At 39.5% G+C, this 72,089-nt stretch overlaps 2 protein-coding genes across 2 annotated transcripts; both read left to right on the top strand.

Moving 5' to 3' along the window:
• The first annotated feature begins 20,305 nt into the window (after nucleotides 1–20,305).
• On the top strand, nucleotides 20,306–24,264 carry LOC132650810 (zinc finger protein 431-like). Its single transcript, XM_060376125.1, has 3 exons — nucleotides 20,306–20,339; nucleotides 20,551–20,611; nucleotides 23,307–24,264. Exons 1-3 carry the CDS (start codon nucleotides 20,306–20,308, stop codon nucleotides 24,262–24,264), a joined length of 1,053 nt encoding a protein of 350 aa, XP_060232108.1.
• Nucleotides 24,265–38,719: 14,455 nt separating this feature from the next.
• LOC132650769 (zinc finger protein 431-like) lies at nucleotides 38,720–47,130 on the top strand. Its single transcript, XM_060376091.1, has 4 exons — nucleotides 38,720–38,840; nucleotides 39,038–39,098; nucleotides 46,101–46,187; nucleotides 46,335–47,130. Exons 1-4 carry the CDS (start codon nucleotides 38,807–38,809, stop codon nucleotides 47,128–47,130), a joined length of 978 nt encoding a protein of 325 aa, XP_060232074.1. The 5' UTR covers nucleotides 38,720–38,806.
• The last annotated feature ends 24,959 nt before the right edge of the window (nucleotides 47,131–72,089 follow it).

Below are 72,089 nucleotides of genomic sequence, written 5' to 3'. Positions count from 1 at the left end.
ACATGAGGTTTTTTTTTTTTTTTTTTTAACTAGGAATTATATTTGATATTACTGAGAGCAATACTGTAAGCTTTCCTTTTTCAAATACCTACTTTATTCTTGGTTCTTAAATACCTCTACCTCCCTTTCACTCACCACCCCTTGTTAGGAGAGAAAACAGTTAGTACAGACAAGGAATGCAGATTTCCAGCTACTTAATGCTGATTAGGGTACATTGGGTTCTTTAGTGCAATAACTGTCTTACTTGTGTGGATTCCAGAACCCCACTGAAACAGAAAACACCAAATGGCACTGTTTGTTTAAATCTCATTGATTTGGGTTTTTTGGAAGAGCAGCCAGTGCTCCTAACCTAAGCCATCTCTTTAGCCCTTTATTTGGATTCTTAAACCTATACCCCCCTTACAACCCTTATTCCTTCCAAAACCCCCAATTGGTAAAGGAGAGAGAATGCTAGAGGGGAAAGAAACAGAGGTCTCTTTATCTGCATCCTGTGGATTAGGGTGGTCAGGATCTTTAGGGCAATACCTGTTAGTCACCAGGATATCCAGCAGCCCACAAACTAGCAATGGCAAACAGAGTAGCAGTGTGGGTGAACAGCATCAGGAAGAGCAGCAGCTTCTTTCTTCTTCAAAGACCCAGTGTCCTCTCATGGCTCTGCATGTGTACCCTCTGCAGAAGACGCAGAACTAAACTATGTGCAGGTGGCACAACCACAGCCTTGCTAGAGCACGAGACAATCATAAGTAACAGCTGTGGACAAACTGAAGCAGCTTCTTGCTCCACACCTGGGGATAATAGAAAAAAAAATTCACATAACATGAGTGGTATTTTAAAGAAACAAAAATATTTAATACAATTGCTGATGCTATTAATTTGGATATTTCCTTTCTGTCTTTTATTTAGTTTAGGTAAGGGTTTATGTTGTTTGTTTTTCGCAAAGAACCAACCCTTTGTTTCATTGTTTCTTTATCTTCTCTTTCTATTTTTTGGGTTATAGGTCTAAGTGCTCTTTTGTTGTGTGGGAGTTTTGTTCTTGGGATTCTGTTAGTGCTTTCAATTTTCAGAAAGTGTCTTGTCGCAGTGTTACTATTTTAATGACCTGCTTGGCTAGTGTGTTCAAGGTGTTAGGTGTGCTGGGATGGTATGGAGTGGATGGTGCCACATGTGTTCTGTTGGTCACTAGGCAAGAACCTGAGAATTGAGTGTGCTGTAACAAAGACAGTGGAAAAGATCCCTGGTTCACTGCCTTGGTCTCTATGCAAGCATGGCGTATGGTTGACCTGAAGACTTGGGAGTGGGATCCCAGAAGCAGAACAGAGAGTGGGAGTCTGTAATCCACAGGAGACTTGGACACAGGAAAGGGGAGCTGCCACTGCTGTTCTTTTGGAGTGCTAGGGGCAACCATGAGAATTGGGTCTTCAGTAACAGAGAGTGGAAAAGGTCCACAAAATCAAGTAGGAGAATATCATTGAACATTTATTTCTTCTTTGTGTGCTTCTTTGGAGGAAGGTATAAAAGGTTTTGTAAGAAGAACCTGTCTAGATTCTTTACTGGGGATTGGACTTGAGTGTCTATGATCTCAAACCATTTCCTTTTGTTTCTGTCTACTGTGTTGTGATTGCAACTGATCATTCTGTTTACTTTTCATGCTCACGTGGGCTTCATCCTTATCCAGTCTATCTCTAAATCACAAGAAAGAGTGAAAGAAATTGCTATTCATTGCTAAGCTATTTTGGTATCCTGAGATTTTTACATTTTTATTTTTATTGTATTTCAAGACCAAGGTTTTTTTTGTAGGTTTGGCTGTCCTGGATGTAGGTATGCAATCCAGCCTGGCCTCAAACTTAGAGGTCCACCTCACTCTGGCTCCAGAGGGCTGGGATTCAATGTGAGCCAATATGCCTGGGAGTTTTTGTTTTCATATGTTTGCTGATGAGTGTGGTGTGTAGGTTTTTGTACATGTCAAGCATATGCTACTATGCTGATCTTCATCCACATCCACACTTGAATTTTCATATTTGGTAGAGAGTATATTCTGTTTCTCAGTATGTATTGTATTCATAACATTAATACTGTGTGAGTCTTCTGAGTCATTGGATTGCAGGCAAGTCTGGTTCTTCCTGCTTCTTGTTTTAAGTAATTGAATATTACTAATATTTTCGCTGTATGTGTGACTATGCAACTCTTTTGTACCCGGTCCTCACAATAGTCAGCATCTGACTGGCCTTAGAACTTCAGAATTTAAAGTAATGGGTAGTTGTGAGCCTCCATTTAAGCACTGGCAATTGAGCCCTGTTATTGGCAAGACCAACAAGAGCTTTTCATTGCTGAGCCCCGCAACTGCCTTATGTTGCTCATTTATGACCAACTATTTCAGTACTAATGTTTTCATCTGTCCATTTGTACCTGTTTGAACATGCATTCCCTTTTAGTTAGCTTTCATTAATATTACAGTTTAAGCTGGGACACTTCAGGTTTCTGGAAGATAGATACAGAAATGTTGTGAATATGTAATTCTTTGTAGGAACTTCAGAAATACCATGGAGTTCTTTGTATCTTTCTTATCTTTCTTATTTGAATGATCGTGGTGGATTCAGGTCTTAAATGTACTTCTGGATGTCATGAAACTTGTTTCAGAGGCTGGGCTGGCCTTTGACTCAAGGAGATACACATACCTCTCCCTCCTGAGTATGGGAATTAAAGTTTTGAACCAGTACATCCTGCTTGCTCCTAACTTTTGTATTTAGTAATTGTGCATACAATTTCTGTGATTTGTGGTCTGTGCTGTTCATCTACTTGCTTGTCTTGCTTTTTTTATGTCTGTTAATTTTCATATCTCTTGAAAGGTTGCATTCTATTCAAAGGTTGCAGAAATGAGGTGAACCTCCTCATTTAGTTCCCTTCTAAAATGACTGGTGAGAACATTGAAACTTCTGTGTCAGGAGATGTCAGGGAAGCACCAGAATTATATGAATATATTGTCAATGAAGTATGCATTTACACTGTTGTCACCATTGTGCTTTCTGCTATCCTCATGTATGGGCTTATTAAGAATTCAATTACCTATGCTGATGTGAATATGAACTTCACTCAGGAAGAGTGGGCCTTGCTGGATCCTTCCCAGAAGAGTCTCTACAAGGATGTGATGATAGAGACCTACAACCACCTTACAGCCCTAGGTAAGACAGTGAATTTTCTTTCTCTATTAAGGTAAAGGGGACATCTGTTGTTATTGTTGTTTGTTTTTATTGATGCTCTTATATAAGTTCAATTAGAATCGGGATGATTGAGGTTAAAAATCAGGCATGTTTCTGAGATTTACTGAACGTAGTAACAGAACATTTAGGTATCTTTCAATAATATATCCTACCCTTTCTGGTACATATTTTAGGCTACAAGTGGGAAGACCATAATATGGAAGAACATTATCAACCTTCTAGAAGATATGGAAGGTAATTATTTCATGAAAGCTGCTATAAATATTCTTGTGAAAATAATTTTCAAAGATGATTTATTTATTAATTATTTATATGTTATTCTGCCTGCACACCAGAAGAGGGCACAGAATCTTGTTATAGATGGTTGTGAGCTACCTTGTGGATGCTGGGAATTGAACTCAGGACATCTCGAGGAACCACCAGTGCTATTAACCTCCAAGCCATCTTGACAACCTCATGAAAAAATTTTAATGCGTTCCAGAAGTTTTAAAGAAAAGAAACAGTGTAAAAACAAACACCACTCTAAGAGTATTAAGGAATATTAAATTCTCAGAATCCCACATTCCTCACTGTCAGGTATATTATTTATGTTTGCAAGGCAATTTGAAATGAGAGAACATGGTGAAACCCTTATTAAACAGATATTACTGTAAAAAGGACTTTTCTTCACCTCTCATAATTCCTTTCTCCAAGGATTACTGCTCCTCTGTCTGCTATTCTCGGCCTGAGCAGGACAGCTTCTAAGTTCCATACGATCTATCTTAGGTATAGAAGATTTTCAGCCTGTGTGAATTACTGCTTCATATGCACACCCTATCTTGTTCTTTCAGAGTTCTGGCCCAACAACTCTCCTAGCTAAGTTATTACATCTGGCTTTTCTCCCACCCTCTGAATTGCATTGTTTGGCCTCATATAACTCCAGCATTTTTTTCTAATCATCAAGCTCTTTCAAATTTTCTGGATCATTTGATCTTCACCTTAATTCTTACCCTGCAACCTGTCTTTCAAATACTCTCCCAGTAAAACTCTGTCCTCTCTCCAAGCAGTGCCTCTTAATGAGCTTCCTTTCCTCTCTCTTCTCACGAGAGATACATCCATCCTAATCCGTCAATTATTTTTCAGATTTTGATCCCAATTGTGCCACTTAACTAGACATCTCTTTCAAACATGGGAGCTTCATTCTAACAATACTTTATACCCTGTGTTTGAGATTAAAGGTATGTACTACCATGCCTGAACCATAGCTTTACTTTATGAGACTTGCTGTAAACCAGGCTGGCATTGAAGTCAGATCTGCTTGCCTCTGTCTCCTGGATTAAAGGTGTATTTATATTCCAACCAGATCACATACACATCGAAGGACTTTGGATGGGATCTTTTAACATAGTAGCCATATTCTAAATTAAAATTCCTCTATATAAATGATAAATCATTACTCATATCCACATTTTAGATACTCTATAGAAATTCTTATCTGTTGAGTATCATACCGCTCATACTGCAAAAGGCATATTCATTGAATAGGTGATAATTTTATGTGCAAGACCTCCTTGTGAGAAAATATCCCATAGCAAAGGTGATGTTACTCAAATCCTTGAAGTTGCTAAGCTAAGTTAGATGGAAGGTAGGAGTGTCAAGAATATTGTTGTGGAGGAACCATAATCACTATAACACGTGTCTTTGATGAGCAAAGAGTCAAACTCTGTGAATTTGGAAATCTTTCATTTTTTATTCCTCTTTTAATAGGTATATCCTTTGTCATAATTCATACAAGTCATGTGAGGGTAAGGATATGGAAAGAAGAAACATACCTCTCTCTCCTAGAACAATTAGAAGACATGTCGTAGTCCTTACTTTGAGTAGGCTTTTTGAATGTGGTGCAAGTTTACATTGAATTTTTTAATAATTATTCATAGTGAAATTTTTAGTTAATTGTTAAAGAATATTCATCATGTCCTCCATAGGTATGATGTTCTTGTAGACCTCCATCATTACATCTTTGTTGAGATACTTTTTGGAAGGATCCAGCAAAGCCTGCTTTGCTGAGTAAGCATTTTCCAGAAGCACATCATCATGTGCTTCTAAACTATCCTATTGCATTCCAAACTATCCTATACATGTATGCAACAGAAAGCATGATGGTGATAACACTATAAGTTTATATTTGTTCATGTGTTCATTCATTCATTATTAATAAAAAATGAATCATAAATTTGTATCACATTCAGAAAGTCTAGGCAAAGCTGGGGACAATTAATAAATTATACTAATATACTTTATTAGTTTTCCAAACTCATTGGGAATACAGTCAAAAAACCTCTCAGTACAGAAAATCCGTATAATTTCTGGCCCTGTGGAAACTGTTGTGTCTATGATGGTTCATTTACAAATGTAGTATGACTCCAACTACAGGAAAGTTTATGAATTCAGTCACTGTGGTAAAGCTGACTCCTAGGTCTTTTTTAAATATGTGGAAACCCACTTACATAAAAATGATGCTATAAGTGACCCATGTAATAAAGTTCCTTACCATCAAAGGTATCTTGGAAGGTACAAAACACCCACAGTCAAGGGAGTAGCTATGAATGTAAACAAAGTGAAACCCTATGAATATAACCAGTAAACCCTTTGCATGTCACATTTTTTCAACCTTTGAAAGAAAGTATACTGGAGAGAAAACCTTGTGAATGTTTTTAGTATAACGAAACCTTTGTACATTTCTATATGCTTCCTGTTCATGAATGAATCAGACTGAAGAGAAGCCCTATGAATGTGTTTAATATGGTAATTCAAGGCTTTGTGTTTTCATGTTGCATAGAGATGTAATGAAGTGGTCTAATCAGTAATCAACTGCAACTCACTACATGGCTTGATGTGATGTGAACATGTATATATGATTGGACGTTCTGTGATTGTGTATGTTCCTCCTACTCATCCATTTGTCATTTCATCTTGAAGTGCTGCATTCTATAGGAAATATATAGTATAAAGATTCTAGATAATGTAATAGAAAGGATATTTACTTTTAAAGAAACACTTCTAGTGTGTACCTGTAAGTAACGTGATTATGGGCTTTTAGGCCATGACAGATACGTACAGAGTGGGACACAAGTTTGTTCGATCTCCTTTGGCCATCTTAATATGATGATTGAAGACTGATTGCCAGCTTTGGACACCAAAATCCTTTCCTACAGCTTTGTTTCCCTTATGCTCAAATTAGTTTAGTTGAGATATTACATCAATAAACTATAGTCTTCTTTTTACATTGTAAACATACTGTCATGTAATAATTGAGGGATTCAGGGCAATTTGAATGATAAAATTTGTTTGAAAATGAGAGTGTGCAGCCAGTTCTCCTAGGTGCTGAGCCATATATTTAACCGCATAAACATGTCAAGAGTAGCATTTTGAGGTGTGAAAGGTTAATCCTAAGTTCATCTTTAACTCAGCCCTGATGACCCAGAAGAAAGAGAAGATTGAGAGCATAAAATGTAACTTAGGCTTGGTGCTGAAAGAAGTTTCTAATCCAATATCTTTACAAAATATGGAAGTATCCAAAAATGGTCAGGACAGAATCTGACAGTACATGTATTCAAAAAGTGCTTGACCACGTTTCCAAAGCCACCAGACTGAGTTTAACTCACATAGACAGCAATGGGAGCCCACAAGGACATGTGTCAGGTGTACCCGTTCTTGAGATTATGCCTAATGTAAAGAGAGAAAAAGAACTTGAAGGCATGAAGACCAACGTTTCTGAAGTAAATTGTATTCTGCTTCCCTGATGCATGCAAACATTCAGTTAGGAGCCCTGAATGGTGAAGACTCCAGATGCTGTGGAGATTGTTGTCAGGGGATCCTGAGATTCAAACAGATGTCAATAGAAGGCTAGAAAAATCAGGCAGTTACAGAGACCTGTGGAGCCTGGAGGAAGTATACGGGAAGGAGATTTGGATGTTAAAGAAAGGATTCAAGTCCCAGCAATTAATTAAAGCAATTAATTCTTGGGTTGTACCTGAGGACAAGCAGCCTTCTATTGTATTCTCTGTATCTACTCAGCTGTGGCGGGTCAATTCCCAAGTTCTTCCACTCTTTCCTTCGCTTTTCAGATAGGTGTACATGTCAGTCAGAATACCATGCATGCTGCCACTTGGTCGTTTCTAATTGGACTTCAAATCTCCTCAGTCCCAACTCTGTCACCCTGTAACATCTCTACCTGGCAGGAATAACAATATTCTGAATAAACATACCTATATCTCCCTTAGGTCTAATAAATCAATGGACTCCATGTAATTCTATTCTACTATGGAACGTCATTGTTGAATAGACCTATTCCCCTAGATGAGATATTTTCTGCTCAATAACATTATGTCATGTGAATATCTTGCAGGAAAGAAATAAGCTGAGAATGGGGGAAGAATTTACAGATGGCAAGTTATAATATTTGGCCTGGTGAGATTACTTAGTTGTGTGCATCTCTGGCCTTCTATGTAAACTTATTAAACCTAAAGGATGATTTACTTATCATATGTTATGCTTCACACGCATCACAAGCTGCTGAGGTGCCTCTTTGACAGCATCCCTCAGTCCCTACCTTCTAAAGGGCATGATTGACATACCCTACCACTACCCTTAACTTTCCAGTCCAATAGAATGCGCTTGCCTTCTCCCAGAGACTCTTCCCTGTAGAGCCAGATTTTTTTGTTTTCTTCTATATGTTTTTCTTCTCTTCCTCTTTCTTTCTGTGTTTCTTCTCTTCCTTTTTTTTTCTCTCTGTTCTCTCTCCCTCTGTTTACATATACTTCCCATTGCCCACAATTATATCTGCTGCATGGGAGATTCCATGGCCCTGTTCCTTAAGGAGTGAGAACCCTCTGTGAACTGTTTTCAACAGCCTGCATTTAAGTGTTTTATCATGTATTCAATTAGCAAATTTCACCTGTGGGAAGAAAGATAAAGTATAACCTATGTATTCATCAATGGTTGAAATTAATCACGCTGAATAAATATGTTAATATGTTTCCTGTTTTAATTAATAATTTCTGTTTTAACCATTATGTTCTCTTTTTTTCCTTAGCCCACTATCAGAGGACTAGGGAAGGTTCACAGTGGAAAATGGAGAGGGTAGGTGGGAATAAGTGGAAAGGGATACAGCCAGGATACAAAATGAATAAATTGTGATAAATAAATAATTAAAACTAATTTTATTTTCAAACCTTGTACTCTCTCTCTCTCTTTTTTATTTGAACGAATAGTCTCAGTATGATTCTCAGGCTCTCCTGGAACTTAGTGTACATACTAGATCTGCTTACCTTGCCTTCCTAGTGTCTACAGGATTTTTAGGCATTGTCTACCTCAATAACATAGTTCTTTCAATGGGATTATTGAGAGTGAGTCACTGAGTCCAAATAGTGATGGTAATTAGGAAACAGGCTCTGGTCCTAACTACAGTAATAGAAAGAAAGTGTTCTTCAATTACAGTTGATTGTCTTGAAATCTTCTTTTTTAATTTTAAAGAAAATTGTTTTTCTTTAACATTGAGTTTATAATACTCATCATAGTAGATTGGAGTTCTATCGTTATGAAACAGATAGTGAAAACCAGCCTCATAGACATAAGTAAGTTCTCAATATAGTTAAGTGTAACTATTTATTAGACACATCCCAACATTCTATTAAATCACGGAGGTTAAAACCAGCTAAGCCAGGCATAGTAACACAGGCCTGTAGTCAGGGTGTTCAGAAAGAGGAGGCAAGAACTTCAAGATGTCAAAGTAATCCAAGAAAACATCCTAGGTCAAAGGTCCACAAAAGAAAGGGAGACTGATTGGCTAAGGTCAATGTCCATAGTCCTCCCTACAGTTCCAGAACACCCAGGTCATGCCAGCAACATGTCATCCATGGAAACATCCTAGGTCAATGATATAATGGTTCGTCCACAGAACAAAGGGAGACTGGCTAAGATCAATGTGCATAGTCCTCCCTACAGCTCCAGAACTTCAAGGCTATGCCAGCACCATGTGTTACATAAAGAATTTGCCACCCCTTGCTTGCTAATCTTTCCTCTCCAAGACAGGTCAGGTCACTTCAGAGTCAGACTCATTTTGGGCATCGAAGATTAGAACACTCTTGGAATTGGGAGAATTGGTCTCAGGCAGTGATGAGTTCCATATTAATATATTCTATATAAAGGGTTAAGCACACAAACCCTTACCCACACAAACCATATAAATGGACTCAGTAAATTTTTTTTTATGTATATCAGTCCATACTTTTTCACACATTCTTTTTTAAGACATTGAAAGGAAAGAATTTGGAATAGGATGGAGAAAAGACAAGAACAGGGGAAATGATATAATATATTTTAATAAACATCTGTAAAATTAACTTTAAAGAAAAATTGGCTATAGAGGGCATGGGAGTTACTAGCACTGGGTGTTGTTATAGAAGACAGGTTCCATTGCAGGAATCACAGGCTAGCTACGTATACCCTGTAAATGAATCCCAAAAGGATCTGATGTCCTCCTTGGTCTGTCCAAGTATGACACACGGACACATGCATGCAAAACATCCAAATAAATGAAAGACATACAAAACTATAAGAAGTGGCTTTTTTAGGGCTAAGAATATGGCTTGTTGTTTAGGAAAACTCACTCAGAACTTCACAAAAGATAATGCTGAATCCAATCTTCCATGGACACAGCCTCCCATTTCTTTTGACTGAGGGATTCACACACAGACTGGGGGCACTTACATACCTGTAACACATACATCATCCTAGGGGCTCAACACAATCCCAGGCCCTTTGGGTGCTTGTTCTCTTGTTCTCTCTATGTCTCTCACACACACAAATACACATTCACACATGCACACATCTCCATGAACTCCACCAGCACAGTGTCCTCAACTGGCCCCATAACTCAGAAAATAGAAGATTGTGTGGTGACACCTCTTTCACAAGGTGTCATTCTTTTTGAAATGGGGTCACACTTAGACATCCCCATCCAATTATTCCATTATCTCTTTAAATTTCCTCAGTCAGTTCCATTAGCTGAGCAACAAGCTTTCAATTACATAAGCAGTCTGGGCCATCATCATTCAAATCATCATGTAACCTCTAGCCAAATTTTCACAGAGTCTATTTTCCACTGAATCCTCCTTACCTTGATCTCCATGGCCTGTATTTCTCTCACCATACTTTTCTTTCAGTACTTCCTGGAATGCAAAATTAAGCTCCATGTTAAGCATAAAGTGGCTTTTGATATCTAGATTTCTTATATATTGTATATTGGTAAAAACAACAATATTCAGATATTCTGACAATGACAAGCATATTTTGAAGGTACAAATTTTGTTCTTCCTTTCTTCTCTGTTTCTGTCATTAACTCCACTAACTGAAAATGACTCAGGTGATAAGTCGGCTTCTTTGGCTGATGCTGTCAGGCCCCAAACATTGAGGGAGCTCAAAAAAGAAACTCAGGCTATCAAATGAAGGCATGGATTATGGTGGAACACTGTTTGCTGCTATGTTCTTTTACAAGGTCACTGTCTACTTCTCTGTATGTTTTCTTAACCAGCCCAGGCCACATGCTGAGATAAATTTTGACCATCAGTGCCTGGGGTTTGCCACTCAATTCACAACAACTGTATTCACCCACAAACATAGCCACAAGTGATTGTCATCTGGGGAACCCCCAGTTAGTACTCCCTCAGATCATGCTAAGCTATGTTACATTGATAGCTAAAGCCAATGAGCACACACAGACAAGGTATAAGAATTTTTAACAATTTAAAACCAGTGTATTAGCCATCTCAATCATCTCAGTAGGAAAACCACAAGCTAACACAGCAACAATTGAAAAACACAGATATGCCAAGAAATGGGTTACTGACTCCCCAGGAACTGAGATTTTTTTTCCAGATAGAGAGGCATCCATCTCTAGAGTTTTCTCCAGACATGGGGCAGAGCAGAATAGCCTGCTATGCTTCTCCAGTTAATCTCTGTTTCTACAGATGCAGCCACACATATGCTTGTAAGAAATAAGTGGTGTCCATAACATAGACTGAGTTGCCTGATTTTGACTACTTTATATTTACCAGGCTGCTTTGCCTGGCCTGAGGATGAGGAGGAGTTCAGTCTTGATATGAATTGATGTATCATTGGTGGAAAGGGGCTCCCTTTTTTGAGGACAAGGGGAAGGACAAATAGGGTGAGAAGGAGCCACAGGAAGGAGAGGAGGGAAAGGACTGTGATTGGGATGTAAAATGAATATAAAAATTAAAAATAAATATAAAAAGAAATATCAACCATAAGTCTGTTCTTTCAAAGAGTGTAAAACTTGTATTTAACATACGGAATTGACATCTCAACATGTCCTCCATCCAGCATAATAGTCTTCCTTCCCAGGAACATGTCTGAATTCTAGGTGTTTGATGACGAGGATCAGTGAACTTTCTTTCCCTGGAGCAGTGTCTTCCTTCCCCTTCCTTCTTCTTTCCATATGCACCAGTTCCTTTCATACTCACATTGTGAGCTCTGACCACAAAATTTGGAGAAAAAACTCAGTCACCACCACATTCCTTAGGATAAATCCAAGTGTATCTGCTATTGAGGAACTGTTCTTCTCCCAACTTTATAAGTTCCCTTTTAACAAGCACATCCTCCTGATGAAGAAAAAAGGTAGTCTTGTCTGGGCAATTATTTGTAGCAATTCATATTTTAGTCTCAGAAGGTAAGTCAGTTAAGGAACCACCTGAATCATCCTCTGAAGATAAATGCCTCCCACCAGCTTCTTTAATGGCCTTGTACCTTGACAATATTCCAGCTCAGTAAAAGAACCCTTGGGGTGCAGGTCTCTAGACATTACAGTGACTGTGGTCCATGGAAATTACCAGGGCAATAAGAACCATCTGTGCATACACTAAAATTAAGAAATGCTGTGGAGAACCTAAAAGTAATGCTTTGTTAATTGGGTCATCTCAGGTTTGAGACATGTGTTTGATATGATATTTGGGTGCAAGAAATCTCATAAAAAGATATTGAGCAAAATGCAAACCAATATGGGTGAGCCACCAAGGTAGAGATAACTGTAGAGAAAAAGAAAGTAGAAACAAATAAACTGAAAAGAGAAATCATTTCCTGTTAGCACAGGGCAGCCAACTCCTCTCTTGCTGTGTGACAGGCTTCCTTCATCTCACCTCCCCTACCCTGACCTGGGAGAGATTGAACACTGCAAGGCTCCCAATTTAGGTTTCAATCCAGGCTTCAGAATTTGGTTCAAGTCTCTATCCTCTGAGTGTGTGTCATTATCTGTAGTTTCCCTCCCTACCAGTCCCCACAGAAAATGATGGCAACATTTAGATCAGCTCTGCAGTCAATGGCAGTGTCTTGGCGTGGTTAATTTTGACTGTCTCCAATGCCATAAGACAATGCTTTCCTGAGGAAAAGGGACACATACACACACACAAACTGCCAATATTTTACTGAGGATAAACTATTTTAGAAAGTGTGTTTCCAACAGTATTAAATTCCAGTGTATATAGAAGGTCACAGATCCATCAGATCTCAGCCCACAGCATAGTCAATCACAGCACAGTGGGGTCAAGAAACCTCTTGTGCCTAAGGACTGAGGAGGTACACTCCCTGGATGACAAGGCTTTGCTTCCACAGTTGCAGTTCCTGTGCTAAGATATTTGCACTCCACAGTTTCTGGTTGAGACAATGGAATTCTTTCCTTTGTTCCTTGTCTAACTACCCCAACCATAGGAATCTTCTCCTCCTGTATCCAGGCTGAACTAACATGCTTTTATAAAGAAAAGCGAGTATTATATTGCACATCTAACCCATGCATCCCACAGGTCCTTGTGCCTTAGGAGAGGTGAACTCACCTTTCCATGAGTTTTGATCCTGTAAAAACACACTGTGATCTTGGAAACATACACAAAGTAGCCTACTTCTTTGGAATTCTGGTATCTACTAAAGACCAGCTGAGAAAACCTGCCATATGGTCTGAGCAGAGCTACTGGATTCTTCAACTTCCCCTTTGCTAACAGGCATTGTTGGACTAGTTATAGAAGAGCCTGCCGACCATTCTTAAAAGATCTCCTTTCTACGTCCATAGAGAGAGACATTCTATCTGCTGTGTTCATCTGCACTGCCTTTGCTGATACCACTGTGTTTTTTCATTTATTTTTATTCCAGAATCCACAGAGGAAGACATGCCTGCTCCAAATTGTGTATCACCTGTTTCCTGCTTTTCTGCCAGGGTTTTCTCATATCTACCAGGTGAAAAGTAGCTGCAGTTTAGCTGACCCCAATGTGAAGTGACAGAACAATCTCATTAGGTTTCCTAAAATCAATTGCTCATTAACTGTTGATATCCTTGGTGACCTTTTTCCGGTGGACAGATTGTTCACTCCACTGCAAGTTGAATATTGAATTGTTCAAACTATCCACCTTGATTCCAGGAGGAGGAGAGGAAGTGCCTCTTGAGTGCTGGAAGACAGAAGGGTAGGCTATTAGACAACAGGCACAAGTCTGCTGAAACACAAATCTATGCAGATCAAGAAAAGGTGTGGCCCAAGTCATGGATCCAAGGTCCCTGCCCGGAGCATAGGCTTCTCCAGGGTAGGGTTCCTCCCTAAGCCAGGCCCTTATTACTTTTGTAATTAGTAAACAGGCATTCATCCCTCCTGGGCCAGGAAGCACAATGCTTTGTCTCTTCAGTACACGGTGATCCTAGGGGAAGTGCTCCTGTCGCTCAAGACTCACTGGCCAATCAGGACTTCCAGACGAGGCCTGTACTCAGAGGAAGAGGCCGGTTCTTCCGGGCGCCATGTTGCAGTTTCAGATCGGTAGCTGAGGTGTGTGGAATGTTTGGCGTGCTGTTGTCTGAGCTCAGCTGCTGAGTCCTGTGAGGGGATTTCAAGCGCGTTCTAAAGTGGCGACATGGTGAGTATGTGGCTGCCAAGGTGGTGGTGGAGCTGGAGGCTGAAGAGCAGGAGCTGGTGTGGTTAGTCTCTCCCGGGCTTGAGAACCTGCAGCCATCAGCTTCTTGTGAGGTCCTTTGTCCTGGCGTTAGGAATGCTGAGCTATCTGAGTCCCACATTTTAGCAGTGGGATGGAGTGTGAGCCAGACTGCATGTGGGGACCTGGGCAGAGGACTTTGCCCTGTCAACCTCTGTGACTAGGGATTCCCCGGAGAGGTGGAGACTGCAGCACTGGCCTGTAAAAGGGACTTTTATTCTCCTGTTTTAGTTGTCTTTGAGGCTTAGTACCATCTCCTGCTTACCTAGATCTAGTCCTGGATGAATCTAGCTTCCAAATACTGTAATCTAGGCCTGGAAAGTTTTCAGCCCCTGAACCTTACTGCTTAATAAACTCACACTCTCTAGTTCGTTCTGAGTTCTGCCTGACTGGTTCATTTGAGCTGCTCTGGCTCAGACTCTTCTCTAACCTCAGTGATTCAATCTGGTTTCTCTCTCAGTCTCTGAGTTGTTTCTTGGCCTCAAATTAACACCAGCAATCTGCTCTAATCTTCTGGCTCCTTCTCATTCTCTGGCTCTTTCTGTCTTCACTGTTGACTAGCTTGTTCTCTCATTCAACCTCTCTGTGTAAACATCTCCTGTAAAACTGTCTCCTGTCTGTATGCATTTCTCCTGAAGTAGCTTCCCTTTCCTCTCTCCTCTCCTGAAAGTTGGGCTTAGCCTAGTCTGTGAAGTCTTTCCCTGATTGGACGCTCTTTCTGCCACTCAACTAAGCATTGCTTTCAAACATGGTGCTTTTCTCTACAAAGATGTCTAAAAACTGTCTACAAATGGTCTATTTGGGTTTTTTTTTGTAGGAGTGGTGACCTCTGTGTTTGTTTCATTTCTATATACATATAATCATAGGTAACATTGGTCGAGTTCACACTTTTTCTGGCTTACTTTCCTTAGGAATTTTGATAAAAATTAAGTATAATTTTTTGGTCTTTTTTTCTATATCTCTTTATTTCTTCACAAATATGCACTTTCTTGGTAGTTTTGGCTTCATGGCAAGTACAGAAGTCATATTGTTCCTACCTCTATTCTATTTCACATAGAACATAGTTTTGAAATCAGCTTTCTTGTTCTTAGTTGTTAGGAACTTCATTTGGAATGTATTGATTTATGCTGCAAATTGAATATACCGAACTCTTATTTTGAAAATACACCATATTAATGGTGTTGTTTACAGTTGTACAAAAGGGTAAAAATGCTGTTCAGTACTCACTTATTTAGCAAAATAAATAAATAAATAAGTGTGTTCAACTCCTTTTTCCTGCCTGATTTTTATGTTTCTTGTACTCTTTCTTGTCATGTAGATGTGAGAGCTTCTGCTCTCTTGTCTACACTGCAGGTAGTAATAGAAAATCAAAAGCAGAAAGCATAAAAGCTAATTGAGGCATTTAAGTACTAAAAGATTTTTTAACATTTTAATTTATCTATGCAGAAGAAAATTTAAAAACCGAGATTTTTGTAGCAAGAGTTGTTATGAGAAGCAAATGTGCTATTTTAGTGTACTGTCTAAATGCAAAAAGCCATTCTATTGGAAAGGTATGAAAGCTTCCTGCCAATGTATCATAGGGCATGAAAAAGGAAAAGTGAGCTTAGGAAATAGACTGACCCATATTGTTTCAATTTAAATGACAATAAATTATACTTTTAGAAAAATGTAATAGTCTCAGGCAAATGACTCATCTCACTTTTTTCTTCTGATTAAATACCATGTCTTAGATAGTAACCATTTCACTTTTTCTTTGGAGAATGTGTTTAAACATTTAATATTTTTATACATCAGCTTATGTTTTATGTATTATATAACTAATGTAGTAATGATAATAACATTACATAGGGATTTTTGTGAATAATTATAATAACACTAGTTTTTTATTAATTTATTAAATTGAAATGTCAGTTGTAGGTCTCTTCCTTCCTTCCTTACATTCCCAAACTCCCTTCTGATTCTCCACTATTCCTCAGAATAGAGAAGTCCTCCTAACCAAAGAGCCCAGCTCATCTATTCACAGGAGAATGGAGTTCATCTTCCTCCTGTATGTCCTGGTAGGGAAGTCTCATCATAGTCCATGTCAGTTATATCCCCCACTCCACTAACTAGTGGGCTGACATGAAGCTTAAGATGCCCATTGTTCTTATGTTCTTGGGGTCTGTGCATTGTAGTAGGTCTATCCTGTAGTAAATGACTAAAATCCACTAATAAGTGTGTTTATAGCTTGTGTGTCTTTGGGGGTCTGTTTTATGTCACTGAGGATGATCTTTTCTAGTTGCATCCATTTGCCTGCAAAATTTCATGATTTCCTTGTTTTTAACAGCTGAGTAGCATTCCATTGTGTAAATGTGACACAGGTTCTTTACCCAGGTTTTTTGGTTGAGAGATAATTAGGTTGTTTCCAGTTTCTGGTTAGCACAAATAAAGCTGCTATGAACATAGTTGAGCAGATGTCCTTGTTGTGTGTGAGTATCCTTCAGGTGTATACCTAGGAGTGGTATAGCTGGGTCTCATGGAATGGGTATTCCCAGTTTACTGAGAAAGTGCCGGATTGATTTCCAAAGTGGTTATACAAGTTTATACCCCAGCCAGCAACGGAGGACTGTTCCTCTTTCTGTATATCTTTGCCAGCATGTGTTTTCACTTTAGTTTTTGATCTTGGCCATTCTGACAGGTATAATATGGAAACTCAAGTCATTTTGGTTTGCATTTCCCCAATGACTAAGGATATTGAGAATTTCTTTAACTGCTTATGCACCATTCAAGATTCCTCTTTTGAGAATTCTCTTACCCTGTGTCTCGTTTTTTAATTGGCTTATTTTGTTGCTGTTTATTTTCAGGAGTTCTTTAATATTCTGGATCTTGACTCTTTGTCATATGTAGGATTGATGAGGATCTTTCTCAATCCGTAGATGGCAATCATTTCCTATTGATAGTGTCCATTGCTTTACAAAAGCTTTTCAGATTCATGATGTCCATTTATTAAATGTAGACCTTAGAGCTTATTCAGTTGGTGTTCTGTTTAGGAAGTTGTCTCTTATGCCAGTGAGTTCAAGATTGTTACCCACTTTCTCCTCTAGCAGATTTCCTCTGGCTTTACATGGAGGTCTTTTTTCCCCTTAATTTTACTTAACATTTATTACAATTTATTTACTTTGTATCCCAGCTGTAGCCTCCTCCCTTGTCTCCTCCCAGTTGCACTCTCCTTCCCCCTTCCTGATTTTTTCCCTATGACTCTCCACAAGTTCACTGATAGGGGAGGTCCTCTTCCATCTGACCCTAGCCTATCAGGTATCATCAGGACTGAATACATTGTCTTTCTCTGTGGCCTGGCAAGGATTCCCACTGCAAATCATGGGGGGTGATCAAACAGCCAGCCACTGAGTACATGTCAGAGACAGCCCCTGCTTCTGATGCTACATCAGAACAGGAGTTCTAGGTCCTTCACAGGTATAAGGCTTGCTTGATTCATCAGTCTCCACAGGCCCAATGGTTTCAGACTATTTTTTTTATCTCTATTGGTCTCCTGATGGAGCTACTGTTTCCTCCGGTCTTTCTATCTCCCCCGTCTTCTATAAGATTCTCTGCACTCTGCCCAAATTTGGCTATGAGTCTTAGCATCTCCGGTGATATCATGCTGGATAGAGTCCTTCAGAGGCCCTCTGTGGAAGCCTCCTGTCCTGTTCCCTGTCTTCTCCCACTTCTGATGTGTATCCTGTTCTGTTTGCCCTTCTGAATGAGGATTAAGCTTCTGTCCTAGGGTCCTCCTTGCAGTTTCCCTTCTTCAGAACTATGGATTTTAGTATGTTTATCTACATAATATGTTTAATGTCCACTTATAAGTGAGTATATACCATGTGTGTCTTTTTGCTTCTGGGGTCCCTCACTCGGGATGATCTCTTCTAGTGCCATTCATTTGCCTGCCAGTTTCATAATTTCCTTGTTTTTAGAGGCTGAGTAGTATTCCATTGTGCAAACGTACCACAGTTTCTTCATCCATTCTTTGGTAGACTGACAAATAGGTTGTTTCTAGATTCTGGCTACTGTGAATAAAAATGCTGTGAACACAGTTGAGCAAATTTCCTTGTTTAATGATTGAGTATCTTTCATATATATGTTCAGGAATGGTCTAGCTGGTTCTTGAGGTAACACTATTCCTAATTCTCTGAGAAAGAACCAGATTGATTACCAAAGTGGTTATACAAGGTTACCTTCCCACCATCAATGGAGGAAGGTTCCCCTTTCTCTAGGACATCTCCATCATGTGTCTTCCTGTGAAGATTCTTTTCCATTCTGCAGGCTGTCATTTTGTTCTGGTGACAGTGTCCTTTCCTTTACAGAAGCTTTTCAGTTTCATTAAATTCTATATATTCATTCTTGATCCTAGAGCCTATGTTGGTGTTCTTTTTTGTGTGTTTCTTTGGAGGAAGCTATGAAAGATTTTGTGGAGGAACCTGTCTACATTCCTTATTGGGGATTGGCTTTGAGTGTCTATAGTCTCAATTGATTTCCTGTTGGTACTGTCTACTGTGTTGGGATTGAAACTGATCTTTCTGATTCCTTCTCATGATCTCATGCCTTCATCCTCATCGATTGTAACTCTAAGGCACGTAAGAAAGAGTCAAAGCAATTGATATTCAGTGCTAATGTAATTTTGTATCCTGAGGTTTTTACATTTTTAGTTGTGGTGTTTTTGAAGACTGAGTTTCTTTGTGTAGCTTTGGCTGGGCAGAATGTAGGTATGCAATCGAGGTAGGCCTCAAACTTAGAGGTGCACCTTATTGTGGCTCCAGAGGGCTAGCATTAAAGGAGGCCTAGTATTCATGGCATTTTTATTTTGAAGTATAGGCTGATGGGCCTGATAGGTAGGTTTATGCACATGTCAAGCATATGCTTTTGTACTGGTCTTCATTCACATCCACATTTGAATTTTGGTATTCGGCAGAGAGTATATTCTATTTCTCAGAATGTCATGTATTCATGACATTGTTACTGCCTGAGACTTCTGAGTCATTGGATTACAGGTGTGTAATATTTTTCCTGCCTCTTGTGTTTGTGTTGATTATTTTAAATAAGTGAATATGAGTAGTATTTTGCCCATATATGTGACTATGCACCTCTTGTGTACTGGTTCTCACAATAGTCAGAGATGACCTCAGATCTCCTGAATTTGGAGTTATGGATAGTTGTGAGCCTCCATGTAAGCACTGTTAATTGAGCCGAGTTATTTGCAACACTAACAAGAGGTTTTCATTGCTGAGCCACCTCAACTGCCTTATGTTGCTCATTTACTACCAACTATTCCAGGTCTAATGTTTTCATCTGTCCATTTGTATTTGAGGATGAATTCCTTTTTAGTAAGGTCTCATTAATATTATAGTTTAAACTGGGCCACTTCTGGTTCCTAGTAGATACAGAACTGTAGTGAATATATAATTTTTTGTAGGATCTTAAGAAAAACTGTTGAGTTCTTTGTATCTTTCTTATATGATTGATTTTTCCTGTGAATACAGGTCTTAAATGTACTTCTTGATGTCAGGAAACTTGTTTCAGAGGCTGTGCTGGCCTCTGACTCAATGAGATAATACATACCTTTGCTTCCTGAGTGCTGGAATTAAAATCATGAGCCAATACTTCCTGTTTGCCCATAATTTTTTAGTTAGTAATTGTGCATACAGTTTCTGTGATCTGTGGTGTGTAGTGTTCATTGACTTCCTTGTTTTGCTTTCTTTATGTCTGTTAATTGGCATTTCTCTTATAAGGCTATATTCAATTCAAAGGTTGCAGAAATGAGGTGAACCTCCTCAATTAGTTTTCTTCTAAAATGACTTGGTGAGTTCATCGAAACCTTTGTGACAGGACATATCAGGGAAGCACCAGAATTATATGAATATATTACCAATGAAACATGCATTTACACTGTTGTCACCATTGTGCTTTCTGTTATACTCATGTATGGTTTAATTTAGAATTCAGTAACCTATGACGATGTGGATGTGAACTTCACTCGGGAAGAGTGGGCTCTGCTGGATCCTTCCCAGAAGAGTCTCTACAAAGATGTGATGCTGGAGACCTATAAGCACCTTACAGCTCTAGGTAAGACAGTGAATTTTCTTTCTCTATTAAGGTAATGGGGACATCTGTTGTTATTGTTGTTTGTTTTATTGATACTCTTATATAATTTCAATTAGAATCAGGTTGATTGAGGTGAAAAACCAGGCATGTTTCTGAGATTCACTAAACATAGTAACAGAAAATTTACCTATTTTTCAATAATATATCATACCCTTTCTGGTACATATTTTAGGCTACAATTGGGAAGAGCATAATATTGAAGAACATTGTCAACATTCTAGAAGATATGGAAGGTAATTATTTCATGAAAGTGGATATAATATGCCTGTGAAAAATTTTTTAATCATTTATTTATTCACTATTTATATATTATTGTGCCTGCACACCAGATGAGGGCAAAAGATCTCATTATAGATGGTTGTGAGCCACCTTGAGGTTGCTGGGAATTGAACTCAGGACCTGTGGAAGACCAGCCAGTGCTTTTAACCTCCGAGCCAACTTGCCAGCCCCTGTGAAAAAAAAAATTAATGTGTCCCAGAAGTTTTAAAGAAAAGCAACAGTGTGAAAACAAATACTACTTTAAGAGTATTAAGGAACATTAAATTCTCCCAAACCCATGCTCCTCACTCTCAGGCATATTATTTATGTTCGCAAGGCATTCCAATGTTAAAGAAGACTGTGAAACCCTTCCTAAATAGACACTACTGTAAAAAACTGTTTTATTCACCTCTCATAATTGCTGTCTCCATGGATTACTGCCCCTCTGTCTTTTAAGTTCTGTACAATTTATCTTAGGCCTAGAAGATTTTCAGTCTGTGAAAATTACTGCTTCATATGCACACCCTATCTTGTTCTTTCTGAACTCATTGATAGCTGAGTCAATTCAGCTATTCTGGCACAACTCCTCTCCTAGCTAACTTATTAAATCTGGCTTTTCTCCTTCCCTCTGAATTACGTTGTTTGGCCTCAAATAACTCCTGCATTTTTTTTTTTTGCTAATCATCAGCCTCTTCCTTATTTGCTGGCTGTCTTGATCTTTACCTTAGTTTTCTCACTAAAACCTGTCTTTCTATTACTGTCTTTCTATTACTTTCTATACACTAAAACTACCTCCTCTCTCCATGGAGTGCACCTTAAGGAGCTTCCTTTCTTCTCTCTTCTCATGAGAGATGCACATATCCTAATCTGTCAACTATTTTTCAGATTTTGTCCCTTTTGTGCCACTGAATTAGACATCCCTTTGAAACATGGGTGCTTCATTCTACCAACTATTTTACACCCTTTGTTTGAGATTACAGGCATGTACCAACATGCCTGAACCTAAGCTTTTCTTTACAAGACATTGGTGTATACCAGGCTGGCATTGAAGTCAGATCTGCTGGCCTCTGTCTCCTGGATTAAAGGTGTATTTCTATTCCAGCCAGATCACATAGACTTCGAAGGACTTTGGATAGGATCTTTTTACCACAGCATCCATGTTCTAAATTAAAATTCCTCTATATAAATGATAAATTATTACTTACATCCACATTTTACAGACTCTGTAGAAATTCCTATCTGTTGAGTATCCTACTGCTCATACTGCAAAAGGCATACTCATTGAATAGGTGATAATTTCATGTACAACACCTCCTTGTGAGAAAATATTCCATAGCAAAGGTGATTTTACTCATATCCTTGAAGTAAAGTTTGCTAAGCTACGTTAGACGGAAGGTATGAGAATCAAGAATATTGTTGGGGAGGAAACCAGAATCCCTATAGCACATGTCTTTGAAGAACAAAGTGTCCAACTATGTGAATTTGGGAATCTTTCATTTGTTATTCCTCTTTTAGTAGTTATATCCTTTGTCATAATTCATACAAGTCATGTAAGGGTAAGGATATGGAAAGAAGAACATACCTCTCTCTCCCAGAACAATTAGAAGGCATGTCCTAGTCCTTACTTTGAGTAGGCTTTTTGAATGTGGTGCAAGTTTACATTGAATTTATTAATAATTATTCATAATGAAATTACTACTTAATTGTTAAAGAATATTCATTGTGTCCTCCATAGCTATGATGTTCTTGTAGATCTCCATCATTACGTCTTTGTTGAGATACTTTTTGGAAGGATCCAGCAAAGCCTGCTTTTCCTGAGTAGGCATTTTCCAGAAGCACATCATCGTGTGCTTCTAAACTATCCTATAGCATTCGAAACTATCCTATACATGTATACAACAGAAAGCATGATGGTGACAACACTATAAGTTTATATTTGTTCATGTGTTCATTCATTCATTATTAATAAAAAAATGAATCATAAGCTTTTATCACACTCAGAAAGTCTAAGCAAAGCAGGGGACTATTAATACATTACACTAATATTCTTCATTAGTTTTCCAAACTCATTGGGAATATAGCAAAAAAAAAAAACTCTCACTACAGAAAATCCCTATAATTTCTGTCCCTGTGGAAACTTTTGTGTCTATTTTGGTTCATTTACAAATGTAGTATGAGTCCAATACAGGAAAGTTTATGAATTCAGTCACTGTGGTAAAGCTGACCGCTTCTAGGTCTTTTTAAATATGTGAAAACCCACTTATCTAAAAATGATGCTGTAAGTTGTCTATGTATTAAAGTTTCTTACCACCAAAGGTATCTTGGAAGATACAAAACACCCACAGTCAAGGGGGTAACTATGAATGTAAACAGAGTGATAAAAGGTTAAGAGGCAACTTCATTTTACAATTAGACGAAATTGCAAACTTATTTACGCCAAGAAAAAGATTCATCAGTGTAATGACTATTGTAAATCTTACAGATACCTAATTATCTTTGCAGGAATGAAAGAAGACATATTTATGAGAAGCACTATGAATGTAAGCAGTATGGTAAAGCGTTTTCCCAGCCCAGGAATATCCTAATGCCCAGAAGAACACATACTGGAGAAAAACCTTATGAATGTAATCAGTGTGGGAAAGCCTTTTCACAAGTCAGTAATCTCCAGAGTCATAAAAGAACACATACTGGAGAGAAGTCCTACAAATGTAATCAGTGTGGTAAAGGCTTTTCGTACCTCAGCACACTCCAAGTGCATAAAAGAACACATACTGGAGAGAAACCCTATGAATGTGTTCAGTGTGGGAAAGCCTTTTCACAACATGGAAATCTTCAAAAGCATTTAAGAACACATACTGGAGAGAAGCCCTATGAATGTAATCATTGTGGGAAAGCCTTTTCACAAGTCAGTAATCTCCAGATTCATAAAAGAACACATACTGGAGAGAAGCCCTATGAATGTAATCAGTGTGGTAAAGGCTTTTCATACCTCAGTACACTCCAAGTGCATAAAAGAACACATACTGGAGAGAAACCCTATGAATGTGTTCAGTGTGGGAAAGCCTTTTCACAACACGGAAGTCTTCAAAAGCATTTAAGAACACATACTGGAGAGAAGCCTTATGAATGTAATCAGTGTGGGAAAGCCTTTTCACAATTGAGTAGTCTCCATATTCATAAAAGAACACATACTGGAGAGAAACCATATGAATGTGGTCAATGTCATAAAGGCTTTTCACTCCTCAGTTCACTCCAAGTGCATCAAAGAACACATACTGGAGAGAAACCCTATGAATGTAATCAGTGTGATAAAGCCTTTTCACACCCCAATAGTATTCATGTACATAAAAGAACACATACTGGAGAGAAACACTACAAATGTAATCACTGTGGTAAAGCCTTTTCAAAATCCAGTACTCTCCAAGTTCACAAAAGGACACATACTGGAGAGAAACCCTACAAATGTAATCAGTGTGGGAAAGCCTTTTCACAAGTCAGTAATCTCCACAGTCATAAAAGAACACATACTGGAGAGAAACCCTACAGATGTAATCACTGTGGTAAAGCCTTTTCCCAATCCAGTAATCTCCATGTGCACAAAAAGACACATACTGGAGAGAAACCCTAGGAATGTAATCAATGTGGTAAAGACTTTTCAAAACCCAGTAGTCTTCAAAGGCATAAAGGAACACACAGTGGAGAGATACCCTACGAATGTAATCAATATGGTAAAGCCTTTCCATGTTGTAGTGGTATTCAGAAGCATGAAAGAATTCAAACTGCAAAGAAATCGGATGAATGTAATCAGTGTGTTAAATGCTTTTCACAACCCAGTTGTCTCTAAGTGCATAAAAGAACACATACTAGAGGGGAGCCATAAAAATGTAATCTGTGGCGGAAAGCCCTTTCACGGAACGGAAATTTCCAAAATAATAAGAGAACATAATGGAGAGAAACCCTGTGAATGTAATTAAGGTGGTAAAGCCTTCACAAATTGCAGTGATCTCCAAAGGCATGAAAGATTTCATACTGGAGTGAAACCCAATAAATATACTCAACGTTCTAAGGCCTTTGCACATTGCTGTGATCTCCTAAAGTCTGAAAGATTTCATACTGGAGTGAAACCCTGTGATTATAACCAGTAAACCCTTTGCATGTCACATTTTTTCAAAGCGTTGAAAGAAAGTATACTGGAGAGAAAACCTTGTGAATGTTTTTAGCATAACGAAACCTTTGTACATTTCTATATGCTTCCCGTTCAAGAATAAATCAGACTGAAGAGAAGCCCTATGAATGTGTTTAATATGGTAATTCAAAGCTTTGTGTTTCCATGTTTCATAGAGATTAAATGAAGTGGTCTAATCAGTAATCAACTGCAACTCATTACATAGCTTGATGCGATATGAACATGTACATATGATTGGACATTCTGTGATTCTGTATGTTCCACCTACTCATCCATTTGTCATTTCATCTTGAAGTACTGCATTCTATAGGAAATTTATACTATAAAGATTACATATAATGTAACAACAAGGATATTTACTTAGAAACACTTCTGGTGTGTGCTCTGTTTCCCTGATGCTCCAATAAGATTAGTTGAGATATTATATCGATAAAACATTGTCTTTTTTCACATTATAAACATATTGTTATGTAATAATTGATGAATTCATGGCAATTTCAATGATAAAATTTGTTTGAAAATGAAAATGTGCAGCCAGTTCTCCTAGGCGCTGAGCCACGTGTTTAGCCCCATGAAAGTGTGATGAATAGCATTTAGGTGGGAAAGGTTGATCCTAACTACATCTTTAACTCAGCCCTGATGACCCAGAAGAAAGAGAAGATTGAGAACATAAGAAAGTAACTTAGGCTTGGTGCTTGAAGAAGTTTCTGAGCCAATATCTTCACAAAAATATGGAAGTATCCAAAAAATCGCCAGGAGAGCAACTGACAATACAAGTGTTTTAAAAGTGCCTGACCACTGAACCAAAGCCACCACACTGAGTTTATCTCACAGCTGGTAAATAGGTATCAATGGGAACCCACCAAGACATATGTCAGGTATATCCTTTTTTGAGATTATGCCTAGTGCAAAGACAGAAAATGAACTTGAAGCATGAAAACCAACTTTTCTGAAATGGATTGTATTCTGTTCCCCTGATGCATGCAAACATTCAGTTAGGAGCTATGACTGGTGAAGACTTCAGATGCTGTGGAGGTTGTTGTCAGGGGAGCCTGATGTTCAAACAGATGTCAATAGAAGGCTGGAGATATCAGGCATTTACAGAGACCTGAGGAACATGGAGAAGGAGATTTGGTGTTAAAGAAAGGGAAGTAGATTTGTATGTTAAAGAAAGAATAAAAGTCCCAGAGAGCAATTTATTTTTGGGCTGTACCTGAGGACAAGCTGCCTCCTCCTGTATTCTCTGTATCTACTCATCTGTGGTGGATCAACTCTCCACTTCTTTCACTCTTTCCTTGTCTTCTCAGATACGTGTACATGTCAGTCAGAATACCATGCAGGCCACCACTTGGTGGTCTCAAATTGATTTTAAATCTCTCTCTCCCCACTGTTATCCCTGTAATCTCTCTCCCTGGCAGTAATTGGGATATTCTGAATAAAAATTCCTATATTACCTTAGGTGAACAGCTAATAAATCAATGAACTCCATGAAATTCTAACCTGGTCAGGAATGTCATTGATGAAAAGACCTATTCCCCTAGATGAGATATTTTCTGTCAATAGCATTATGTCATTCTTTGAATACCTTGAAATAGAGAAATAAGCTGAGAATGAGGGAGCAACTTATAGGCAGGTTGTTTTTAATGTGTGTCTTGGAGAGATTACTTAGTTGTGTATCTCTGCTCTCTAAACCTATTAAACCTGAAGGATGAATGTTTTACCATAAGTTGTACTTCACACCTAAGACAAGCTGCTGAGGTAGCTTTTTGACAGAAGGTTTTCTGTCTTCCAGGTTCTCCCAGCATCCCTCAGTCCCTACCATTTAAGGGGTATGATTGGCGTTCCCCACCTCTGTCCTTAAATTTTCAGAACAGTAGAATGGACCTGCCCTCTCCCAGAGGTAACCAGATATTTTAATTTCTTCTATATCCTTTTTTTTCTCTTTCTCTCTTTTCTGTTTGTTCTCTCTCTCTCTCTCTCTCTGTCTTTCTCTTTCTCTCTCTCTCTCTCTCTCTCTCTCTCTCTCTCTCTCTCTCTCCATGCTTCCCTTTGCCCACATTTAGGATTCCTCCATGGTAGCTTCCATGGCCTTAACCTTGGGAATTGGGAACCCTCTGAGAACTGTTTGCATAAGCTTGCAATTAAATACTATACCATGTCTTCAATTAGCAAATATTTCCTGAGGGAAGAAAGAAAGAGCATAACATTATATATTCATCACTGGTCAAAATTTCTCACACTGAATAAATATGTGAATATGTTTCCAGTTTTCATTAATAATTTGTGTTTTAACGATTGTTTTTGTTTTTTCCTCGCCCCCTATATGTGGACTAGGGAAGGTGCATGGGGGAGATTGGGAGGCTGTGTGGGAATGGTCAGAATTGTAAGTGGATACAGCCATGATACAAAGGGAATAAACTGTAATAAACAAATAGCTTAATTAAATGTATTTTCATTTTCAAACATTGTTTTCTCTCTTTTTTATTTGAAATAATAGCCTTACTATAAATTCCAGGCTGACCTTGAACTTAGTGTACATAATAGATCTGCTTACCTTAAGTCCCTAGTATCTGCAGTATAGTTGGGCATGGTCTACCTCAATAATTCAGTTATTTTTTCTGTGGGGTTATTGAGAGTAAATTGCTGAATCCAAATGGTCATGGTAGGCAGGACACAGACTCTGTTCCTTAGTCCAGTAATGGAAAAAAGCATTGATCAGTTGCCGTTGTTTGGCTTAAAATCCTCTACTTTAAGTATAAAGAAAATTATTGTTTTTTCTTTAACATTGAGATTTTATGACACAACAAAGTAGATTGGAGTTCTGTTCTTAATTCAACAGATAGTGAAAAGTAGCCTCACAGACATAAGGAGATTCTCAACATAGTTAAGTGTAACAACTCATTACACTTGCCCCAACATTCTAGCAAATCACTGAGGTTAAAACCATCCAAGCCTGGCATGGTAACACAGTCCTGTAGTCATGGTGTTCAGAAAGAGAATGCAGAAAGTTCAAGATGACAAAGTAATCGACGGAAATATCCCAGGTCAATGGTATAATGGGAGGTCCACAGAACAAAGGGGACTGATTGGCTAAGATCAATGTCCATAGTCCTCCCCACAGCTCCGGAACATCAGGGCCATTCCAGCACCATGTGTTATCTAAGGAATTTGTCACCCTGTGCTTTCTAATGTTTCCTGTCCAAGACAGCTAAGGTCACTTCAGGGTTAGACTCCTGTGGGCATTGAAGACTAGAACTCCCTCCAAGTTGGGGGATTAGCCTCAGGCAGAGATGCATTCTTTAATTATATATCCTATACAAGGGGTTCAGCACAGAAACCTTATTCTCACAATCAATAGGAATAGACTTAGTAAGATATATATATATATATATATATAAACAGGTTCAAACTTATTCACACATTCTTTTTTAAGCCATTGGAAGGAAATAATTCAAAAAGACATGGAGTAAGCAGAAGGCAAGGGTAAATGTTGTAATATACTTTAATTAATATCTGTAGAAAAAGTTAAATAAATGGCTGGAGATAGCATGGAAGTTAATTAACAGTTTAGTTCACTTCAGGATTACACTCCTGTGGGCATTGAAGCCTAGAACACCCTCCAAGTTGGAGGATTAACGTCAGGCAGTGATGCACTCCTGAATTATATATCCTATACAAAGTATTCAGCACAGAAACCTTATCTACACAACCAATAGGAATAGACTTGGTAGGTTTTATATATATACAGGTCCATATATATTCACACATTATTTTTTAAGACATTGGAAGGAGGGAATTCAGAAAGGCATGGAGAAAGCAGAAGGAAAGGGGAAATGGTTTAATATATTTTAATTAATATCTGTAGAAAAAGTTAAATAAATGGTGGCTGGATTAGCATGGAAGTTAACAGCACTGGGTGTTGTTACAGAAGACAAGTTCCATTTCAGATATCACTTGCTAGCCAGCAAGTTCCCTGTAAATGCGTTTCCATGGGATCTGGTGCCCACTTTGGCCATTGCAAGTAGGGTACACAGACACTTGAACATAAAACGTGCATATATCTGAAAGACATGGAAAGCTTAACAATGTGGCTTTCTCAGGGTTGGAGTGCTCAGTGATTTGAAGCAGTGACTGGTCTTCCAGATGACCTGGGTTTTATCCCAACAACCACATGGCATCTTACAGCTGCCTAGAACTCCAGGGTCCATCACTTTTACAATACATCAATGCACATGAAATAATAATAATAAAAAACTACAAATTTTACTAACAGAATTCTCTATATTGATGTCACAGTTCTGAGAAAGATAGCAGTCTTGGGTAGCTGCAATGAACTCCTCTTTCTTTATTGAGCCAACCTGACTAGAGGCAAAACAGCCTTATTCTAAGGTTGAACTAACTCAACATAGCTGTTCATCTAAGAACTGCAAACACAGTCCTGATTGGTGACATTTCCTTGATGTTTTCTGTATTTGTGATCTCTCCCCTTGGTATGTGAGAGACTTGTGGCATTGATGAATCATGTAAATGTATCTTTTATATCTCACATGAGGATCTAGAAGATAGATTTGCTGGGGAAATCTTCTTCTGCTTCAGGAACTTGACTTGCAGTCTTCATTTCCTGTTGGAATTATTCAAAGTGTGGGAGGTTTCCAAGATGTCTGTGACCAGTGTGCCCTGTATTAGAGGGGCAGAGGATCTGAGACTCTGAAACCGGTGAAGGGATAGGAAGCTGGATCCAGAGCATCAACCTTGAATTTTCCCTGGTGGGAGGGGACATCATGTGAGTTGAGGCCTATTGGACCCAGCCCTTCCATGGTCATCTCTCATGTTTGAGAGTCAAAGTGTGGAGCTCCTGCACTTTCTGCCCATCCCAGCCAGTGAGGAACCCCAGGTCCAGGAACCCCCACTCCAGCAACCAGACATCAGATGGTCCATGCTCCCCTCAAGGGAGCTTCAGTATTCCTGGGACAGTTAGGCTCAATTGCAACAAGCCCCCCCCCATGGCCTTCTGCCAGGTCTGAGAGTCTTGAACCATGGGGGCTCTACACTTTATGCTTATGCCAGCAAGTGAAGACCCCCAGGTCTAGGGAACCTCTGTTCTTGCAGCAGGATATCTAATCTCTCTTAATCCCCTTCAAGCATCTTCATGAGTCTTGGGACATTTGGGGGTCAATAGATCCGGTACCCCCCAGAGCTGTTTCCCAGGTCTGACAGTCAGGAAACTTAGACCCCCAGCACTTGACAGATATGCCAGTGAATGGAGATCACCAGGTCCAGGGACTTTCCTTTCCAGCACCCAGACATTGGATCCCTCCTGGTCCACTGAAAGCAGTATTGGGGTTCATGGGGATGAGTTCCCAACATTGAAGCTACAGTTTGCTGGTCACCCAGACCACGCAAAGAGTGGAAGCACCTGGATCATGGATCCAGGATGGCCCAGCCCAAATGAGTCTGAGTGACAGAGACACAAAGTCTGGCACACAATCCCTTGTAATCCCCCCTAAACCCCTTACTTAACCTCCTGTTGTCTGTGTCTGCCCTGTACCCTCAACTCTCTCCAAGGACACCAATACAGAGCCCTGTACTCTTTCCTTCTCCAGAAACTAGTGCCTTGCCTCTTAAGTGTGATACCTGGAGGAGAGATCTTGTAACAGCATGGAGAGATTGAACCAGACCTAAGATTTCACAAAAAGCAATTATAATGGGTAAAATCTAAATGTTAAGAAAATATGAGGGTTTGGACATTTAGGAGAGTGTAACTATTGCCCAGAATTGTCTTCTAGGTTAACTAAATAAACCAGGTCTCTTTGTGGTGATTTGGTTATACAGCTGTTTAGGATTAACAGCAAGCTTTAATAAAAGATAAACCAATAGTAAATATTAAACACCACTTACAACACAGGCGCCACAGGGAAGAGTGTCGGGAGATACGGGTCAACTAGTACTAAGATTTTCAGAGGAAACACCCTACACAGGAGAGGAAAGAAAAGCCAAGAAACCTTGTTGGTAAAAAGAAAAAGATGATTCAACTAAGGGAAGGCATCTGTGTGGGGGTCGGCCAAAAGCGAGGATACCTCCTTTTCCCAGGGAAATGGAAAGATACCCATCAGTCTCTCAGACAAAGGGAAACATTTATGTGGAACATGGAAAGGAAAGCATCAGTCAACTGGTGTTGGATGTGTGGATATAGCAACTGGGTAGCCAAGAAAGAGGAGTTCCAAAACCAGGGAAGGGAGAGGGAGGAATCCCACCTTTTGAGATAGACGATAGGTGCAGTACTTATCTAGAGCCTCATTGATCCGAGCAGTGGGTTCAGGTGGCTTTTCTGCAGCTTACAAGGATTCCTTTTAAGTTTTATAAAGGAGATAAACTTTTAGAGATGGCAGCATCACCATTGTAACATGCATTGAAATACACATTGTAGAAAAGGTGGTAAACATACACCTTTGTGTTAACAGCATCAACATTCTCGAAGGTGAACTGTGGAAAGGCAGAAGCCTTTCATGAAGTAGATGGGACAAAAGCTCACTTGGTCTTAACTTTTACCAAGCTTATACATTATGGAAAACAGGCTTCACCCATTTTTAAGTTTGTATTTATCTTTCTTAAACACTTTCTTAGACCCTTAAACATTTTGTAGAAGCTCTATAATTTCTCTATAGGCCTTTGTATCTAGTTCCTTAGCATGAGACTTATGTGAGACTGCTGTGAACATTTACTGTTCTTTAGCCAAAGGGATGACAAAAGGTTACAACTGAGGCTTATTTTTTTTTCAGTCTGAAACAAACTAGACCACCTAGACCTTACAACTCTACCAGTGAGGCTTAAGGTCTGGTCTCCTGCATATGAAGAGAACTGAGAAGGCATCTGAAGTCTCCCAACACAGAAATTGACAATATGACCAAGGAACCCTAGTTTGAGGTCAAAACAGACCTGAAGTCTGTTTTGACTGTGGGCTGTGCAAGGATGGTGGGGGTCGCTGAATCTAGGAGCCACTTGTTCTCTACCAGGCTAAGGAGCAGGAAGGCTGGAAGAATCTATGGCTCTTGTACTGTTTGACCCTCCATGCCTGGCATAGAGAAAAAGCTTGCATGGGAGCATTCTCACTACCAGAAACCAGTCTGCTGGCAGGTAGTCATGGCTTCTTGAGGGCTGCATTTCAAGCAGTCACCTGACAGAGTTGACTTTTGGCTTTACCTCCATTGGATGGGCCACTGAAGACCTCTTGTTTTCTGTGTGGGAATGCCAACAGTCTCAGAGCATCAGCCAAGGTCTGGAATAGTTTAAGCCAGAGATGAGCCTGTCGGGAAGGCACCTCTCTAATTCTTTTTACCAGATCCTATATGGTGACTCAGGGACGATCCTTACATGTTTAATTAAGATAGTAATGAGACGTTGTTTGCATCTGTAGGACTATAAATATAATTTTGGACATGTTTGAAGACTTGATCATGTGTGAGATGACTGACTGTCAACTTGCATTTGTTAACCGTCAAATATTGTGGCTTTAGGTTTTGTCCCTGTCAAGGTACAGCCTTAAAAGTCATAAACATAGTCTGTAACTTATAAAAGTCTAAGGCTGTATTGTAGATCAATAATGTTTTTATATTTAGAAAATAAGAAAAAGAATATTTTAACCTTGATAGTGAAGATATAGCATAATGACCAAGTTTTAACATGAATAAATAAATGAGTCTAAAATTAACAGATCTTAATTTATTGTATTCTTGGCATTATATCATATAGTTTTAGGGTATTTAGGTCAAACTTTTACTTACTAACCCTCAAGCTGTGAGATATAGAATAAACAACAATATAGTAGAATATTATAAAGCAATTTTTTATAAAGCAACTTTAAAATTACATGTGAATTTATTTTACCAAATGCATTAGCCAGAAAACCTAGTGGTAAATCTGGATCACAGGCAGCTCATGGCAGGAAAAAAGGCATTTATTTATTAATTTAGGAATAGATAAAGTCACAGGCAATTAGACAGGCATTTTAAATTATCTTAATTTGAATAGACTTTTATAATCTTAAAATTTGAGCATCTTATAAAAATTATGTTGAACCATGGTTGAAGCATATTACATAGCATGTTGTAAAATATAACTTGGAATTTTCATAAAGTTCCATTCCAATTTAAAATAAGAGTTGTTACTGTCTTTATCTAAAAGGAGATAAAATAAACAGAGAATTAGTTATGATTAAAATTGTTCATACCACGTGGTCCCCTTAAGGTTTACAGTTTAATCTTCACATTTCTTTTGAGAGTATAAAAAGAAACCAGAGAGTGTTTTTATTTAGTGGGATAGCAGGAAGAGAGAAAGAGACAGGACTTTGAGAAAAGAAACACAGGGAATCGCTTTTACATTCTGATCACTCTTAGTGTTCCTTGGTATGAGACATTTGAGTAGGGCAAATATCAGTGGAGAAACTAGATGTTTCCCAAAGAGAAGAGAATACGAAGAAGCCATTCCTGTGCATGAGAAAGGGGAAATGGAACTGGACCATGTGGCTAGTGGTTCATCAACCAAATAGTACTGCAGGTCAGGGGCTTAGCCCAGCTAAAACTAGGAACCACCTTGCCTAGTACCAGGGCTTTATCAGCAGAAAGGCTGAGTTCTCATAGGGAGAATCTCATCTGTGGGAAAGAATGGGGTAGAAGGGCAGGTTTAGAGTGGAGATAAGAAGGGGTTCAGTGGTCTTTTAGGACCTATAAGGGACTGCAGTTTTTCCAACCTCTCTGGCTTTAATTGCTGCCTTACAAATAAAGGAGGAACTGTGTATGAAGTGAGATAACTGACAAGTATCGGAGCTTTTAAAGTCACAGCACCAAAGGGAATGGGCAAGAAAAAGGGAGAGAGCTTTCTTACTGTGACAGTAGTTGACAGTAACAATATGAAGTGAGGTAATCAGTTGTACATGATCAATAAATGTCCTGTGTGGCCTATAGAGGACCAAATCAGGAGTGAGAACAAAGAACTAACTTTATCATGAGGAAGATACCCATGCTCCAAATTCTGTATCATCTGTTTCCTGCTTTTCCCCCAAGGTTATCTCATACCTACCAGGTGAAAAGTCGCTGTAGTTAACCTCTATCAGTGTGAAGTCACAAAAAATCTCCTTTGTTTCCTAACATCGCTCTTTAATTGTTAATATTCGTGATAGCCTTCTGCCTGTGGACAGATTGTTCACTCCGCTGCAAGTTGAATAACTGGCTATTCAAGCTATTCATCTTGATTCCAGGAGGAGGAAGAGCTTACAGAGAGGTGAAAGATGGAAGGGTAGGTTATTAGACAATAGGAAAAAATCTACTTAAAAATCTCTGCCAATTTGGGAAACGTGTGGTCCTGATTCTCCAAATATGCACCCGAAGGTCAAATCATAGATCCAAAGTCCCTGCCCAGAGCATAGGATTCTACTGAGCTCCCTCCCTAAGCCAGGCCCTAACTGCTCTTTGTAATTAGCAAACATACATTCATTCCTCCTGGGCCAGGAAGCACTATGCTTTGTCTCTTCAGTATACTGTGACCCTAGGGGAGGTGCTCATGTCGCTCAAGACTCACTGGCCAATCAGGACTTACAGACGAATCCTGTACTCAGAGGAAGAGGAAGGTTCTTCCGGGTGCCAAGTTCGAGGTTTGGTTTGGAAGCCGAGCTGTCTGGAATGGTCGACGTGCTGTGGTCTGAGCTCAACTGCTGGGTCCTGTAAACGGATTTCAGGCGACTTCCAAAGAGGCAACATGGTGAGTGTGTGGCCGCCGCTCCGAATGTGGTAGAACAGGAGGCTTAACAATAGGAGCTGGTGTGGTTGGTCCTTCGGGGGCTGGGCAGGAACCCGCAGCCATCAGCTGCTTGTGAGGTCCTTTGTCCTAGCCTTAGTATTGCTGAGCTATCTGAGTCCACTTGTGAGAACTGGGATGGACTGTGACCAGACTGGATGTGGGGACCTGGGCACTGTTAAGATTGAAATCCTGGGACAAATGGCTGAGGGGCCTATGGAACAGTTCAGAGCAGAATTAGCTACCAGGTTTGCGCAGCATCCCCCAGTCCCTACCTGTTTATAGGACATGGCTGGCATACACTGCCCTCTAGCCCAGGATTCGGGCCCTTAACCCAGCTGCCTTGTGATAGTCTCATGGTTTGGCGTGCCCCTCTCCTCTCCTCCCTGTCCTCTCATGGCTCAAGGTTGTGTTCACCTTGGGCTCTCCCGGATGTTCCGGCCTGTGGGTGTGCCTTTCTATCTATAATAAACTTTCTCCCCACCATACCTAGGAAGAGTCATGTTACTTAATTTTTATTTTTTCATTCCCCTCCCATTTGCCACTCCTTTCTTTCAAATTCATAGATCCTTTTAGCTTCAGTTGTTGTTACTCTTTGCGTTTGACCGAGGCTTACAACAAGAATTATCAGCTGTGAGGTAAAAATGGCTGCATTGGGCAGTGATAGGGTAATGAAATGTATACATGCATTACTCTGTGACTTGTAAAATAAACATGTACCCATGGAGAGTGGAAAATTTTACTAAACTACTTCTTTACCAGGCTCTGTCTGTTCCTAGAATGGAAGGGCAGAGCTGAGATGGTTTGTGCTGTCTGAGTCCCCTGATCTCTCATCCTCCCCCAGTAGAAGCAAAAGTGTTGCTTTGGAATGAAATGAGCAGGGATGCCACAATTTAAGCTATGGCAAGAAAACACAAAATGTGACATGAGGTTGTTTTTTTCAATAAGGATTTATATTTTATATTGCTGAGAGCAAAACTGTAGTCTTTCCTTTTTCAAAAACCTACTTTATTTATGGTTCTTAAATGCCTCTATCTTCCTTCAACCCCACTGCCCTAGACAGGAGAGAAATAGGTTAGTACAGACAAGGAGCTTGTATCTCTACAGCTACTAAATGCTGGTTAGGATCATTGACTTCTTTAGGGCATTACCAGTCTCTGTCATCTGGATTCCAGAAGTCCACTCAAACAGCAAATGGGACTATTTTATTAGAACTGTTTTATTAATTCATTTCTAAAACTCTACCTCACTTCCAAGCCTTATGCCTTCCAACACCCCAGCTATGTAAAAGAGAACAAAAACTAGAAGGGAAAGAGTTATAGGTCTCTTTAAACTGCTCTCTGAGGTTTAGGGTGGCCAGGTCCTTTGGGGCAATACCTGTTAGTCACTAAGATATCCAGCAGTCCAACAAGCCAGCAGTGACAAACAGAGAAGCATTGTGGGTAAACAGCATCAGGAAGAGCAGCAGCTTCTTCTTTCTTCAAAGACCCCGGGACCTCTCATGGCTCTGCATGTGTACCATTTCCAGAAGACTCAGAATTAAACTATGTGCAGGTGGCACAACCACAGCCTCCTAGAGACAATCATAAGTAACAGCTGTGGACAAACTGAAGCAGTCTCATGCTCCACACCTGGGGTTAAAAGAAAAATACATTCACATAACATGAGTCGGATTTTAAAGAAAAAAAATTCTTTTTTTTCTTTATTAATTAAACTTTATTTAATTTGTATCCCCCTCATGCTTACCTCCCTCTTCCTGTCACAATCCCTGCCTTCCTCCACCCTCTGCACACTTGCCCCTCCCCAAGTCCACTGATAGGGGAGGTCTTCTTTTCCTTCCTTCTGATTGGCCTGCTCTTTGATCACCTCTCCCTGAGGTGGCAGCAGCATTACCAGGCCACAGAAGAAGACAATGCAGCCACTCCTGATGAAACCTAATTGACTAAGATCAGAAGGATAGAAAAGAAGACAAAAATTCTTAATACAATTTCTGATTTTGTGATTTGATATATTCTCTCTCTCTTTCAGTTAGTTTTGACTAGAGTTTGTCCTACTTGTTGATTTTTCTCAAAAACCCAAACCTTTATTTCATAGATTCTTTATCTTCTCTTTATTTTTTTTTTATTTCTGCTCTCAATTTGATAATTTCTTGATCTCTACTCCTTTTGTGTGCTAACATATTTTTGTTCTAGACTGTTCAGGTCTGCTGTTACCCTGATGGCATGAATCCTTTCCAATATCTTTATGTAGGCACTTTGTGCTATTAAAGTTTCCTCTTAGCATCACTTTTCATTCCTCATTATTTTCCATGAGTTTGCATGTGATATGTATTTATTTTCTATGAATATTATGCTTTTCAAAATTTTTATTTCTGTTTGAAAACATTGTTTTCACTTGGTTGAAGGTTATTCACTTTCCATGGGTTTGTAAGCTTTGTGTTCTTTTTGATGCTATGTATATCCATCCTGAAGCAATGGTGGACTGATAGGATACAGGATGTTATTTCCATTTGCTCTAAAGACCTACATTGTTTCATAGTATGTGGTAAATTATAGAGAATGTTTCAGGAAATTATGGGAAGATATATTCCTTTATGTTTCTGTAAAAAGTTTTGTAATAATCAGATAGTTAGTTCCTGCTGTGGTAATCTTGCTGAGCTCAGGTGGTGACATATTACCTGACTATTCTTGAATCTATTCCTAAACTGGTGTCTAGGCATCTGGGTTTGGGGCAATTATAGGACAAAGTGCTGATCTGATGTGTGGGAGTTTTGTTCTTGGGGTTCTGTTAGCACTCTGAAGTTTCAGAAAGTGTGTTGGATGAGTGTTGCTATTTTAATGGTCTGCTTGGCTACTGAATTCATGGTGTTATGTTTGCTGGATGGTATGGAGGGTAAGGAGCCACATGTGTTCAGTTGGAGCACTAGGGAAGATTCTTAGAATTGGGTTTGTGGTAACAAAGATATTGGGGAAGATCCCCAGTATACCACCTTAGTCTCCATACAGGCATGGCCTAGCATATGCTATTGTGCAGATCCACGTCCACCTTTATGTTTTAATATTTGCCTGAGCATATATTCTTAGTCTCAGGATGTCATATGTTCATAATATTAACACTGCCTGAGACTTCTGAGTCATTATATTGCAGGTGTGTGACATTCTTCCTGCCTATTGTGCTTGTTTTGTGTTTTTAAATGAGGTAATATCAGTAGAATTTTGCCTTTATGTGTGACTATGCACCTCTTGTGTACCTGGTCCTCACAATAGTCAGAAGATGGCCTCAGAACTTCAGAATTTCAAGTAATGGGTAGTTGTGATCCTCCAAATAAGCACTGGCAATTGAGCCCACTTATATCGAGACCAACAAGAGCTTCTCATTGCTGATCCACCTCAACTGCCTTATGTTGCTCATTAATGAACAACTATTCCAGTACTAATGTTTTCACCTGTGCATTTGTACCTGTTTGAACACTCATTCCCTTTTAGTAAGTTCTCATTCATATTGGAGTTTAAACTGGGACACTTCAGGTTTCTGGAAGATAGATACAGAACTGTATTGAGTATATAATTCTTTGTAGGAACTTCAGAAATACCATGGAGTTCTTTGAATCTTTCTTAATTGAATGATTTTTGCAGCAAAAAGGCCTTAACTCTACCTCAACTGGATGTCATGAAATTTGTTTTGGTGCCAGACAGGCTTACAGCTAAATGAGATACACAAACCTCTGCTTCCTGACTACTGGAATTAAAGTCATGAGGCAATACATCCTGCTTGTCCATAATTATTGTAGTTAGTAATTGTGCATACAATTTCTGTGATCTGCGATCTGTACTGTTCATCAACATCCTTGACTTGCTTACTTTTTGTCTGTTAATTGACATTTCTCTTGGAAGGCTATATTCTATTCAAAAGGTGCAGAAATGAGATGAACCTCCTCATTTAGTTTACTTCTAAAATGACCAGGTGAGTACATCAGAACTTCTCTGTCAGGAGATAAGTCAGGGAAGATCCAGAATTATATGAATATATTGTCGATGAAGTAGACTTTTACATTGTTGCCACTATTGTGCTTTCTCTTATACCCATGTTTGGGATAATTTAGAATTCTATCACCTATGATGATGTAAATGTGTACTTCACTCGGGAAGAGTGGGCTTTGCTGGATCCTTCCCAGAAGTGTCTCTACAAAGATGTGATGATAGAGACCTACAAGCACCTTACAGCCATAGGTAAGACACTGAATTTTCTTTCACTATTAAGGTAAAGGGGACATCTGTTGTTGATTTTTCTCCATGATGCTCTTATGTAATTTCAATTGGAATGAGGGAGAATAAATCAATAATGTTTCTAAAGTTCACTGAAAAGAGAAAGTTAAATTTTCCCTAATTTTCAATAAAATATCAATTCTTTCTGGTATATATTTTAGGCTACAATTGGGAAGACCATAATATTGAAGAACACTGTCAATGTTCTAGAAGATATGGAAGGTAATTATCTCATGGAAGCTGATATAAATATTCCCGTGAAAAAATTTTATTGTGTCCCAGGAGTTTAAAGAAAAGAAATAGTGTAAAGAATCCAATAGTCTAGAGTATTAAGGAATATTAAATTCTCCCAAACTCATGTTCCTCAATGTGAGCTATCTTACTTATGTTTTCAAGGCATTTTGATATGAATGAAGACAGTGAAACCTTTGCTAAACAGATATTACTGTAAAAAGGACTTTTATTCGATCTAGAAATCATGGTGTCCAAAGATTACTGCCCCTCTGTCTGCTACCCTAGGCCTGGGCAGGGCAGATTCTAGGTTCCATACAACCTACCTTAGGCCTAGGAGTTTTTTGGCTTCTGAGAATTACTGCTCAATAGACACACCCTATCTTGTTCTTTCTGAGCTCATAGATGGCTGATTCAATTCAGCTTTTCTGGCTCAAACTCCTCTCCTAGCTTCCTTATTAAATCTAGCTTTTCTACTGTCACCTAATTGCTTTGTATAGTCTCAAACTAACTCCATCCATCTTTTTCAATCTTCATGCTCTTTTTTATTCTCTGGCTCATTTCATCTTGACCTCAGTTGTCTCCTTCTAACCTGTCTTTCTATTACTGTCCCAGTAAAACTCCCTCCATCTCCATGTAGTACCCCTTAAGAAGCTCATTTCTGTTCTTGTCTTTTGAGAGATGCATGTATCATATTCTGCCAAATATTTTTCTGATTGTGTCAGCTTTTCTGCCACTACTTTTTCTTCTAACTGATTTAGTGTGTCTGGTTTTATGTTGATATCTTTAATATACTTGGACTTTAGTTTTGTACAGAGTGGGTAGTATGGATCTATTTGCATTTTCCTGCAGGTATATATCAAGTTAGACCAGCACCATTTGTTGAAGGTGCTGGTCTTTTTTACATTGTATGGTTTTGGATTCTTTGTCAAAAATCAAGTGACTGTACTCATGTGGATTTTTTTCTGAGTCTTCTATTCAGTTCCATTGATCCACCATTCTGTTCTTATGCCAATACCATGTAGTTTTTCTTACTATGGCTGTGTACTATATCTTTAGAACACGGATAGATATACCTACAGACAAACTGTTGTTGTACAGGATCGTTTGGGCAATTTGGGTTTTTTTCTTTATCCATATGTAGTTGAGAATTGTTCTTTGCAGGTCTGCAAGATTTATCTTGCTATTTTGAAGGGAATTGCATTGAATCTGTAGATTGCTTTTGGCAGGATGGCCATTTTCACTATGTTAATCCTATGGATCCATGAGCATGGGAGATCTTTCCATCTTGTGATATCTTCTTCAATTTCTTTCTTCAGGAACTTGCAGTTTTTTCAAAGAGGTCTTTCACTTGCTTGTTTAAAGTCACACCAAGGTACTTTGTTATTTGTGGCTATTTTAAAGGGTGTTGTTTCACTAATTTTTTTCTCAACCCTTTTGTCTTTGGTATACAGGAGGGCTTCTGATTATTTGGCATTTATTTTGTATCCAGCCACTTTGTTGAAGGAGTTTATCAGCTGAAGCAGTTCTCTGGTTGAATTTTTGGGGTCACTCATGTATACTATCATATCATCTGTGATTAGTGATACTTAGACCTTTTTCTTTCTTTTTTTTTGTTGTTATAAAAAATGAAATCCTTTTTATTTGTGACAACCTGGACGGACTTGGACATAATGAAATTAAGTTGAAAGAACACAACCTGCCCAAGATGAAAAGGAAGCTCACGTGTGCGTGATTGCAAGTACCCTCTCCTGCACACGCAGAAACCTGGAAAGCACTGGTTATTAATGGTACTGCCTTCTTCATGATCCACAAACTCTACTTTTTAAGGATTTCAAAGAAATACTCGGAACTAGTATTGCATGCATAAACGTTTGGAGATTTTTTTAAATTATTTTTTCCCTTTTTTAATTTTTCATCAATTACACTTTAATCATTCTGCATCCCCCCATAAGCACCTCCCTCCTCCCCTCCCAATCCCACCCTCCTTCCTCCCTCTGCTTGCATGCCACTCCCCAAGTCCACTGATAGGGGAGGTTCTCCTCTCCTTTCTGATCTTAGTCTATCAGTTCACATCAAAAGTGGCTGCATTGTCCTCTACTATGGCCTGGTAAGGCTGCTCCCCTCCAGGGGGAGGTGATCAAACCTCTTCCTTTTTTATTTGTATCCCCTTCTCTCCTTTAGTTGTCTTATTGCTGTAGCTAGGACTTCAAGTAATGTGTTGAAGAGATATGGAGAGAGTGGGCAGCCTTGCCTTCTCCCTGTTTTCAGTAGGATTGATTGAAGTTTCTCTGCCTTTAGTTTGATGTTGGCTATAGGCCTGCTGTATATTGTCTTCACTATGTTTATGTATGGGCCTGTATCCCTGATCTCTCCAACAGTTTAAATTTGAATGGGTGTTGGATTTTTGTCAAATACTTTTTCAGCATCTAAGGAGATGATCAGGTGGTTTTTCTCCTTCATTTTGTTTATATGTAGATTACATTTTGACTATGATGTGATGTGAGTTTCTATCCTGGCCTTGTCTATTGGTGTCAAGTAGGCCTCTTTTGTGGTTATGGGCATCTCTTTCTTTAAGTTGGGAACATTTTCTTCCATGATTTTCTGGAAAACATTTTCAGGACCTCAGAGCCTGGAATCTTCTTTTCCATCTATTCCTATTATTCTTAGATTTTTTCTTTTTTATTCTTTATTAATTAAACTTTTTCCCTTTTGTATTCCCCTGTGGTTCCCTCCCTCCTCCTGTCCCAATCCCTCCCTTGCTCCACCCTCTGCATGCATGCTCCTCCCCAAGTCCACTGATAGGGGAGGTCTTCTTTTCCTTCCTTCTGATCCTAGTCAATTAGGTCTCATAAGGAGTGGCTGCATTGTCATCTTCTGTGGCCTGGTAATGATGCTTCCCCCTTTGGAGGAGGTAATTAAAGAGCAGGCCAATCAGTTCATGTCAGAGACATCCCTGTTCCTATTTCAATGGAACAAACTTGGATACTGAACTACCATTGGGTACATCTGTGCAGGAGTCTTAGGTTATCTCCGTGCACAGTCCTTGGTTGGATTATCAGTCTCAGAAAAGACCCCTGTGCTCAGATTTTTTGGTTCTGTTGCTCTCCTTATGGAGTTCCTGTCCTCTCCATATCTTACTGTTTCTCACTTTTTTTCCTAAGATTCCCTGCACTGTGCCCAAAGGTTGCCCATTAGTCTCAGCATCTGCATTGATAGTCTGCAGGGCAGAGTCTTTCAGAGGTCCTCTGTGTCAGGCTCCTGACTTGTTCCCTCTTTTCTCCTTCTTCTGATGTCCATCCTCTTTGTCTTTCTGGATAGGAATTGAGCAGTTTAGGAAGAGTCTTCCCTCTGGATTATTTTCTTTAGGTGTTTAGATTTTAGTAGGTTTATCCTATATTATATGTCTGTATGAGTGAGTATATACCGTGTGCATCTTTTTCCTTCTGGGATAGCTCAATTGGGATGATCTTTTCCCGATCCCACCATTTACCTGCATTTATTATGATTTCCTTGTTTCTTATTGCTGAGTAATAGTCTATTTTATATTACCTCTTTTGTGCTTCCATTCCTCCACTGAGGGGCATCGGGGCTGTTTCCAGCTTCTGGCTATTACAAATAAGGCTGCTACCAACATTGTTTAGCAAATGTCCTTATTGTGTACTTGAGCCTGTTTTGAATATGTGCCTAGGAGTGGTGTATCTGGATCTTGAGGAAACGCTATTCCTAGTTGTCTGAGAAAGTGCCAGATTGCTCTCCAGAGTGGTTGTACAAGTTTACATTCCCACCAGCTGTGGAGGCGGGTTCCCCTTTCTCCACAACCTCTCCAGCATGTGTTGTCTCTTGAGGTTTTTATCTTAGCCACTCTGATACGTGTAAGGTGAAATCTTAGGGTCGTTTTGATATGTATTTCCCTGATGGCTAATGAGGTTGAGCATTTCTTTAAGTGTTGCTCTGCCATTCGATATTCCTCTATTGAGAATTCTCTGTTTAGCTCTGTACACCAATTTTAATTGGATTACTTGATTTTTTTGCTGTTTAACTTCCTTAGTTCTTTATATAGATTTTGTCTTCTCAGAGTATCCTTGATTTCTTAGAATGATTGTGTTTTCAACTTTTCTGATTTTGCTTTTTCTTTGAGAGAAGTTTAAGTTGCTGCAAGTGTATCTTAAGTACCTGAGATTCTCCCTTCCATCTCATGTATTTTATTGGTGATGCTTACTTTTGTGGTTCCTGATGTTTTCTAGAAGTTCTCCAGCTCCAGGGGTTTCTCTGTTTCTGTTTTTGTTATTGGTTCTAATTCTGTTTTCACACATTGCACCATTTCCTTCATCTATTTGAATGTGGATTCCTGTCTTTTTATGATGGTCTCTGTTTTCTGCTGATTTCCTTTCTATCTGGCTCTAATTGTGCCTGCACTTGTGCCTCTATTCATTTGTCTATGTTTGTCTGTATTCCTTTAGGAGCTTTGGTCTTTCCTCTTTATTTGCCTCCATTTGTGTGGCTATACTTTGAGAGATTTGTTCATTTCTTTATGTGTCACTAATAACTGGATAAGTATAGCTTCAAAATCATTTTCCTGTGTTTCTGATGAATTAGAGTAGCCATTGATTTGGGGGGGGTTGCTGGTGAAGCCATGATGTCCTGATTTTTGTTGGATGTGTTTCTACTCCGACCATTCGCCACCTGATCATCTGTAATCTTCACTTTTTGTTCTTGAAATCTGTAGTTCAGACTGGTTTCATCTTTCTCTGGTATATGGAGTATTCTTTAGGAAGATGGGACTGGTCCACAGGTTTGAGTGTGTGTGTTGGAAAATCCACAAGCACAAATGTGTGTGAGCAAGTGTGTGCATGGAAAGGTGCCTTGAAGGACACTGTGCTAGAGAGTGTAAATGCCTGGAATATGGTGCTGGGGATAGTGCAGGCACAAGTGTGGTTGTTTACGCTGCCAGAGTTGGAAGACACAATGCACATGCTCAGATTCCCCGAATATCTCAATATTCTACAGGCCACTGGTATTCAGCTCTGCATGGGCTCCAGGAGTTGTTTGCCTGGAGTCCACTGGTAAATCTGCAGAACCAGGGCTCCCATGTTGAGAACACTGTCCCAAGAATACCAATGTTGTCCACAGTGGGTGTGTGGGTGGGAGGGATCTGATGTCTGGCTGCTAGCATAGAAGAACCCTGGATCTGGGGATCTGCAGGCACTCATTTGAAGGCATGCTCAGAGCTCGTTGGTCTAATCAGAGAACACAGGTTTTCTCCCTGTTTTCTATGCTCAGATGTATCCCTGCTGGGGCATATGTGGGTGTAGGAGCTCTATCAGCTCAGTGGTGCTGCAGCTGCAAAACTTGGAAGCTGGTAAAACAGTCCACTGGGAGTCCATCCACAGCTGCAGAAGTGGAAGGCAGGTACAGATCTGATGGGAAGCCTTTTGGAGACCCTACAGCAGTCTGCAGTCCTGGGTGGACTGTACAGCCAGCTGCCCTCCACTTAGGGTCTGGACAGCTGGTACAGTCACTTGCTGGGAGGCTCTGAAAGGCCAATACAGTTGCTTGTAGACCTGGGACATGGAAGGCTGGTATAGCCAGCAACTGCTGCTGAGGACTTAGGAGGCCTGCCCCTGCTGACTTAGTCAGGAAGCAGGGAGTGCTCTGCTAGGAGCTGTGGGGCACTCTGGGCTGCCTCAGCTAAGAAAAAGGGAGACCTGACAAGGGAAAGTGCAGAGGGATCGAATGTTCCCACTCTCAGTCCCCAGAGGAGTCCTTGGATGACATGGATCTAAATGGTCTCAGCTCATGTGTTGTCCCCTCTCACCAAGGAAGCTGCAATGTAGATGTCCTGGCTTTAGCTGCCTCTCCACTCATCAATTTCAGAGTTTCAGATCCTCAGCCTCTCAGATATGATGTGTGCTGGTCGCTAGCATCTTGGATCACCCATTGTTCTTTTTTTAATAAGTATATTTTTGTCAAGTTTGATACAAGTCATGTGAACCTACGGATACAGAAAATAGAAACATATCTCTCTTTTCCAGAACAAGTAGAAGATATGTAGTAGTTCTTTTATTCAGACTTTCTTAATGTGGTGCAAGTTTATATTAAATTTATTGATCATTAGTCATAACTAAATTAATAAAATGTTAAAGAGTATTCATTGTCTCCCCAGTAGTAGTGATGATCTTGTAGGTCTCCATCATTACATCTGTGTAGAGGTACTTTTGGGAAGGATTCACCAAAGCTCAGTTTTCTTGAGCGGGCTTTTTCCTGATGTATATTATCATGAGTTATTGCATTTTGAATTTCACTATACTTGTGTACAATAGAACACATGATAGTGACCACAGTATAAATTAATATTTGTTCATGTTTTCATACATTCATTATTAATAACAAATAAATCATGAACTTGTATCACATTCATAAAGTCTAGTCTGAGCAGGGGATTTTTAATAATTAAACTAATTACTTAATTAGTTTTCCAAACTCATTGAAAATAAAGTCAAATAAATCACACTACAAAAAAATCACTATGATTACAGGCCCTCTGGAAATTGTTGTGTTTATGATGGTTCACTTTACAAAATCAGTATGACTACAACTAAATGAATGCATTCATTGTGATAAAGCTGAGTTCTTCTAGGTCTTTTTAAATATGTGATGAACCACTTATGGAAAAATGATGCTGTAAGTGAGGCATGTAATAAAGTTTCTCGCGATCAAAGGTATCTTGTAGGGTACAAAACACCCACAATCAAGGGGGAAACTATGAATGTAAACGAAGGGATAAAATGTAAATATGAAACTTTATTTTACAATTATGCCAAATTGCAACTTTAATTTACACCGACAAATAGATCATCATTGTAATGATTATGGTAAAGCTTACACATATCCTAATTATCTTTGCAGGAATAAAAGAACACATATTGATGGGAAACCCTATGAAAGTAACCAGTGTGGTAAAGCCTTCACACATCACACTGATCTTCAAAGGCATAAAAGGAATCAGAGTGGAGAGAAACCATGCGAATATAATCAATGTGGTAAAGGCTTTTCACGACACAGTGAACTCCACATACATAGAAACACATATAGGGAATGTAATGCCGGTGAGAAAGTCTTTTCACAACATGAAAATCTCCACATGCATAGAAGAACACATGCAGGAGAGAAACAATACAAATGTAATCGATGTGATAAAGCCTTTGTAAATTGCAGTAATCTTCGAAGGCATAAAAGACTTCATACTGGAGAAAAACCCTTTGAATGTAATCATTGTGGTAAAGCTTTTTCACAATTCAGTCATCTCCAGAACCATAAAAGAACACATACTGGAGAAAAACCCTACGAGTGTCTTCAGTGTGGTAAAGCCTTTTCAAACCCCAGTAGTCTTCAAATGCACAAAAGAACACATACTGGAGAGAAACCCTATGAATGTCTTCAGTGTGGTAAAGCCTTTTCACTTCGAAGTAGTCTCCAGGTGCATAAAAGAATACATACTGGAGACAAATGCTACAAATGTAATCAATGTGGGAAAGCCTTTTCCCAACACGGAAATCTCCAAGTGCATAAAAGAACACATACTGGAGAAAAACCCTATGAATGTCATCAATGTGGTAGAGCCTTTTCAAACAGCAGTAGTCTCCAAATGCATAAAAGAACACATACTGGAGAGAAACCCTACGAATGTCTTCAGTGTGGGAAAGCTTTTTCACATCCCAGTAGTCTCCAGAAGCATAAAAAAACACATACTGGAGAGAAACAGTATGACTGTAATCAGTGTGGGAAAGCCTTTTCCCAACACGGAAATCTCCAAAGGCATAAAAGAACACATACTGGAGAGAAACCCTATGACTGTTTTCAATGTGGTAAAGCCTTTTCAAACCACAGTACTCTCCAGGTGCATAAAAGAACACATACTGGAGAGAAACCCTACAAATGTAATCAATGTGGGAAAGCCTTTTCACAACATGGAAATCTCCAGGTGCATAAAAGTACACATGCTGGAGAAAAACCCTATTAATGAAATTATTGTTAGAAAGCCTTTTCACATCTCAGTAGTCTCGACAATCATGAAAGAACACATACTAGAGAAAAACCCTATGAAGTTAATCAATGTGGTAAAGCCTTTGCACATTGCTGTGATCTCCAAAAGCATGAAAAATCTCATACTGGAGTGAAACCCTAGGAGTATAAACAGTAAAGCCTTTGCATGTCACATTATTACAAAGCCATGAAAGAAATCATACTGGAGAGAAAACCTTATGACTATTTTTAGTCTGATGAAATCTTTGGACATTTCTATAAGCTTCACTTTCATGAATGAATCTGAAAGAGAAACTATGAATTGGTGTAACTCAAAGCTTTGTGTTTTCAAGTATCCTAGAGATGTAATGAAGTGGTCTAATCAGAAATCAACTGCATCTCACTACAAAGCTTGATTTGATATGAGCATTTATATATGATTAGATGTTCTATGATTCAGTACATTCCTCCTAATTATCTATTTATGATTTCATCTTAAAGTACTGCATTCTACAGAAAATATGTAATATAAAGATTCTAGATAATGTAACAGCAAGGATATTTACTTTGAAAGAAACACTTCTGGTGTGTGCATGTAACGTGATTATGGGGTTTTAGGCCAGGATAGGTATGTATGGAGTGGGAGACAACTTTGTCCCATCTCCTTTGGCCGTCTCCATATGATGACAGAAGTCTGCTTTCCAGCTTTGGACACCAAAACACTTTCCTACAGAACTATTTCCCTGATTTGCAAATAAGAGTAGTTGAGATATTATATTGATAAAATATTGTCTTTTCACATTGTAAACATATTGCCATGTAATAATAGAGGAAATCAAGGCAATTTGATTGACAAATTTTGTTTGCAAATGAAAGTGAGCTGATCCATGTGTTTAATCCATAAACGTGTCATGAATAGCATTTAAGTGTGAAAGTTTGATCCTAAGTTCATCTTTAACTCAGCCCCGATGACCCAGAAGAAATAGAAGATTGAGAGCATATGAAAGTAACTTAGGCTTTGTGCTTAAAGAAGATTCTGAGCCAAACACTCCACAAAAATATGGAAGCATCCAAAAATGATCAGGACAGAAACTGACAATACAAGTGTTTAAAAAGTGCCTGAGCATGTGACCAAAGCCACCAGACTGAGTTTATCTCCCACATGCTAAATAGACATCAATGGGAGCCCATAAGGACACTTGTCAGGTGTACCCCTTCTTGAGATTATGCCTAATGTAAAGAGAGCAAGAGAACTTGAAGGCCTAAAGACTAACTTTTCTGAAATGGATTGTATTCTGCTTCCCTGATGCATGCAAACATTCAGCTAGGAGCCCTGAGTGTTGAAGACTCCAAATGTGTTTGTTTGTTGTTAGGGAAACCAGACGTTCAAACAGATGTCAATCTAAGGCTGGACAAATCAAGCTTTTATAGAGACCTGTGCAGCATGGAGTAGCTATAAGGGAAGGATATTTGGATGTTAAAGGAAGGATTAAACTTCCAAAAAGCAATTAATTCTTGGGCTGTAACTGAGGACAAGCTGCCTCATGCTGTATTCTCTGTATCTACTCAGCTGTGGTGGGTCATCTCTCTCATTCTTCCACTCTTTCCTTGTCTTCACAGATACATGTATGTGTCACTCAGAATACCAGGCCTCTACTTGGTGGTCTAAAATTGGACTTTAAATTTCCTCAGTCTCCCACACTGTTGTTCCTGTAACCCCTCAGGCTGGCAGGAATATGGATATTCTGAATAAACTTCCTATATCTCTCTTAGGTGAGCATCTAATAAAATAGTAGACTCCATGAAATTGTAATCTCCTCTGGAATGTCATTGTTGAAAAGTCCTATTCCCCTACATGAGATATTTTATGCTGAATATCATTATGTCATTCTTTGAATACCTTGGAGGAGAGACATAAGCTGACCATGGAGGAGGAATTTACAGATGGGAAGTTTGTAATATGTGGCTTGGTGAGATTACTTAGTTGTATATCTCTTGCCCACTGTCTAAACCTATTAAACCTAAAGGATGAATTAGGTACCATATGTTGTACTTCACACCTGAGAGAAGCTGCTGAGGTGCCTTTTTGACAGAAGGGGATCTGGCTTCCAGATTCTCCCAGCATCCCTCAGTCCCTATCTTCTAAAAGGCATGATTGGCATACTTAACCTCTACCATTAACTTTCCAGTCCTGTAGAAGAGCTTGCCATCTCCCAGAGGCTCTTCCCCATGTAGCTAGATATTTTGTTTTCTTCTATATGCTTTTCTTCTCTCACTCTTCCTCTCTTTGTTTCTTCTCTGCTTTATGTTTACTCTGTGTGTGTTCTCTCTCTATTTCTTTTGCTCCCTCCATCTCTCTTTCTCTCTACACATACTTCTCTGGCCACATTTATGTTTTCTGCATGGGAGCTTCTATGCAATTCCTTAGGAACTGGGAACCCTCTGAGAACTGTTTGCAATAAGCCTGCTTTTACATGCATTCTCATGTCTTCAATTAGCAAATTTCACTTGCAGGAAGAAAGATAAAGTGAAACCTTATATATTCATCACTGGTCAAAATTAGTCACACTGAAGAAATATGTTAATATGTTTCCAGTTTTCATTAATAATTTGTGTTTTAAGCATTGTTTGTGTTTTTTTTTTCCTAGCTCCTTATCAGTGAACTAGGGAAAGTGCATATGGGAAGATGGGAAGTGGGTGAGAATGGGTGGATTTGGAAGGGGATACAGCCAAAACACAAAATGAAGAAATTGTAATAAATAAATAATTAAAGGTGATTTCATTTTCAATCATTGATTTCTTTTTTTTTTTTTTTCATTTGAAAGAAGAGTCTCAATATAAATCTCAGGCCTATCTGGAACTCAGTATACATACTAGATCTGCTTACCTTGCCTTCTTTGTGCCTGCAGTATAGTTGGGCATGGTCTACCTCAGTAACTGAGTTCTTTCAATGGGCTTATTGAGAATGAATCGCTGAGTTCAAATGGTCATGGTAGGCAGGACACAGGCTCTGGTCTTAACTCCAGTAAGAGAAAAAAAAATATCTTTGTTTAATTACAGTTGTTTAGCTTAAAATCCTCTCCTATAATTATAAAGAAAAATATTTTTTTTCTTTAACATTGAGGTTTACCACTCATCATAGTAGATCAGAGTTCTGTCCTTATTCAAGAGATAGTGAACAGGTACCTCACAGACATAAGTATGTATACTTATGTGTCACTACTCATTACATTCATCCCAACATTCTACTAAATCACTGAGGTTGAAACCACCTAAGCCAGGCATGGTAACACCTCCCTATAATCATGGTGTTCAGAAAGAAGAAGCAGGAACTTCAAGATTTCAATGTAATCCAAGCAAATATCCAAGGTCAATGGTCTAATGAGAGGTCCACAGAACAAAGGGAGACTGATTGGATAAGAAAAAAGTCCATAGTCCTCCCTACAGCCCCATAACATCCAGGCCATGCCAGCACCATATATTACCTAAGGAATATGCCACCCCTTGCTTGCTTCCGTTTCCTGTCCCAAGAAGGTCAGGTCACTTCAGAGTCAGACTCATTTTGGTCATTGAAGATTAGAACTAAGAATTAGCCTCAGGCAGTGCTGACTTCCTTATTTATATATCCTATGGAAAGGGTTAAGCACAAAACCCTTACCCACACAAGCCATATAAGTGGACTCAGTAAGTTTTCTTTATATACATTTGTCCATACTTATTCACACATTCTTTTTTAAGACATTGGAAGGAAAGAATTTGGAACAGGGTGGAGAACAGACAAGAATAGGGGAAACGGTGTAATATATTTTAATTAACATCTGTAAATATAAATTCAAATACAATTTGGCTATAGAGGGCATAGGAGTTAATAGCACTGGGTGTTTTTATAGAAGACAGGTTCCATTTCAGGAATCACTAGCTAGCTAAGCATAACATGTAAATGAATCCCCAAGGGATCTGCTGTCCTCTTTGGCCTTTGTAGGTACGACACACAGACACATGAATGCAAAACATCCAAGTAAATGAAAGACATACAAAGCTTTAAAATGTGGCTTTCTCAGGGCTGAGGAGATGGCTCTGTGTTTTGGAGAAAACTCAGGACTTCACAAAAGATAATGCTGAAACTTATCTACCATGGACACAGCCTCACTGTTCTTTTGACCGAGAGATTCACACACAGACTGGAGCCACTTAGATACCTGTAACACATACTTCATCCTAGGGGCTCAACACAGACCCATGCCCTTTGGGTGCTTGTTCTCTCTCTGTCTCTCACACACACACATACACATTCACATTTGCACACATCTCCATGAATTCCACCAGCCCAGTGTCCTCAACTGGCAGATTGTGAGGTGACAGCTCTTTCACCAGGTTGTCCTTCTAACCGTATTCTTTTTGAAATGCGGCCACACTTAGACCCCAGAGGGTGACACACCCTATCCAATGATTCCATTATCTCTTAATTTGCCTCAGTCAGTTCCATTAGGTGAGCACCAAGCTTTCAATTACATAAGCATATTGGGCCATCACCATAAAAATCATCATGTAAAGTCTAGCTGGGTCAGGGAAGAAATAAAGAAAGAAATTAAAATCTTCCTAGAACTCAATGAAAATGAAGACACAACATACCCAAACTTGTGGGACACAATGAAAGCAGTGCTAAGAGGAAAGTTCATAGCACTAAGTGCCTTCAAGAAGAAATCTGAGACAGCGCATTCAAGCAACTTAATGGCTCACTTAAAAACCCTAGAAAAAGAAGAAGCAGATACACCAAGAAGGAGCAGACGGCTGGAAATAATCAAACTCAGGGCTGAAATCAATCAATTAGAAACAAATAAAACAATTCAAAGAATCAATGAAACCAAGAGCTTGTTCTTTGAGAAAATCAACAAGATAGACAAACCCTTAGCCAAGCTAATTAAAAGTCAGCGAGACACCATCCAAATCAGCAAAATCAGAAATGAAAAGGGGGACATAACTACAGACACTGAGGAAATCCAAGCAATGATTAGGACTTACTTCAAAAGTCTATACGAAACAAAATTTGAAAATTTAAATGAAATGGACAATTTTCTTGATCGATTCCACTTACCAAGGCTAAATCAGGACCAGGTAAATCAATTAAATAGTCCTATATCCCCCAAGGAAATAGAAGCAGTCATCAAAAGTCTCCCATCCAAAAAAAGCCCAGGACCTGATGGTTTCAGTGCAGAATTCTACCAGACATTCAAAAAAGAGCTACCTCCAATTCTCTTCAAACTATTCCACAAAATCGAAACAGAAACAGTACCAAACTCATTCTATGAAGCCACAGTCACCTTGGTACCTAAACCTCACAAAGACCCAACCAAAAAAGAGAATTTCAGGCCAATCTCCCTTATGAACATTGATGCAAAAATACTCAACAAAATACTCGCAAACCGAATACAAGAACACATCAAAGATATCATCCACCATGACCAAGTAGGCTTCATCCCAGGTATGCAGGGGTGGTTCATTATACGGAAATCCATCAATGTGATCCACCATATTAACAAATTGAAAGAAAAAAAAACACATGAAAATCTCCCTAGATGCTGAAAAAGCCTTTGACAAAATCCAACATCCATTCATGTTTAAAGTACTGGAGAAATCAGGGATACAATACACATATCTAAACATAGTAAAGGCAATATACAGCAAACCTATAGCCAACATCAAACTGAACGGAGAGAAACTTAAAGCAATCCCACTGAAATCAGCGACAAGACAAGGCTGCCCACTCTCTCCATATCTCTTCAACATAGTTCTGGAAGTCCTTGCTAGAGCAATAAGACAGTTGAAGGAGATCAAGAGGATACAAATTGGAAAGGAAGAAGTCAAATTATCACTATTTGCAGATGATATGATAGTATACGTGAGTGACCCCAAAAACTCTACCAGGGAACTCCTACAGCTGATAAACACTTTCAGCAAAGTGTCCGGATACAAAATTAACTCAAAAAATCAGTAGCCTTCCTGTATACAAAAGACAAAAGGGCTGAGAAAGAAATTAGAGAAACAACACCCTTCACAATAGCCACAAATGACATAAGGTACCTTGGTATAACCCTAACCAAGGAAGTCAAAGACTTGTATGAAAAAAAATTCAAGTCTCTGAAGAAAGAATTAGAAGAAGATATCAGAAGATGAAACTATCTCCCATGCTCATGGCTTGGCAGGATTAAAATAGTAAAAATGGCCATTTTACCAAAAGCTATCTACAGATGCAGAAATTGTGGTACATCTATACAATGGAGTATTACTCTGCAATGAAAAATAAGGAAATCATGAAATTTGCAGGCAAATGGTGGGACCTGGAAAGGATCATCCTGAGTGGGTTGTCCCAGAAGCAAAAAGACACACAAGGTATATACTCACTCATATAGACATACAACATAGGAGAAACCCACTAAAATCTGTGCATCTAAAGAAACTAAGCAAGACAGAGGACCCCGACTAAAGCGCTCAATCCCCATCCTGAAAGGCAAAGAGGATGGACATCAGAAACAGAAGAAAACAGGAAACAAACTAGGAACCTGCCACAGAGGGTCTCTGAAAGCGTCTACCCTGCAGACTATCAAAGCAGATGCTGAGCCTGATGGGCAACTGTTGGGCAGAGTGAATGGAATTTTATGTAAGAAGTGGGAAATAGTAAGAGCTGGATATGACAGGAACTCCACAAAGAGAGCAACAGAATAAGAAAATTTGAACACAGGGACTCATACTCCAACCAAGAACTATTCATGGAGATAACCTAGAACCCCAGCACAGATGTAGCCCATGGCAGTTCAGTGTCCAAGGGGGTTACATAGTAATAGGAAGAGGGACTGCCTCTGACATAATCTGATTGGCCTGCTCTTTGATCTGAACATTATTTACCAAGACCACAGTGACTTTGGAACTGATGAGGGTATCTCCAGGTGTTAGAAAGAGTTGGGTTCTCAGAATCTGAAGGAAACCCTCCTCAAACCCTCCTTCCTGAGGTGGGGAGCAGCCTTACCAGGCCGCAGAAAATGACAATGCAGCCACTTTTGATGAGAAATGATAGACTAAGATCAGAAAGGAGAAGAGAACCTCCCCTATCAGCGGACTTGGGGATGGGCATGCCTGCAGAAAGCGAAGGGAGGGTGGGATCGGGAGGGGAGGAGGGAGGGGCTAATGGGGTGATACAAAATGAATAAAGTGTAATTAATAAATATTAAAAAAAACAAATTGTCTTCTAGATATAACTGATTATTTTTCAAAGAAAATACCCATGCTCTAGACCTCTATCTGTAAATGGAGGTCACCAGAAAGGTGGGCTATGGGGTTATATCTCATGTGCCCCCAGTGATTGAAGATAAACACAGTTCTACTGAATCCCATAAACAAAACAATGTGAAATGGTAATTTTAAGTCTCGTTCTTGCCACATGTATTCCAGCACAAGATATGAAATCTGTCCTATGTAACTGCATAACACTATGTACACTTGAGATATCTCTGCAGCTCAGAAACTCCTTTTAATCCTGGAATTCTGTTCTTAAGTCACATCATCGTGGCTGCTGTGAGTGGAAACATAAAAGGATGCTAATCAAATACTGCTGAAGACTGATCTACATTTCTTCCTTGACACCATTTTGAAGCCTATTTGTAAACTTGTAACATTCATCACAAAACAACTGAATTAGGAAACAATGTTTAAAGCTTCTTGAAATCTGACTTTCATTTTTTCCAAGCTGTCTTCCTACTGCACACACAGTAGACAGCTCATTGTATGTCTCAAATGAGTAATTTTTAAGACTCTGATGTGCACAGCATTTAACTTCAGAATTTAGGAATTTTAACCAAGAAGAAAGCAAACTCATGCATCTGGGGAACAAGAGACTAGGAAAAATGTGACTTGAGCCAACAACACTTGTCTCAGAAATATTTTTCCAAAACAATGAAGATGCAGCTATTCTAGAGTTAATATCCACCATCAGGGAGAATGTATGCCACACACAATTAAATGGTTAATTAAAAAAGTTTTCTTTAATAATAGCATGTATCTAGCTCTAGTTAATGCTATAAGACAGCCTAAAACTGATTTTGTACTCCATACATGCAGTCTTCCTTAAGTCTCTTTTAGGTTCCAGTTTATATATTAAACAATTTCAATATGGACCAGAGTTCAAGTCTAGCCACTGAGGCAGTTGGGAGATTTACATAGCAAAGATATTCCTAGAATGATTTATGTATTCCACTCCCCTAATACAGTAGGTCATTATTCAGTGATAGGGTATAAGTGAGATGTCTCAGAGGTTTCAAATATTAGGAAAAGTAGAAGGTAGAAAATGTAGAAGCTAGGGTGGGAAGGTTTTGCACAAACTATATCTTATCCTAATTAAGCTTCTTAAGGAGCATAGCATATTGTACACTCCTTGGGGAGAAATGGAAGGAAACAGGAGACATCTATGAATTGATCAGAAAATCTCATACAATGGTATAAAACCATGAAAAGTCTAATAAACAACACTGCACAAGGGGAACACAGGATCTCAAGAACATTATTTACCAAGAACACAGTGACTTTGGAACTGATGAGGGTATCTTCAGGTGTTAGAAAGAGTTGGGTTCTCAGAATCTGAAGGAAACACTCCTCAAATGCCCTGAACCTGCAGCTCACCCTATTCCTGGTTTTAGAATAGGAACAGTGCTTTATTTTAAATACCTCATAATCTTGGGCAAATCTCCCAAAGACTAGGCCACAGGTTGATCTGGTTCTGCCAAGCATATCTGAGGAGTACGAGAAGAAGTTAGGTCACTCTCCATACACGAGGCTCTTGGGGAAAGCTTTGTTTGATCAGGGCAGTGTTTGCCCTGTTCAATTGGTTTTCACCAGATGTCTTCCCCATGTGACAGAGCTATGCTTTTCTCAAGAAAACTGTAACTTTATGGCACAACAGTCTTTAATGCTGGCTGTCAGTCTGTAATGGCAATTAAGCAGCTTGTTAGATGCCTGTTCTTTGACATGGACATGGGCCAGTGCTTCATATGAATCAGGGCTGTCTCCCTGGTTATGGCTGTAGACAAATTTGTTGACTATCGTCTTATGCAAACATGTATTTCTTAGCATCCTTATCTCAAGCATGCCTAGTTGGCATGCTACTTATCTATGTAGCCCTTAGCTAAATTCTACTTGGTGTGACTTCCTGTCACCTAAGTATTGGTAAATCCTTTACATGAACAATTCTAGGTGTTTACACCACAGCTTTATAATGAAGTGCTACTCAACACATATGTTATTTACAACCTCCACAAAATTAATTCCAAAGGAATCTTATACCTGAATGTTAAATGCCAAGGTCAGTACTTGGAAAAGATACTAGAAACTAGGCCTCTCTGAGTTTGCATCCTACCAAGGACATTTCTGTGTTCAAGCCCCTGTTGCAAATACTTTGTAAACATGCAAGCCCATAGAGTGTAAGGAGGCAGCCTCCAGTGCCCCAGCCCTCTCCAAGCAACTCTTCCACTTTACTAGCAAGATTAAATTAACTTCACATTCCAAACCTTTCAGCGCCATCTCCCACTGAACCCCTTGAAACATTTTCCTAATTATCAGTTAACTGGTAAAACTTGCTGCTACCTTAACCAATGTGCCTGAATTGTAAAAATATATCACTTACAAAGCCCTGCCTTATTACAGACAGAGCACTAATGTCTTTGTTTCTGTTTCTTTATCACCTTGAGCTCCAGACCACGTGTCAAGGGATATAAATGAAGGGCCTTGGAATCCAGACCAAATGTCTTGGAAAACAGTTAAAGGCCTTGAGCCCAGTGGATCAACACAGCCTCCAACAGAAACTCCCTTGCCTAACCCATAATGTTAAAATTTGATTGGATGACCCCAGGACTCACCAAGGGGCCCTCGCCATGTGGATTTAACTCTTTAAATATACAATAAAGCTTACTCTGGGTCATCTTTCAGATCCTGAACTGGCTGCCTCCCTGAGCTCAGAAAATAAAGCTTTCATTTTAACCTTCTGTTCTGGAAATGAGTTTTCTTTGCTCCCAACCAAAAGCTAACATAGCCAAGATATTCAGATGCTCTGCTCTGTTCAGAGCTAAGAAAAGGGACATCTCCCATGGCTGATTCTGGCTGCTGGCTCCCACCCAGCCCCATGAAAGACCCTACACAGAAGCTCTTGTCGTTCAGCCTCCTGCTCCACCAGGTTGGGGGCACTGACCACAAACTCACCAAACTTGTCTGAAATCGCCTCACAGCACACAGCAGCTGCACTCATACCAGAGCACACCAACCATTCAATCCAGCTCAGCTATAGAGGGAACATGCAGCATGTCGCCAAGAAGAACCGGCCTCTTCCTCAAATGGAGGGATGGAAGATTCTGATTGGCCAGTGAGTCTTAAGTGACATGAGCACCTCCCTTAGGTTTACACTGTAATGAAGGGACAAGGCTTAGTTATCTATGGCTCAGGCTTCGGTTTCAGTACCAAATCTTCTTCAGATATGCAGAGATTTGCATTTCATCATTTGTGCCTGTCCTCCCCTAGCCTACCCTCTGTCTTCCACACTCACAATGCAATTTCCCTCTTCCTGCTGGAATCAAGGTGGACATTGCACAACTGTTATTCAACCTGTAGCAGAGCGAACAGCCTGTCCCACAGGACGAAGCGTGCCAAGAGTATTAAAAATTATAGAGAGATTTTAGAAAATGGAAGGAGATTTTATGTTCTGTGAATTCACGCTGGGGTCAGGTAAACTGCAGCCACTTTTCTCCTGGAAGATCAGAGAAAACCCAGGAGAAAAAAAAAGCAGGAAAAACATGACACATTGGAGTACTATCATCAGGTAAAAATTTCTCCTCAATGGGAAGATGTAGAAAACAGAAAGTTATACTAGTGAAGGCTCTACCCATGAAAAGAACTGACAAAATAAATTTCTCTGTGTATGTATACAGCTAATACATATATGTATACACACACACATACAGACACAGAGATATATATTATGATTTGGTATTTTGAGACAGGGCTTCTCCTTTTAGCCTTTGCTGTCTTGGACTAGATCTGTAGACCAGGCTGACCTTAAACTCACAGAGACTGGCCTGCTTCTTTCTGCCAGAGGACTGGGATTTAAGGCCTGTGCCACCAAATCCATCTCAGATTTTCTGTTTTGTTTAGGCCTGTTATTGTCAACCAGCCTGAACTCACAAAGAACAGCCTGTGTCTGCCTTTCATGTGCCTAGATTAAAGGCTTGTGCGATCATGACTGGCAAGACCTTAGGCTATAAGGATTTGTTTAAGGGAGGGTTTCTTATATAACTAAATTTTTATAAGATTTTTGAGTGGGTGGATGAGGGGACCTCTAATTATTATTGTCTGTGCACAGACATTAAATCAGACATTGCTGCCATCCTCACAAAACCTTCTTATATCAGAGCTTTTAATCTTATTCTTAAGAAATTTTATTTTATTTTATTGAAAAACATCTCACCAGGCAGTGATTTCTGTGCTGAGCATCAATTGCACTGTGGGTCCGGTCCTCTGAGGGCAAGGAATCATATGAAAGAAGAGAGAGTTAGTATTACATGGAGAGGACAGGAGTGCCACAAGGACCAATATATGGGAACAGGGGTCCTTTATGAGACTATATCTCCAACCAAGGACCATGTATGGATATAACCTAGAATCCCTGCTAAGTTGGAGTCCATGGTAGCTTGGTATCTAAGTGTGTACCCTTGTAGGGAGAACAGGGTTTATTTCTGACATGAACTCAATGACTGGCTCTTTGACTTCCCTCTTCTGTGGGAGGAGCAGCCTTGCTAGGCCACAAAAGTGGACACTGCAGCCAGTCCCAATGATACCTGATAAGCTAAAGTCAGATTGAAGGGGAGGTGGACCTCCCCTATCAGTGGACTTGGAAAAGGGTAGGGAGGAGGGTGGGAATCAGAGGTAATGAGGGAGCAGGCTACAGCTGGGATACAAAGTTAATAAACTGTAACTTATATTTAAAAAATAAAAATATAAAATAAAAAACAGAGAACAGATCTCAATAAAGAATTCTTAACAGGAGAATCTCAAATAGCTGAGAAACACTGTTCAGGTTCAGCATCCTTAGCCTTTAAGGTTTGAGGTTTAATTTTACATATGTCAGAATGGTGAAGTTTATCAGGACAAGCGACAGCTCACTCATACTGAAGGTGGAGAGGTGGACCAGGTGCAGGCTGAAAGACTTCACCCCTATGTTCTAGTCTCTTTGGTGTGAGACAGTACTGTACAGGCTCCCGAAGTTTTGCTCTCACCAATGTGAAATATATATCATGCAGGTAAAAAAAAAATGGTAATTTTCTGCTGTTATGTGGAATTATAGGGGTCCCTGCTCACTTAATTCCAAAAGAGTACTCTTTCTTCTCTATAATAAAAACTAAAGTTTGGAGCTGGAGAGGTGCCCAGCAGATAAGAACACTCTCTGTTCTTTCAGAGCTCCTGAGTTCAATTCCTAGCAACCACATGGTGGCTCACAACCATTTATACTGTGGTCTGTTGCACTCTTCTGGCATGCAGGCGCATGTGCAGACAGAACATTAATTAAATAAATAAAATCTTTAAAAAGAAGCAACCAAAAAGAATGTTTGAATAATATTCACAATAACAGAAATAAATGCATAATGTTATACACTATACATTAAATATATAATACATTAAGTATATACAAACTGATGTTTTAAAATGTTAAGTGTTTAGACATGTTTTTCCAATAAAAATAAAAGTATTACCATCTAAGACAGGTTAGCTGATCAGAACAAAACTAAGAAAAGTGTCACTTGTGTAAGACTATTACATTTTTAATCAACTGTAATTTATTGTTATTATTTCAATTCAAACAAAACAAGTCAGTCTGTTTCTTAACTCATTTTCACTTCGTGTAGCATGACTCATTGGCATAAAGCTCTCAGACCATCAAAATAAACCAACTATCTGCATTTTTATACTATACTATAAAAGCACTTTTGCTTTTTTTCCATAACAACTTTTCCATAATAATTTTGTTCCATAACAAATTATTTCATGACTCATTGGCATAAAGCTCTCAGACCATCAAAATAAACCAACTATCTGCATTTTTATACTATACTATAAAAGCACATTTTCTTTTTTTTCCATAACAACTTTTGCTCTAAAAAGTCTGATATTTGATTTTCCTTCTCCACATACCAACTAAAAAATGTTATAAAAATTCTTTGAAAGTGATTGCTTCACCTAGGTTGTGTTGTTTCTGCCTTTCATTAGGTAGACAAGATAATTGAACGTCTCCTACCCAATGGACAAATAGAAATGCAGCAAGATTGAAATTAGAGAGAGAAAGAGAAGTTTGTTGATTTAACACTGTTTATGCTGTACTTATATCCTCTTTCATGACTAATACAGCACTGACTGTGAGAGTCTTTTAAAAGTGTGTAATCCTTTAACCATTGCTATTGTCTTCATTTATTTACCATACTGTCCTCCTGAGATACTCAGAGTGACCTCAACAAATGAAGAATTAGGTTATTTTGAAAGGTATGCCACCACGAACATAAATGCAATAAGCATGAGAATTCAGATACTTATTTAAAACCAATCTAAAGTACCTGAAAATTTACTGAGAAGACTGTTGGGATCCATAGCAATTCTGTCATTTTATGAGAGCTCTGTGCAATGTAGGCACACATAAACATGGAAACAATGAGAATGTGTAAAAACATGGTTTATTGTGTTGCTTTTGGTAATGAGGGTGTGTGGGTAGGGGTAATATCTGCAAAACCATCAGATTACATACATTAAATACTTGCAGTTTTACATTGACTCTAAAACTACTTGATGTTACCTAATTTTAGTTAGTATCCACAGGAAATCCCAAATTCTGCTATCAAGAGTTGATTTTGTATGCTAATACACGATCCCATATCACATTCAAATTTATAGTTCAATTCTGGACCATGTATTATTTTCACTTTTTGTCTTCTCAAATTATACTTGATGAGATAGCTTTTCTGACTGTAACAATGTTTTTTCTGTCAGTAAACTCTATACTGGTCTTCTTTTTATAGATTGAAAATTATTTCATATCACTTTCAATTTTATGTACTAACTGTAGTTTGCTAAACAAATGATTATGTAGGATAATATCATTTACCCTTTTATACTAGAGTAAACGACACTAATGAAATGATCTATTTAAAAATACAAAGATGTTGGCTATTTTTCAACATGAATTCAACAGAATCTGAAGAAAATTTCTATGAATTTCTAAGAGGAAAGATGATTCCAAAGCTATATCCCATGAAAAATGATACAGAATTCCAAATAGGATTATGAAGTAAGAGTACACACATGGGCAGCTGTGACCTCAGAATGTATCTCAGAGCTACAACTACCAAAAATGTGTACAACAGTTTTGACAAAATTAGGAGATGAAGAGAAAAAGTGAAAACCATAAGCTTAAAAATATATTCCAATTTCCCTCAAAATTCCCAATGAAACTCTGCCAGGAAAAATGTGTACTTGACAAAGTTACCTTTGGTTATATATGTGTAGAAATTAAATAAACAGACTTCAAAACTCTTACAAAAGCAACTCAAACTGACCGCTAAAGTATATTTGTGACCCACCAGCTACTATAGATTGTTCTTCCAAAAGGAGAGAAAACATGCTCTATGCTCTGGAGCTCTCTGTTAAAAAAAGTGATCCAAAAAGTGGGCTACGATTCTACAGCCCCTCATGCATTCTTGTGGTTTCAGACAAATCCAGCCCCAATGAAAGCCACACACAAACCGATGTGGTGAGTGTTTTCATGTTTGCTTACTCCCACATGGATTGTGCCACAAGATATGGAATCTGCATTACACACCTACCCAACACCATGCACACCTTAAAAACCTCTGCATTTCAGAAATTCACTTTGTGTCCTGAAATTAAATTTTCCTGAGTCACAACACTGTGGTTGAAAGTAGTGAAAAGATAAAAAGATTGCAAACAAAAATTGCTGGAGGATGCACATAGCCCCTTCTCTACCAGCTTTAAAACTATTTATAAAATTGTCCACACAAACCTGAATGTGGAATGCAAGGTTCAGAACTTCTAGAGAGCAGACAATTAGTTTTCCAGTCTGTCTTCCCAGTACACACCAAAAGCAATGTATGTGTGTGCACACTGGACAGTGATATTTTAAGCATCATTTTAAACTGCCAGGGCTGCAGAGGAATTCTCCCAGATCCCCACCCAAGGCTCCCAAGAAATCCATACTCAAGGGAGAATCAGTGACAAAGGACCACTCCCCAAGTCACCACATAGATCAACAGAACTACAGTAGACTCACAGTCTCAGCATCACCATATCAGACTCAGAGAGCTTAGCAGACCTGTTCCTCCTGGTTTTTGGGACAGTGGTCCACAGACTCACCATTGCATGGTTTGTGGTTCCCCTCACAGTTCTCTTCAGCTGCATCAGAGAAGAATCCTGAAAAGAAAATATGAGCTACCTTCCAGTAGTGCTGCTGATTGGTAGGTCTGCCCAGAGTCCCTTGTTTCCTTCAGCCACCTGGCTGGGCTTCAGGACAGTAGCAGCTCCTCTACTGGGGAATCCAATCAAAAGACTCAGACAGCTGAGGCCTTCCCAGTTGGGCCCTTCCACCTTAGGGTCAGACAGAGCCCTACTCCTAATATAAGAAATCTGTATTTTAGTACAACATTCCAGTCTTCAAGACACAAGGAGACAGTTCCTCTTCCAAGACACAGGGTCCTTTGTGTGCATATTCCAACACACAATCAATGTTCAGTGCAGCTATCCCTACCTCATAGCTGAGAAATCCCAAAGCCAAACAAGTCAAAGTCAAACAGTAACAACAATTACAGCAAAAAGTGACCATGAATTTAAAAGTAAGGAGTGGTAAATGAGAAATGAATGAAAAAAAGAAAAAAAGGTAAGGACATGAATGATTCTAGGTATGTTACAGTAGAAAGTTTATTATACATAAAAGAGACAGAATAGCAAGAGGCAGGGATGTCTGGGAGAGTTCAGAGGGGACATGACTGCGAGCCTTACAAGGAAAGGGAGGAGAGGAGAGGGCAAAGCCAGACCAAGAGGCTAGGATATTAAATAATAGATGAAAAAGACCAGGTAACCAAAATGGTTGGATTACATTAGTAAGACCATCCAGGGGAAGGGGAACTCAGACCCTAGGCTAGAAGGCTGAAATGCCAACCATTAACCTATGGCAGGTAGAAACAGAGTTATGCTGGGAGAACCAGCAACTGGGCCTGCTTTGCGTTGTTAAATAGGTATCTCAGCCATTTGTCCCAGCATTTGAGACTTAACAGTAAGGAAGAATGAGGAGGCTGAAATGATTTAATTATAATCTCAAAAACTGTTGTAAAAGTTGAAACAGGTTTCATGCTCCAATAGTTTTCTAGGACTAGACATGCCTAGCAGGGCACACCAAGTATTATTCACTCCTTTTATCTTGGGACGCACCATTATTGTTAGAGTAATAACATTCCTGTTAGGCTTGGCCACACCATTTTGTCCAGATCTTCTGTGTTTGTTGAATCAATGTAACTACAGAAGTTTGGTTTCTAGAAATAAGTTTAGTTCCTCTTCCAGAATCTTAATTGCCTTGGTATGTGAAATCCAAGTATTACTAGTTTGGACTTTTCCTAACCATCTAAAATTGAATAACTGACACTTCCTGTCCAAGCAGGAAAGCTCTCACCATCCTTCTTCTCCATCCCTTTTTGTGCTATGATGACACCAGCTTCATAGTTGGTCAGTGAACTCATTTCATACACAGGTCCCTCTTTATTTGTAATTGCCCACCCTATAAAAGCCAGGGATGTTTGAGGAACCTCATTCACTGGTCTCTTTTCCATTTCACTGACCAGGTTAAGGTCCAGCCTGAAATGAGTTGCAAGGCACTGGGCCACAGACGCAGGATTATGTGTTCAAAGTAACTCTTAACTACACAGTGTGAAGAAAGGATGCATTTTGGGAGACAGTGCTCTAAACAGAAACTAATGAGAAATCCCTTTTTAAATGGGAATGAAATTCTTTTTAAAAAATCATTTAATATTATTTTTTGTGCAGTACTGTGAAGGTATCAGATCCCTTGGAATTAGCATTACATACAGTTGTGAGCTGCTATGTGGGTGCTGAGAATTGAATCTGGGTCCTTTAGAAAAAGAGACAGTGCTCTTAACCACTGAGACATGTCTCCCGTCCCAGGAATGAAATTCTTAATAACTGGGAAATGTTGGAAAAGAGAAACAAATAAGAGATTAGAGCAGTGATACATAAAGAAAATAAAACTTAGTAAGTAATACCAACAATTGACTTTTTTAGAAAGATAAATATAATTGAAAAATGCGTAGGTATACTGACTTTTAATAAAAGCAGGCCCTTTTCTGGTAGAGCTATTGGCATTAATTAGATACAGTTTCGACTTGATTCTACCTGCAGTGTTAGCTGCTGAGATTACTGCCACTAGCACTAGTCTCAAATTTCTGAGTAGACATAGCCCTGTCCAAGAAGACTGCACATAAATGCATAGGATAGACCTTACTTGGAAATTCAATATTCACTGGCTCCATCTAAGCTACCTAAATTGAACACCCACCAATCTGGTCTATTTTCACTCACATGCAAAAGTTAATATGTGCTAGAAATTGAAAAATCTCACTAACACTGTGGGGATCATGTCCTTCATAGGGTGACCCCTGCAGCTGACTGCCTTAAATTTTAGTCCTTGATCTAGCTATTGCCTATCCTGTTTCACCCAGCAATTGTACATAAAAAAATGTTCTTCCTGTTCTGAACAGAAGGCAGAAACCATGCTCCACATGGAAATCCTTTCACTGTAACTACAATGGACAGTATATCACTAATTCAAATTATAAAGTTCTTTTTTGGTACAACCCTTTAACTAAAGAATTTAGAAAGTTTAATCAAGAGGAAATCAAGGTCATTGCCCTAGGAAGAAACAGACTGGGATGAAGGTGACCTCAGTCTGAATAGCTTGTCTTGGAAACATTTATCTACCAGGCTGAAGATGCAGCTGGTCTAGAATTAATATCCCCTCCCAAGGAGAAATCACTGCAAACACAATTAAAAGATTAAGACAGCATGCAATTAATGACAGCATACATTCAGCTCTGGCCAATGCTCAAAAGGAGCCAGCTGAGGACAAAATTTTGCATTACACATATCTTGTAACCTTTAAGTCACTTTTAGGTTCAGTCCCCAGGTTATGTTTTCAACAATTTAAATGGGGACTGGAGACTTGTAAGTCTAGCCACTTAGAAAGATTTACACAGCAAAAATATTGCCAGAAGTAGACTAGTGCCCTCAAACAGCAGGTCATTCTTCAGTGACAGGGTCCTGAAGTGAGTGTGCCAGAAGAGAAAAAGGCAACATTGGAAAAAATAAAAGCTGGGGTGGGGATGTCTTATACAAGCTATGTGTTAAGCTGAGTAAGCATTTTTATCCTTCAGTTCATTTATTTAATCACTTAACAGCCAGATGGAAAAATTCACCCTCCTTTCCTCCCTGTCTCATCCCCACACCCCACTCCTCCCTACCTCTATCCTCATAGGAGCAGATCTCCTTCCCCACTTAAGTACCAACATACCCTGATGCATCAAGTCTAAATGGAACCAATTTTACCCTTTCCCACTGAAGCTAGGCAAGGCAGTCCAGGTGGAGGAAAGTGATCCAAACCCAGGTACAGAGTCAGAAACAGCCAGGACTCCCATTGTTAGGAGAGCTACATGATGACCAAGATACACATCTGCTACATATGTGGAGGGGTTCTATGTCCAGCCCATGAATACTATTTAGTTGGTGGTTCAGCCTCTGAGAGGTCCACGGCCATGTTAGCTTCTCAAGAATAACATCTGGTATACTACTTTCAAGGGTTTTGTAGGAGACGATTAATATTTACTATTGGTTTATCTACCGGTAATGCTTGCAGTTAATCTTAAACAGCTGTATAACCAAATCACCACACAGAGACTTAGCTTTTAGTTAACCTAGAACACAATGCTGGGCAATATTTACTCCCTCCTAAACCTCCAAGCCCTCAGTTTCCTAATATTTAGATTTCCCACATTAAACTTGCTTTTTGTGAAATCTTAGGTCTGGTTCATGTTCCATGTCCTCCAAGATCTCTCCTCCAGCTCTGCTCTCCTCACTCTCCTCTCACCCCTTCTCCTCCCACTCATTCCTGCTTTCTGGCTCCTCCCCTCTTTCCTGTCCTCTGCCTCCTCCCTGCTCAACACTGTGTCTAGTTGCTTTATATTGTCCTGTTTACACAAGAGTTGAGACAGGATGCCTAAAATGAGTATCACAATGCAATATCTGGATTGAAACCAGAGAGTTGGGGGTGGGGTGCAGAAGAAATCAGTATTTGAATGAACAATGGTAAGGTGTATACATTAAAAAATATATCAACACAGGGGAAATGGAAGGAAATGGTTAACTTCTATAATGTCAGCAGAAAATATCATATGTAGGAACAAACTCATGAGGAGTCTAATGAAACAAAGCTGCATTAAGAGGAACACAGGGTCTCTCAAGAACATTATTAACTAAGCCTACAGTGGCCTTGGAAGTGACAACCACAGCCCCAAGTGGTGGAAAGAGCTAGTATCTTATGATCTGAAGCAATGCCCCCCCCCCAAAGGCCTGGGACTCAGACCATTACAGGCTCTCCCAAACATGTTCCTCGCTTTTGAGAAGGAACTCCATTTTATTCTAAATACATGGATAACTTAGTGAAAGCTCCCAAGGCCTAGGCCCCTGTCTGTTACTGGCTATGCCAAGAATGTTAATGGGTTTGAGAAAGAACTATGCCATTCCTCTTACATGAAGGCCTCATAGAATGCCTTCATTGATCATGTCAGCCATGAACACAAAGACATTTTTTGTTTGTTTGTTTGTTTGTTTGTTTTTTCTGTTGTTGTTGTTTTCCTTTTCAAAGTGTTGTCAACCAGTATAGACTTGCCCCTGTGGAAAAAACTATTCTTTTCCCAAAAACAAATCTGGACCTTTAGGTAAATGAATTTTAATTCAGAACATGACTGTTCTAGCAAGAGATCAAATCCAAAGACTTTCTAGGTCTATACAGTCTGGTTGGAATACAAACACAACTTTAATCACAGCAGAGAGAGATAAGCTGATCCTTGTGGACTAGGCAAGCCAGGTATAGCGCAAGCTTCAGGAAAGAAAAGCTTAGGTCTGGGTGTGATGGTATAAACCTTTAATCCTAACCCTCAGGAAACTGAGGCATGCAGATGTTTGAGTTCTAGCCATTTCTGCTCAGGCTGTTCAGCTGAGTGAGTCAGTGAGTTGAGAGGCAATGCAGTCAAGTTGAGTTTGCAGAATTCAGAAAAAAAGTTTTACTGGGAGACTTTTACAGACACAAGTTGAAGAGAGAAACTAGGCACAGGTGAAGACAGACAGAGCCAGAGAATGAGAACCATCTAGACGATTATAACATATTGCCAAAGTTAGTATGAGGTCAAACAAAGCAATTCAGTCAGAAACTAAGAGAAGCCAGACTGGAGGGGAGTCTGAGCCAGAACAGCTGAGTTGAACAGCCTAGCAAGAGTTCTAAAAGAAATAGAAAGGGTGAGTTTATTCAGCACCAAGTCTCAGAGGATGAAAACATTCTAAGCCTAGATTTGATTGTATGGAGGCTAGAAGCTTGCAGGACTAGGCCTAGGTTAGCAGATGAAGGCACTAAGTTCCTGGAGGAAAACTACATCAGGGGAATAAATGTTACTTTAACACCTTTATGTCACCACAGGCTATAATGTTGGTAGTGACCCTGAGACCGCCTTGAGCCACTCCGTAGAGGCCTGTTCTTTGATATGAGGATCGGCCCGGTAGCTGGTTGTAAATCACATTTATCTCTTTTTTGCTAGGGTTAGAGCCGAATTTCTGGACAAGCCCGGTCAGCATGTGTATGCTAGCATGCTAATCTCTAACAGGCCTGGTTAGCATACCTGTGGGGTGACTGAGAGGCAGTCCTCTCCCCTGGCTAAATTCTATTTAGTGTCACCTATACTTCCCAATCCTTTACATCATCAGTTCTACTCTTCCTCATCACAGCTTAATATTGGAGTGCTACCCAACACACGAGATGCCATTTCCAACCCCCACAAAACTACCTCTGAATGGATCTCACACCCAAAGGTTAAATGCTAAGAGCAGAACTTGTAGAAGACACTAGAGAAACTGGAACACTGAAGACAAACTCAAGTATTCCGAGTTTGGTGTCCACCCACGAGGATGATTCTGCACAAGAACCCCTGCTGCAAACGCTCTGCGCGAATGCGATCCCCTCAGTGAAGTGACTCAGATGCCACCACTGGTTCCAGCGAGAGCTCAGGACCACAAGGTTCATCCCCAGGGGCCGCCGCTGACTAGCCAGTCCTGGAAGAGACCCAGCACACCAGCTCCCGCCGCTCAGCCGCCTTCTCCTCCCTGCACTCACCATGCTGCAATTTCGTAGCTTGCCTCAGTTCCCTCACAGCACCCAAGCAGTGGCGGCAGCGATCAGAGCTCTTCACCTGGAACCATGAGAGCCTGCTCAGCAGCAGGAGCTGAACCCATACAAAGGCACACGGAAGAACACGCCCCCTCTCTTGACTGGCAGGTCCGGTCAGAGGCCCTGATTGGCCAGAGAGTTTTGTGTGACAGGAGGGCTCCCTTAGGGTTAGGGTGTCTCCCTTAGGGTTAGAGTGTGTGGAAGGGACTCAGCCCGTTATTCCCTGACCCTGGCTTCCAGGCCAGGACCGTGCCTTCTTCAGGTCTAAGGAGATTCACATTTCAGCAGCACTAACGCCTGTTCTCCCAGCCTCGGGACCACCCAGCCCTCCCACACTTGCCGCTCAGCCACTTGCTGCTCTCCTCTGTGGGAAGGGACCCTAGGCTCCCAAATTCAAGATCTCAGGGCATGCCGGAGGCCCCACAGCACTCAGTAAGCAGTTCTCTTTCTTCCTCCTGATGGATCAGGCTTCCTTAGCCCATTCCTCAACTGCAGTGGAGTTACCCATCTGTTCCACAAATGGAAGGTGCCCTTGAATATTAACAAGTAAAGAGCATTTTTTTAAATTATGTATACATTTTATAATTAAAGAACAAAATACAAATTAAGGTGAATTCTTTATTAAATTACCATGGTGTTTAAATGCTTTAGCAGTAATATACATATATAATATATAATATAATATAATATAATATAATATAATATAATATAATATAATATATAAAAGGTAGGAATCACATACACCTAGAAGCCCATTCTTGTGAGATGATTAATATGATTAATATGTCTAGAGAACATACTTAGTACAATCAAACAATGCTGACAAAAAATGATTGCAGGATTCTTAAGTTATGCTACATCATATTCATCTTTGGTGAAATGTTGAGTTTACAGTGATTTACAAGTACTACAGAGGAGTTTATTAGAATTTATAAATGACTCCCACAGGAGTCATATAGTCTTCTCAGAGAACAATATGGATTGTGTTTTGTAATAAATGCAAAATGCACTCTTGGCAAAAAGTGTAAAAGCTGCTAACAGAATTTGGGTTGAGACTGAGTTCCTTATACATTTCATTTCTGAATATAAATGATTTTTAAAAATTGTATTTTTTATAATATTCCAAGTTTATTCACTCTCTATCCCATCTATAGGCCCCTCCTTCAATCTCTCCCGATCTCACCGTTGCTCCCTCATTTCCATCCATGCCCCACTCCATCTTTTCTGAGACTGATTCTCCAACCAAGGACCATGCATGGAGATAACCTAGAACTCCTGCTCAGATGTAGCCCATGGCAGCTCAGTATCCATGTGGGAACTCTAGTAAGGGGAACAGGGACTGTTTCTGACATGAAATTAGTAGTTGGCTCTTTAATCACCCCTTCTAAGGGGGAGAGCAGCCTGACCAGGCCACAGAGTAATACAATGCAGCCAGTCCTGATGAGACCTGATAGGCTAGGGTCAGATGAAAGGGGAGGAGGACCTCCCCTATCAGAGAAATTTCAAGAAACAATATTTTTGTTTTGTGGCTTCATGCTGGGCTCAGATAACTGCACCTAAGTTTCACCTGGTACCTGTGAAAAACCGTGTGCCCGCAAGGACCAATGAGAGAGGTTGTGTGTGTGTGTGTGTGTGTGTGTGTGTGTGTGCATGTGCAGGTCTTGGGGAGGTTTTCCCTGCAGATAAAAATTATGCACAGAAAAAGCCAGACACTTTTCTTTATTTGGTGAGGGTGCTTTGATGGGGAACCATGAGAAACCAGAACTTAAGGGCTGAAGAGCTGAATGGCCTTATCTGATTTAAAAACTCATGGGTGGGTGCTGGAGAGATGGCTCAGTGGTGAAGAGCACTGGCTGCCCTTCCAGATGGTCCTGAGTTCAATTCCCAGCAGCCCACATGATGACCCACAACTGTCTACAATGGGATCTGGTGCTCTCTTGTTTCATACAGGCATATATTCAGACAGAGTGCTCATGTATAAATAAATAAATATTTAAAAAAAAACAACAACAACTCATGGGTTTCTCTTTAAGGTTTAAAGCTTAAAACATATGCTCTGTTTGGTGCAGATCCAAAGAATTTGAAGGGAGCCAGTATGCTGGTGAACCACTTAAAAGACAGGCCTATCCACAGCCAGGTCAGGGTCACCTTGGCTCCCAAAGTACAAACCTTCCAGAAGTTCTTACCAGGGGCTGTTCTGAAAACACAGTCCTCACTTAAACTGAACAAGATTATATTGAACTTTGGAGGGGAAGTCGAGGCCTGTAATCTGAAAAAAAGTTCTCACCTCAATGTCTCCAAAAGGAAACAGTGCAAATTCTGGCTGTGGAGGAGGCCCTTAATGAGACAGTTTCCCTTGGAAATGGACATGTTTGGGGAAGGTGCAGGAACTGACTATATGGGAAGGATATGGGCCCTGCATACCAGTCTGATTTTTGCAGGAAGGATATTAAGTCACTAGGTGAACTCTTGGTTGTGCAAGGACTCGCTTGAATGGAAACAAAAATGTTTCCTAGTGGCCTGATTTAACAATGCATTCAGCCAGTAAAAATACACAAGAGCAAGTTCGGCAGCACATAGACATATCTGAGATGTCTCCCCAGTCCTTAAAAGACACATTGATTTAAGTCCTTTTGGGATAATGGTGGTTTTGGTTGAGTTGCCCCTGGAAGTTGGTCCTACTTCTATATGTGTCCAGTGTCTCTGTCTATTTTGGCTTTTGCATAACTAAAACCTGGGTGGCGGCCTCCTCCTTTTATTCAGGGTAACAAGCCTGATTGGAGTCAAATGGGTTCCCGAGAGTTGGAGGCCACAGTGAGGAGACAGAATGGAAGTGCTGGGAATGTTGTGTGAATTTGTTTCCATCTTAATCCCGAGTGTGGGATTTCAGTTTGCACATAGTTCATCCACACCTATTAATGGTCTCTCAGGACATGGCTTTTTGACAGCTGATAACAGGCCTGCCTCGTGCACTGAGAGGGCCTCTGAGCATATCCTGGAGTAGAGAGAAGGTGGCTGTATCTGCAGTTGATGGGGACTGATATGGAGACTCTCAAAGGACCCTTGATCAACAACAGCCCAGAGAAGTAAAGCGATCTGTTTTACCTATTCCCCACAATGGGGAGGCTGAGGCTTAAACACCCCCAAATAAAGCAGAATTGTAAAAAAACAAAAACAAAACATAACAAGCACTTATAAGAAAATAGGAAAGAATTGCTACCCTCCCATGATTCAGAAGTCATGATGTGTTAATATTATAAAGCATTCAGTGAGCAGAAGCATAGTGATTTTTTCTTAATTGGGTTTACAAAATTTATTTTTAATATATTATATATATTAATATAGATATGTGATATATTATATACTGT

This window comes from Meriones unguiculatus (genome assembly GCF_030254825.1).
Source record: "Meriones unguiculatus strain TT.TT164.6M chromosome 13 unlocalized genomic scaffold, Bangor_MerUng_6.1 Chr13_unordered_Scaffold_33, whole genome shotgun sequence".
Taxonomy (NCBI): domain Eukaryota; kingdom Metazoa; phylum Chordata; class Mammalia; order Rodentia; family Muridae; genus Meriones; species Meriones unguiculatus.
This window is presented reverse-complemented; position numbering and strand designations above follow the sequence as displayed.

Bases quoted from the DNA above. Each gene is read 5' to 3' on its own strand.
- LOC132650769 (XM_060376091.1), top strand. From the start codon at position 38,807: ATGATAGAGACCTACAAGCACCTTACAGCCATAG. The intron at 39,099-46,100 runs GTAATTATCTCA...TGATCTTCAAAG, and splicing joins TGTTCTAGAAGATATGGAAG to GCATAAAAGGAATCAGAGTG. The intron at 46,188-46,334 runs TAGAAACACATA...CAGTAATCTTCG, and splicing joins CACAGTGAACTCCACATACA to AAGGCATAAAAGACTTCATA.
- LOC132650810 (XM_060376125.1), top strand. From the start codon at position 20,306: ATGCTGGAGACCTATAAGCACCTTACAGCTCTAG. The intron at 20,340-20,550 runs GTAAGACAGTGA...TACATATTTTAG, and splicing joins TAAGCACCTTACAGCTCTAG to GCTACAATTGGGAAGAGCAT. The intron at 20,612-23,306 runs GTAATTATTTCA...TAATCTCCAGAG, and splicing joins CATTCTAGAAGATATGGAAG to TCATAAAAGAACACATACTG.